Below are 72089 nucleotides of genomic sequence, written 5' to 3'. Positions count from 1 at the left end.
AAATTTAGTAGAGAGGAAACCTGAGAGGCGTTTGTTGCACTCTTTTATGACTCCTAAATATTAATTGAACAGCAAGCGGTGAAAAGCGTTTATAGCACTTTTTAATGACTCCTTAATAACCGTTGTGTACGTACTCACAATATTCACAGAATAAAATTAGTTTAACAATTGTCGTGGTACGCCAAAATAATTGCTTGTACAGTTTTTATTAATTTAATTTATTTGTGCACATTGAAAAAATATGTAATTATGCCATAATTCACATTCTGTGATCATGGAGGAAGTAGTAACAAGCATCTGTTTAATCTTTGATTGATATTCTTTCAATTAATCTCTCTAATCATTAATTGAGAGAATTTATTTAGAAATGTTATCGTTGATTATATGATATATGTCTTAAATTAATGTTTGCATTTATTAATAACACCTATATATAATTTACCTCTACTCCACCAAAGGTTTCTCGAAGCAAGATTCGAACTCATGATCCCGGATTGCCAGCCGCTTCTGTTTCCATCTGCTCTATTCTTGAATACATATTTTGATCATATGAGAGAAGTATATCAAGCTCATCTTGAGTAACTTCTCTTGCAGTCGAATAATCATTGCCTTATGATTATATAAACATGCCTATCACTTGTGCTATTTTTAGCAACAAAATTGTGGTTGGTCGAACGTAAACAATCATTTAAGAGTGCTCCAAGCAGTTTTTGAAGCTTTTAACCAAATGGCAATACAACTACATTCTTGTACAACTCTGGAAGCTATTATTCAACGTTTGATCAACTCAGGTGTTGTATAAGAGCTCCCAATGGTTTGTTTTGATGCGTTTATTCCACATCCTATATGGCTCCTGTCAAACAGTTTAACCAAACGTAAACAATCATTTAAGAGTGCTCCAAGCAGTTTTTGAAGCTTTTAACCAAATGGTAATATAACTACATTCTTGTACAACTCTGGAAGCTATTATTCAACGTTTGATCAACTCAGGTGTTTTATAAGAGCTCTCAATTGTTTGTTGGGTTGTCCACATGGGATCGGAATAGCAATTTGCTATCGAGGGTGAGACCAAGGTAGACTACTTCACTCGACTATTCAATGGGAGTGCTATCAAGATGGATCTTGACGTTAGCAGGCGGAACAAGCCAAGGTGAATTCGAGTGTGGAAACAGAATGGTTTGTGATTTAGCTGCATTGATTCAAACTTCCAGCTCTTGAAATAGTCGGACAGAACCGAGGACAGAACATCCAGGCCTGATTTTAGTTTACTCGCCAGAGCACGGATCACTCGACCCTTATAGATGATGGCGGTGTCATCTGCGAACATTGACAGGATACCACCCCCGGCAGACGTGAAAATGTTGAATAGGATAGGCCCAAGCAGGCTACCCTGAGGGACCCCTGCATCAACATTGAACGTATCAGAGGGGACATTGTTCAAGTAGACCTGGAATGATCTGCCAGACAAGTAGTTTTTGATGATCTTCACGAGGTAGATCGGAAAGTTGTATCGATGCAGCTTGTACACTGATGATGTTAGTAACCCGTGCGAGTTGTTGGATGGCAGAGTGGCCTTTCCTAAACCCGATTTGCTCTTTGAGAAAGATGCTGTTATCATTTGAAAACACCAGCAGACTGCTGAGTATCAACTTTTCGAATAGCTTCAAGATGGAGGACAAGAGGCTGATGGGGCGATAGTTTTTGGCACTGGTAGGATCTTTGCCAGGCTTGCGTATTGGAATCCCTTTGGCTAACTTCCAGCATGCAGGGTAGTAGCCAAGCTGGTTGAAGAAGTCAAAACTCAAGTTTTTCAACTCGAGGTTGACTACACAATTCATACCCACGGCCTTCATGTTTTAGTGCTTCTAATAGCTGCTATAACCTCATCAGCCGATATTCTACTATCATCATGCACTACTATGGGGGTGTCAGTGACTCTAGACATTGCCTCCAGTACAGCAGGCCCATGGGGGCTCACCATGGTTTAGCCAAGATTATGTGAAATCACAAAATGTTGGCCAACAGCATTGGCCTTTTCAACTGGGGTTATGAGTAGGGATGGGTCCGAGTTCTGGTCAACAGAGAAAAGCGGTGGGATCGGTCTCAACGAGCGAATCTTGTTGGCAAAATCGTTATTTCTGAGTTCTACCATCCTGGTGTGGATAATTTTGGTTAGCCTATTGACATTGGTCTTCAAGTGGGGCAGCCCAGAACGCTGGAACTGCCACCTACGAATGCTGTTACGGAGCCTGATAAGATCTTTGGTAGGACTGACAAGGTTCAGAGTATGCCTCACCTGTCTGGATGCTGGTACGTGTTGCTCCCTGGCGCGGGATATCGCCTCTTCGATGGTTTGCAGACATCGATCGACTTTTTCGAACAACTCCGGTAGGACGTCGTAGTCGATTGCTGTGTCCAGTTGACACGATGGTAATTTCGCCGGGAAACTTGAAACCTATTGGCCGAGGAACCTACTTCGGTCACCACCGGATAGTGGTCCGAGCTCAGTTCCTGATAGGCGATAGGTTGGGAGATGTTATCGCCAATGTTGCTGATGAAGATGTCGATGGTGGCATTAGCTTCGGATCGACTCAACCGGGTGGGAGTGTCCGGACACAGGATGTTGTAGTGGACTTGCTGCAGATCGTTTTACAAGATTGTGCAGTTCTGGTTTCGCCGACTATTGCCCCAGGCTTGATGCTCAGCGTTCAGGTCGCCAGCGATGATGAAATTTTGCGCTGCCGTGTTAGCTTGATGTTGGTTTGATTGGGGCGGTATACCAACAATCAATACTAAACTAACGATTTTAAATTGGCTCACTACTTGACTAGCCTATTGGTCCCAAGCAAATCGATTAACGTACCCTATTCTAGCACAAACGAAGTGACAGACGACTTTCTCCGAAGAAATTAATTAAAATAATGTGGTTCTCTGTAATAGAATTTTAGTCCACCTTCCGCCCCTAACCGCCAGGTTCGCTAGTAGTTTTGCTTTAAATTAATTCCAGTTGGTTTTGTGTGCAATGATCTGGCAACCCGCGTTCTCGCTCGCGTTGACGAGGTGCTTTTTTCTCACTCATCGAAGGAAATTTTGATTAGAGTGAGAAAGTAAGGAACAGTCAGCGCGGGAACCGTGTGCGTTACTATAGGTGCGGCAGAAGGAATGAAGACAACTCTTTCGTTCTCACGGTGTTCTTACGCATGATTCAACATTACGTCACACTAGATTATGCATAAGAACGTCGTGATAATGAAAGAGCTGACTTGTTTCCTTCTGCCTTACCAATCACATTGAGATTTTCTTTTTTTGATTCCGAGAAAAGTTGACCTGAGTAGCCACTTTGGGAAGCAATGTTTTGATTTCATTCATAATGTAGAGGGATGGCGGTTTCGCTGAAACAGTGAGCAAAAAATAGACGTTTGCTGGTATGGAAAAACGTGGCATACATAGTGGTCCCATTCTTTTTTTTTTTTTTTCCTTGATTTGTTTTCCGTCGATCTTGTTTTCCGTGCTGAGCACCAATGCTACCGACGCCAGGAAGGCAGCTCCCACACCTGGACCCTACCTATCGACCCATCAACTCATGAACCGGGGACCAACGGCTTTACTTCCCTTCCGAAGGAAGGCGTGATCAGAGATGTTATGCCTCAGAACATCCCGGCGGCGCCGACTGGGATTGAACCCAGGCCTGCTGGGGTGAGAGGTAATCACGCTTACCACTACACCACCGGCACCGCTATTGGTCCCATTCTACTAGCGGTTGAAGAATATTTCGCTGCTGTGACGATCCGACAGGGAACGTTGATTACATATTCCGGCCATACTTTTGGACATTGCTGTGCGGACCATTTATTGGTATGCTGCCCGGCATTCTTTGTTGCTGAGCAAACATGTTACTGTTATCCTTCCAGCGACCCCGGTGTATCCCGATTGCTCGGAATGATTAAGCCAATACTTTTCAGTATCTAACAAGTGGTGTATAAACCAATTTTGCAGTACATATAGAATTTCTGGAATGTTTGCGTTGTCCTATTTTTCCGTAAATTTTTCTTCTTTCGACAACATTTGTGGGCTTCGTGGTCCAGTGATTATCAGCGTCACCCATCAGGATGTCCATTCAAATCCCATTTTTTTTATTCCCGGTTATTTAAAAAAAAAATCTGCCTTAAACAAAAAAAAGGCGTTCAAAATTAACCCTTTAAAGATAATGATATAGTTTTGTCAGCAGAATTTCTTTACAATACGTCTACTTTGCGGGGCTGGTAGTGGGTATTTTATACAATAATACAGGTCGGACTCGATTATCCGCACACAAAGAATTATCGTTGATACAATTAAAAAAAAACATTGGTAGAATTAAAAGTTTGCGTTGGTTCTTTTTGGTAGAAAGTCTTTTGCATTCAAAATAAAAGTCAGCCAACTGTCAATTCAAAAGTTAGCCGCACCCTATTTTTAAAAGTAGAAACTTTCAAACCGAATTGTACTACTGTCAAAATAAAAACATGGCGGTTTTTAATTTGAAAGCAGATTGTTTCTAATCCACAACATACTTTTGGCAGGAAAGTGTGATATAGTTAAAAAGATATGGTCTATTTTGAATCTACATCAAAAATATTTGTAACATGAAAACGTTTACTTTTAGATGAAATACTTAAATCTTTTAAATAGAAAGGTTATGTATTCAAAATAAATGAAAAGTTTTCTCAAATATCACTTTTAAAATGAATGTTTACTATAGTTAAAATGATTTTTAAATCTTTCATTTTAAAAATGGGATATTATTGATATCACTATTCTTGTTTTCAAAATAAATGTTTATGGATCTTAAAAAGTTAAGCTGAGCCCAGGACGTGTGACTCTAAAAATATACAAGCCAAATATCCAGTCCAATCCTGAACAGTTCTTTTTTATCCTTACACGACCCTCACAAGCTTTTTTTTTGTGCATGATCGTTCTCATAGGGATAGAAAAGCAATGTTTGGATTTGGACTGGATGATTGATTTGTATAATCTTAGAGTTACACCCCTTGCCCTATTTGCTGTATCTAACATAGCTTTTTTGTGTATCAAAACACACGTATGCAAATCAGCATTGTTGATAATTAAAGAAATATCTTACAATAAGGGACCATTCTGTTGGTTTGCATGTGTTTAGAGACTCAAGAATTTGGCTAGTCATTGTTGATAAAGGCAAATAGGAAATAATGTGAGAATACCTGATTTATTAAACGGATAGCATGGAAAATACAATGCAGGTTTTGTACCTAGTTTGAAACAATGCCTTCATTTTGAATCAAGTTTGAATGATATATTAATGACTGTAATAATAAGCCTGAAAAATACGTTTCAATGCTGTGCTTGTTCGCAGCACCAACACCCATTTTGCAGGCTAAGTATGCAGGCTTTTTACAATGAACTCAAAATGGAAGCACGGCTTCAAAATGGGTACAAAGTCCTTAATGATAATTAATTGTCAAACATAGTTTATTTGAAGATATTCAAGATTTATTACATCTCAGACGTTCTGGGATAGAAGTTACTGGGAATGGTTCCTGGAGCTACAAAACTGATTAATGTTTCCATAGCCTCATGCGGCTCCGATCGGTGAAATGACTCAGGAGCTGCCACCGCCGTTTCAGTGACCGGTGTGGATACGTTTTGTTCAGCTGTAGAAGATAAAATAACAACATTCAAAATAATATACAAAGAGAAATAGAAATCTATCCAAATTTCTAGAAGAGTTGTTGCAAAGTTTAATATGTCTCGATCGATTTTTATTTTGGATTTTTGGCTTACCAAGGATATGCAAAACAAATATTCAAGCGTAACTATTCAAATCAACGTAACTGATTTTGTGAACAATCACTTCAATCGACGATTTGATTTAACTGCTAACTCACCCACGTAAACACCATCATCAGGTAGGGGAATCTCTCTCCTACTATCTGGTGTTGTTAGTTTCTGTGAGTGAGCTAGCAGTTACCACAAATCGTCGATTGAAGTGATTGTTTACGAAATCAGATACGTCTATTTGCATAGTTATTCTTGAATATCAATAGATATTGGATTTTTTTTCATCATGTTTTAACTTTATGTAGGTACACGTCATTGAGATCAACTCAAATTTGTGTTTTGTTCACTCAAATTCGCTCATATGTCGTTAACTCATAGACTGAGATAGTTTTCCGGTATTTTCCTCAAAAATCTGCTCGAATGTGAGAAAAATCGTTGAAAATTTTACAGTCTAGGTGTGCAAAAATAACTTGCTACTTACCTTTCGGTATGGGCTCGGACCCTACTTGAGTTTGTTGTTTGATAATAACAGGATCTGATGGTCGGAGTCCGGATGGCGTGTCATCTACTGTGAAGTAAAAAAAAATAATAAGAAAAAAATGAGGTTATGCATTTTTTGTCAATGGCTGCTTTGCCTTAAAGGTTATGTCAGTTATTCTTTTTATGTTCTAAGTTCAAAATTATTTATTAATATTACTCACCAGCTAATGTATCGAAGCTTGGATCATCCTCCTTAAGGGGTTCCTCTTCGTCCCCGAAATCTTCAGAGATATCGGAATCATCTAGAGATTTCAAAATTTCAACCTCTTCCTCCTCACCTACATCTTCTCCTTCTTCCGCTTCTTCTTCATACATCTCAACGTCCAGAAATTCTGACTGAGGTATCCACCCCTATTCTGTATTTCGTTTCGAACGAAATTCTCATACAAACAAATATTTTTTTGTATGAGAATTTCGTTCGAAACGAAATACAGAATAGGGGTGATCATGTTTATTTTCACTGCACTGAATGTATATTTACTTACTATGAATCACCAGACGAACAGCGGCAACATTTAAAACATCCGAAACGCGAAAACATCCGAAAAACGAAATCATCCGAAACGCGAAAACATCCAGTTTTAATATCGACGGGCACGAAATACAACCACTACACATGACACGCGACTTGTAAATGTGAGCCAACGCCGACCAAAACGACTCGCTTGTATTGTTACAGCACTGGGCACTGTGAGTTGTTTGTCCCTTTCATTCCTATGTTGTTCTTATGAGCCAGCTAATATGATGTCATACACTGCATATCAAATAAGAAGCAGAGGAACGAAAGAGACAACGAATTCCATACGGTCAAACCCGAAATATGTGATATTGAGGTTGTGTTGTACGATTTGACAGTTGTACAATTTTCACGTTAAAAGAAAACACTTTTAAATCGATAACAGAACCGATGAAAAAACACTGTTAAATCAAACAAATTACTTTCATACTAAAAATTTTCACTTTTATTTCAATAAAAACAAACCACTTCTTAAAACAAAAGTGTAAAATATTCAATAGAACAATTTTTATATTTTGTGTGCGGAGACTCGATTATCCGGAGACTCGATTATCCGGGGTTCGATGATCCGGAATTTTAGACTCGATTATCCGGTGTATTTTTTTTTGCGTTTTTTTTTTTTCTATAAGTTTGTATGCATCAGACATTTGAAATAATTTAGTATTATAATATACAATATGATTTTGTCTGTGATATGATTATTTTAACAATATTAGATGTAGCTAAGAGGAGGGGCAGTTTTGAATTTTTTTTTGTGATTCGATTATCCGGAGGATTTGATTATACGGAGTGAAAAAAAATCGATACTCCGGATAATCGAGTCCGACCTGTAGTGGCTGTAGAGTCTAAAATAACGAAAAAAGTGACCAAATAGTGAGATTAAAACAGACAAAAATTACCAATAGTGACATGTATTGATCGGAAAGAAATGAAAGATGTGGTTCCGATCTGTCGTTGAATGCGACCCACTTTGAGAAATATTATAAACTCACAAACCAGCGTTTTTCAATAGGTTAATTACTAACCACCATTTCCTCACTCAGTGCTCATTTTCCTTTCTCTATATTTGGGAAACCAACCATTTAAGTTGAATTTAGATTCCGAACGCGAATTGGTTATGAATGAATTTCGGGATGTGAAGATTGAACATAGTCATTAGCAGAGAGAAAAGCTCAAATTCTAGTACAAATTTGTCAATTTTAAGACAAGCAATTTTAAAGATCTCGAATATAGAAACTTTTGTAAATCTTCGAACATAGACAAATGTTCATATCTCTGGAACCTAGATAACTGTTCTAGATCCAATCAACCAATTCGACAGGGACATCCACTCCGATACGAACGTTAGCTGCACTACCCGCACCCGTACCGGAACATGTTTTGCCTCTCCGGAACCGGAAACGAAAACGCCGTACACAGCAGTAATTGGAAGCCGATCGATGTCGAAGTAATAGAAAAAAAAGATGAATAAGAATAGACTGAGCAGACGAGGCAGCAAGAGATAAAAACGTGACATTTAATCCTATGTCCCGATCGATTCGTATACAGAAGTTTCAATGCGCCGCCTGTTTGGAAAGGATTCCCCGCGACATGAGAGAGCGCCACTACGCGAAGCATGCCGGCCTTACCTATCGGGTTGATATCGATCCAGTGGTCGATCTGTATGACGAAACTACTGCCACGGCGATTGTAACCATGAAAGTGCACCGGCAAGTTACGATCTACTGCGACAAATGCAACGTGCCTAAGAAATCGTCTCTCGGATTAGTATTCCATCGGTTGGTTTGGCATGATAAAACACAACCAGTACTCGCACTGTCTGGTTCTGCAGAAGAAAATAAGAAGTGCGTCAAATCAAATTTCGAGCCGCTCCGTCTGTCACTTCGTTTGTGCATTCTAGTCAAAATTCTAGTACTACACAATGTTTGTTTTGATTTGCTATGAAATTTTGACACATAAAATGAGGGGTTATTGGATTTTCCTATTTTTCGAGGGGTGAATCGACTAGCTTGGGACCGAAGAGAGTACCAGCAACAATCAATACGAAACTAACGATTTTAAATTGGCTCACTACTTGACTAGCCTATTGGTCCCAAGCAAACGATTAACGTACCCCATTCTAGTCGAAATTCTAGTACTACACAATGTTTGTTTTGATTCGCTATGAAAGTTTGACAGATAAAATGAGGGGTTCTTGGTTATTCCTATGTTTCGAGGGGTGAATCGATTAGCTTGGGACCGAAGAGAGTACCAGAGCTGAGCCAAAAAGTTGAGCGCGTTATTTCGGGACCTTCTAGTCTTAGAGTTACCTCTATGGTACCAGAGCTGAGCCAAAAAGTTGAGCACGTTTCTTCGGGACCTTCTAGTCTTATAGTTACCTCTATGAGTATACCGCGATGATGGTAATTGGACCAAGCGATGTGCTCTGATGGCAGCTGATGTTCCTTCTCGCAGCGATGGCCACTCCCCCTCCCCCGGAGCTGGTGCGGTCAAGCCTTACGAGCCGAAAGTTGGGAAGGAAGACGTTTAGCTTGGGTTTCAAATGATTCTCGGTGATGACGGCTATGTCGATGTGCCGTTCGTTGAGAAAGTCAACAAACTCGATGTTTTTGCTCTTCAAGGAGCAAGCATTCCAATCTACGATCTTGATGGCTTCACGGTCCATACTTAGTGACAAGGGACAGGGCAGCATGTATCTGTTCAGATCGAGTCTTGCAGGTGCGCATGATGATCATGATCTCGGCCACGAGCGTCACAAGTTCCTCCGAGGTGAACGGAGAATCGTCGACAGGTTCACCTGAGACAGCAGCAGCGTATGATAAACCAGGGGCGGTGGATGAACCTGAAATTGGCTGGGCCGCAGCAGCAGCGAGACGATGCTGAACTGTCCGACTGTTGGGAACCATTTGGATACTCGCATGGTTGGCTTGTTGGTTGTTGAGCGGAAGCGGGGCTAGGTTCGGAACATGTCGACTTCCGTGAGTACAGAAGGCGAACGATGATTACGGGGGCGACCGACCTGGTTGCTGATTGTAGCCTTCCGACGGATATTAATGAACTCCACTCGCTTGGGACATCCGCGATTGGAGGCTTGGTGGTTTCCACCGCAGTTGACACACGTTGGCTCGATGTCATCGACTTGCTCACAGGACGCAGTTGAGGGAGTTCCAGCACACTTGCCGCAGTTTGTCTTCTTGTGGCAGTTTTTGGTGCCATGGCCATATGAGAGGCAGTTCATACACTGCGTTACATCACGATGTTGGGGTTTGTAATGCTCCCAACTGATGATAACCTGAAACCAAGGTTGCAAAGACTCATTTCAGCTAAAATAATGTTTTTCGGAATAATAAAACCAAAAGATGGTATGATGGCATGTTTTACTTGTAACTTACAAGAAGAGGTTACAAAGTATGCGTTGGAAACATAAAACCTGTAAATTTTGCTTTCTATGAGTCACAATCAGCGATTTGCTGATCGCTGAGTGAGTGAGTGAGTGAGTGAGTGAGTTTGTGAAAAATCGCTTACTGTGACTCTCATGAAGTGAAATAAACAGGTTTAATATGTCAAACACATTCTTTGCAACCTCTTCTTGTATCCTACCAATTCAAAATTTGATCATGGCATCTAATTATTTCATAATTTAGAAAAACATTGTTTTAGCTGAAATGAGTCTTTGCAACCTTGCCTGAAACAGGTCCCGGATTTTGGATCTCAGAACCGCAAGACTGGTGTATCCCTTTCGTGAAATGCACCAGGAATATCTAATCAAGGAAGCTGGTGTTGTGGTTGGGATGCCGGTTCATCGGGTACACTGCCTCAGGTTTGAGCCCAAGCCGCTCCAGCTCGGATTTCACCACAGTCGCCTCGAACGACGGTAATCCACGCAAAACCACCTTCAGTGGCTTGCTCGATGGCAGATCATGCGTGAAGAAGTCCACGTTGTTGTCCTTCAGGAAACATCCTATTTGTTTGAGTTTGAACTCCTCCAGGCTGGAGCACATGATTTTGGTACCGATGCTGCAAAGCTTGAAGCGAGGCAGCCGCTTGTGTTTTGCCAGTTCGGCACCCAGCTTGGCAACATCCTTCCCCGGCGTGAAAAGCGGGGGGGGGGGGGATCCGCTCTCTTCTTGCAATGGGAACGGCGTCACCATTGCCATTTTCTTTCGGGAGTACTGCATACTAGTTGGCTTGCAGTACCCGTTTTCCGGCGTCATCCTGCAACGCGCTGGGCTTGATTAGCACCTTCTTTGAAGGGCCCGCTGCTGACACGTTTACGCACCATTTGTTTCGTGTTTGCAAGTTCAAGTAAACTTGCCAGAACGCGAGAAGGTGGCGACACTTCCACGGTGCAACGCGACAGCACAAAACGAAACAAAATTGAATCGAGAACTCGAGCGAAAAAACGGACTGAACAGCTCAACAGTCGAGCAAAGAATCATGAGCGAAGGCGCGATAGCAGCGGTGTTTTATATAGCTTTACACAAGCAGAACGATACGCAACCAAGTGATTGAAGAATTAAAGTCGACAGTGAGCATTCATAAGGGCGAATACGCGATGATCGATTCTCTTCATCGATTTTCTCTTTGCATTGCTACAGCTAGGCGAAACAATTTTCTAGAATTTGTTCAATGCAGAGTAGTAACAGGTTGTATTGGCTATCAAAAGCAACAGTAAACGCACCGAGAAACGTTAAATCTAGCGAGTTATTAACAAAAGAGAAAATCGACGAAGAGAATCGATCATCGCGTATAGGCCCTTATGCATGCTCACTGTCGAAGTGACCGATTGACTCCCAGATGGCGAGTGGGTGAAAATCCTGGGTGGGGCCGTGATTGGGCTGCTACTGGTGAGAACCTAGTATTTACAATCAGAAACTGTTCCGTTGCGTTTTTCTTGGTTTTCTTACAATACATCTACCTTGCTTAGCATCTGTTCCTCCTGATGCTGCTGCTTTCGTGGATCCCAGCCGGTTTCGTATTTCCTTTTCTTCGGATGGATGTAGGGTTTCAATCCAGATCCAGAATGTGTTTCTTTCCCGGCATCTCCGGCTTGGTAAAACCGTGTCTTTACTGACTAGGCTATCTGAGACCCCACATGCCAGTATGACCCAGATATTTAATAAAGGAACGAAAAGAAGAACCCTGATAACAATATTTGAATGGTCATCGTACAGTAAATTTGAAAACTAGCCTAAATTTTCCAAAGAATTTTATTAAAAAGTATTCTCTTCGCAAAGAACTTTTCTCTCTCTATTTATGCATCTTAATAATTTAAACAATATACATTACCTTAATTTTTCGCTATATGTACACACTTATCTCTGTCTAATACTCTATTTTACCTCTGCTTTCATCTCCAAATTTATTTTTTGCTCCGTTTTCCTTCATTTTCAATCTACTTCTGTGTCTTAATCCTACAATGACGAAAGTGCGTAGCAGCTTCAAATCAAAGTTGCTACCGCTGCTGGTTCTGTTTGTTGTTGTTGTTTGTGTTTGTAAGTTTTGGATTCGTTCTAAACATCTAAAGAAACGTTATAAACTACACAGTTTTTGCTTATCTAGCTTTAATTCATTCTTAGCGACTTGACTACGACTACATACTCCATTTAGAATTATAATGATTATAATGATAATGAACCGAAAGGGGACGCAACTGAAAGTCGACTTTACCAATAGGCTACGCGCTAACGCACACTCACACTTAAAACAGACAGACAGACGCTCGCGCACACCTAAGATTTAAGTGCTTATGAGTAATGCTACGGAGAATCTTACACAAATAGGCATAGACGTTTTTTTTTTCATTAAGAAGGGGTAAACATTAACAGCTACTACCAGGGACGCGAGAAACTGAAAACTTTACGATTAAATATTTAAAATAAAACGAGAATACACCGACTCAAGTGTATTTTCTTTTGGTTCGGAATCATTATCCTAATTTACACTGCCTTTCTAGATCTACTAAAGTTGGGACTTTGTTAAAAGCCAATTTAATTACAAAGTGCCCTTCTATTCTTCATTAGCCCCCCAACAAAGAACGAAAAGAGAGCCTTTAATATGGGTAGGTAAAAAATAAACCAATCCGGACAACGGATAGCTCGTTATACAGTTACAACTTACAAGAAGAATGAGAAGTAGCTAAGTTCAAACTTTTACAGTAAAATTACAAAACGCAGCCGACCTCACCGCCGCCGGTGGTCTGCCTCTATCAGTAGTGTGCCCTGGTCGATGACCGAGATCCATAACGGTGCGGGGTGGCGGGAGTCGATTGCTGACTGGATGAACCCGTCGTCGTATTGCTGGTGCTGCTGGTGGACGCTTGCGGTTGCTGCCGATCGGCCGAGTCCAGCCGCTTCAGATTGTCGATGATGTTTTTGGTCTGACGGACGTGCTGCAGACTGAGGGCGTCCGACTGGGGTTGTTTGAAAGGGGAATGTAGATTAAATTAGAATTTGGAAGGGCGATGTTGAGATCGAGCAGAACTTACGTTGGCGGTTAGATTGAGGAAGTTGTAGTACTTCTCCAACGAGGTGACCATCATGACAAAGTTGCCGTCCTTCATGTAGGACCGAACGGTGGTTTCGTTTTCCTCGCTGCCCATCACGATCCAGCCGATCAGTAGGCCCACGTAGCTCGCCATCAGGGTGTGCTCCATGTGGTGACCGGCCTTTTGGAGTACTGGAAGATTGGGGAAGAAGGAAGCATGATAATCACACATCGTTCTTTTGGCACGCTCTCATATAGACAAACAAGCGCGTTTACAATTATGAAAACAGTGTGATTGATAAAAGGGCGAGTTAACGTCTAATCGTGTTGGTGTCTTCGGTAGGTACAATTATTACACCAAGCCGATTTGATGAAAACGACACGACAAGATTCACATTGAGAACCCCCCTGGAACATTAAAATTGTACTTACATTTGGTAACAGTCTCTTCGATATCTTCGTTCTTCTTCGACTTGGCATCCAGGATGGCATCGGTGTTCTTCTCGGCGTACCTGATGGCAAACAAAACAAAAAATCAACATTCGTACCACATTTCCGCTCTTCCAACATACCTCGCCAGTTCGTCCTGCCGGTAGAAGTACTCCACCAGTGCCTGGACGGCCCTCTCCTGCTGTGCCGCCGTTGCCTTCGCCCCTCGGGTACGACTCCCTTCCGCCGCCGGCGTCGTCGTTGTCGCCGTCGCCGTCGAGCTTCCGAAATCATCTGGCGCCCGTGTCGTCATCAACAGGCTCCGATTGGCCTGAGTATACATGGTCAGATTGATCAGGAACAGCAGCACCAGGATGTTCATTTCGAAGATAAACTTCTGCGGCACGTACTCGCCGACCCGCAGCAGCAGATGCAGCGTGGTGGCAATCACGTGCGGTTGGGCTCCAATTACGGTGGCACCGTAAGCTGTTTCGCGGGAAGGCAGGTTATAGATCTATCAAGATATTGAATCCGAAAAAGTAACTTACCAGTATCGTTGAACGGATGAGTCAGGGTGATGAAGATCTTGAGCAACGGGGGAATGACTTCCCTCAGTACAACGCCTCGGTCCTCCTTGGGCGTCCGCTCGTTGGTCGGGTAGAGCACAACCTCGCAAACGATCAGCTTGAACAGTTTGGCCAACGTTGTGATCAAGCTACCGTTGTTGTAGTTGAGAATGTAACTTTGGTTCTGTTCGTTCAAAATGGTCACATTCTCCAGCACCCGCAGACAGCGTTCGATCTTCTGCAACTTCGACAGTAGATCGTCAGTCCATTCGACGACGTAGTCGGAGATCTCCCGGCAGCAGTGGGAAACGGTTTTGATGAGGTGCTCCAGTCCACCGAGATTCCTCAATTCGTCCTTGAACCAATCCCCGGCACGTTTTGAGGTTAGCGAAAGCAGCGATTCCATTGCAAGCGATCCCATCGTTATATTGTCCAGGTCCATGTGTTTCGCCTTGCCTGCGTTTTTGATTTCCTCGCAGAGTTCCCTCACTTTTTGCTGGTTCTTTTCCAGTTGACCCTTGCTGAGACCTCCATCGGACCCGGACCGGTGGTCCGTATCCAACAGGTTCAGCATCAGCTCCAGCGAGTCCCGATCGAGATCCATATTGAGGGTGTCCTGCGACAGGACGAACATGATCGTAGCCGTGCAGAGACCCAAGCTTTGATCCGTATGGGCATCGCGGAGAGCCTTGAAAAATCGCGTCACGACACCATGGGCACGAACATGCATTCGGAAGGCAGGGGTCATGCACTTGGTTGCCAGAGTCATTGCCGATAGGCACCGCGTCGCGCTTGGGTTGTCCGGTTGAAGGGCCGACAGGATGTACTCCACATCGTCGTCCATCTCCTGGAATTCGCCAATCTCCTGTATTTGGTGGGCTTTCTTGACGTTCCGGACCACGGTGTAGTAAGGCTTGGCGTCCCGATCACACTTGAGCTTGGTATCGAACTCAAACTCGTCATCGAATTCACTGCCAGTACCGCCGGAACTTCGCATCCTGGTCACCCTGGACAGGCCGGAAGGTTCTCCCTCAAAGGAAGCCGTTTGCTGCTCGGTGTCCGCTTCTGCCATCGCACCCTTGTCCTTCCCTTCGTCATCGTCGTCGTCCCATTTGTGTTTGTAGACGTGCCGCTTCTTGTCGGCTGCTTCGGCACTTCCCGTCAGAGGTCGACTCTTGAAAATGCTACCCTTCTTCTTGGAGATCACCAGTTTGACCGGTTGCTGCTGGTCCGGGGTGCTGGACAGTTGCTGACTGCTGCTGCCGCTGTTGATCGAACCAATTGGAATGGTTATGGGAGGAACCGTAAGGGTACTGGCCGGCGTCGCCGACGGTATCGCATTGTTTCCGGGGGTCTCCGCCAGAGGTCGGGTTTCCTGCTGCTGTTGTTGTTTGGCCAGTTCTTCACTGCGGAAGTAGGACTTTTTGAACTTGTTCTTGATTTTGTACTCTGTGGGTTCTGGCTGGTTCTCGTCCTGAACGGGGACTAATACCGGGACCGGTTCCGACCGGTTGGAGCTGGTCGTGAGATCTAGTCCTGTGGTTATCGTCGATGAGCGCGGGGATTTTATCGATGCCATGGCGGATTCACTTTCCGACGTTAGCGTAAAAGGCGGTGGTTCCGAATCGCTGACGTCCAGTAGCGGTCGCTTGGGACTGGTCAGCAGATCCTGCTGGTAGTCCGGAGGGATAACATTCTTTTTCCGTCTGCTGTACTGCCGGGTGACGGCTTTCTGAGCTGGAGCGGGAGGTGGCGAAAGTTCTCTTTCCGGTTCAGGTGAAGGTTCCACTTCTTTCACCTGCTCCACTTCCGGTACAACGACATTGTTGTTGTTGTTTCGATTTCGCGTCGCCCGGCCAAACTTTTTGACAGCTGGCTCCGGAGAAGTTATTGCCGCCGGAATCGGCACCGGTTCCGGCTTGGAAATAATTTCCACCTGGGCAGTGTTCTTCATTCTGCTACTTCGCGTAGTTCTCGTCGATCGGGTTCCCTTCAAACTGAGCTTCAGCACCTCAACCCTCTCCTCTTTCGGTGCCTCCTTCTTCTCTTCCACTACCTTCGCCTGCTCTTTCGCTTCCTCTTCCTTATTATCCTGGGTATTTTCGCTTTCGAAGTTGATCTCCGAAGGCGGCGCTGCCGCTGTTGAACTGTTCTGCGACAGTTCCAAGTCACTTCCGCAATCGCTCGATCCCCGACTGTGAATAATGCGGCAGTCCTCGGCTGCCGTTAGCCCGGCATGCTTTGGAGTATTATTCGAGGACGCACTACCCAAAATTGAACTCTGCGAGTCGAAGTCGTCGCCACCGGAAGGAGACGCTAGGGTCCTGTACAACTCGTAGGCATCCGTCCCCGGCAGTGGGAACTGTGGCCGTATCGCCGGGATCACAATCGGATCCACCACCCGCAGATCTTCGGCTACCCCACCCAGCAATTCCTCGTCTTTACGTTCGTCTTCCTCCCCTTCTACTTCCCCTTCTTCGCCACGTTTCGCCCTCTTGCTACTCCTTCCCTTTTCCCTAGCGATTGCCCGCTTCTTGAAGTGCCTCAATTCCTTCTTGCTTTCTTTTTTGTGCTTACCACTTCCGTTGCTGATGAGGCTCTTACTGAGGGTGATTTTGATTTTCAAGTCTTCCTTTTTGGGTTCCTCTTCCGGCGGAGTTGGACCCAGAATAACAGGAGGAACAACCGGTGGTGTCGCTGTCGTGGGAGCGACTGCAGGCGGCTCCGCTATTGGCGCCGGGAAAACCGGCGGTGATGGTTCAGCGGGTTCTTGGGAAGCCGGAGGTGTCGGCTGTTGGGATAGCGCTGGTGTTACCGGAGGTTGCACCACCGATCCGTGAGGGGGCGAGTGGACATCTTCACTGTCGGTGCTGATGAGACGGGAGGTGCCCTGCAAGGAGATGGGGGAAAATGGGACATTTGTATATTGTGGCTTGCGAATCTTCGATGGAATTACTATTAGTAGGTCAATTTATAGTTTCTTGAAAAGCATATTCATGATATTTCAAAATTAAGTACACAGGCCTTCAAAAGCAAGTTTATAGGTCTTCAAACTTAAATGGCATAGCTTAACCATTTCTTGATAAATTTCAAAAATTGAGGTATCTCTAGAATTCCTAGGTTCTGTAGATTGATTGTAAAAAGATTGAAAATAGAGTCATCTACTTTTTTTAAAAGCGAAAAGAGTTGTTACACGTTTTTTTGAAAGGTCTTTATAGGGTTTTGCAAGTGGTGCAAGATCTGTAATTTAGATTAATGGGCACAAATGTTCACAATTAGCCAGAATACAGGTGCTCGAAAAATACGGAACATCCGTAAAACTGGTAAATCCATGATCCTGATCCTAGAGCTCCGCGTTTTTTTTTAACATTAGGAACTGTGATGATAGAAATAATTTGGGATTGTCACATAAACATGGACCTGGATGTCCATGGGACCGTCCTCCGGAAGATCCGGAACATCCGTAAAAGTGGTCAATCCATGAAACTGATCTTAAAGCTTCGCAATTTTTGAAAAACAGTAAGAACTGAGATGATAGAAAGAATTAGGGGTCGGTACATAATAATGGACCATGATGGCCATGAGACCGTCCTCCGGAAGATCCGGAACATCCGTGAAAGTGAGAAATTCACGAAACTGAGCTCCGTGGTTTTCTTGAAAACGTTAGGAACTCAGAGTTGGTTGGAAATGTTAACATGAAGCTTTAGTGTGATGATTTATTAGCTAGAGAATGATCTTTAGAAGAGGGTAGGTGGATAGTTCCATTAGAGTACGGCAGTATGAAAATTGAATAGAAGTTGAAAATGAGCGAAGGGCCATTAATGCGACAGTTTTTCAAGATAGACGCACATTTTTGCCTAACCCGTACGATGTACGCGGGGACTTGAAGTATGCTCTCGCAACGTGGGGCTTTAGGTAGTGATGAAAACGTCGCTAGGACTATTCCACAGCCGCAGTCAGTTTATGAGCAACAAGAGGGACGCACATTTTTGCCTGTGGACTTGGAGACATACTTCAAGTCCCCGCGTACATCGTACGGGTTAGGCAAAAATGTGCGTCTATCTTGAAAAACTGTCGCATTAATGGCCCTTCGCTCATTTTCAACTTCTATTCAATTTTCATACTGCCGTACTCTAACGGAACTATCCACCTACCCTCTTCTAAAGATCATTTTCTAGCTAATAAATCATCACACTAAAGCTTCATGTTAGCATTTCCAACCAACTCTGAAAATCGTTAACTTCGCGTATGAAGTAACATAAAAACACTTTGAACGTTAGGAACTGTAATATTAGAATGAATTTGGAATCGTGACATAAACATGGACCCAGATGACCATCAGACCGTCCTCCGGAAGATCTAAAAATCCCTAAAAGTGGCCAATGTATGGAACTGATCCTAGTGCTCCACGGTTTTTTCGAAAACACTCGGAACTGTAATTTATAAATTAATTTGCGATCGTTACATAAACATGTACTTAGAAGGCCATGGGACAGTCCTCCGCAAGATCTAGAACATCTTTAAAAATGGTTAATCCTCGAAAATGATCCTAGAGTTCTACGTTTTTTTTCGAAAGCATATAAGAATAAATTTGGGATCGTTACATAAACATGAACCTAGATAGCCATGGGACCGTCGTCCGGAAGATCAACAACATCCGTAAAATGGTCACTACATAAAATTGAGAGGTGGAAGCAGTACTATGTTGAGCACCTCAACGGTTATGCAGCAGAAAACGAAGATGGCACGGCAACAGACCTTGGAGCACGCGCAGAAGACGACAGGCAAGTTCTATGCCACCGCCTGTGACAATGTGCAAGAGAGTTCGTAGGACCAGGTTGGATTCATGGTTTCATACTCGCGAATCAGCAGGTTCTGCAGAAATGCCGCAAATACAACTTGCCCACACATCTTTTGTTCATCGATTTCAAATCCGCATACGCCACAATCGATCGAGATCAGCTATGGCAGATTACGAATTTCCGGATAAACTGACGCGATTGGTCAAGGCGCATTAGAAGGTTTGATCAGGAGAGCTGGGATAGACACGAGTGGCACGATCTTCAGGAAGTCCATTCAGCTTCTTGGCTTCGCCGATGACATCAACATCATGGTACGGAACTTTGAGACGATGGCGTACATTAGACTGAAGGGTGAAGCTAGGCGGATTGGACTTGCCATCAACGCGTCGAAGACGAAATACATGAGAGGAAGAGGTTCTAGGGAAGACAATGTTAGCCTCTCACCCCGAGTTCAGATTGACGGCAACGAAATCGAGGTGGTCGACGAGTTCGTGTATTTGGGCTCACTGGTGACCGCCGAAAATGATACCAGCAGAGAAATTCAAAGACGCATTATGGCAGGGAATCGTGCCTATTTTGGACTCCGGAGGACGCTCCGGTCGAATAAAATTTGCCGCCGGTGGTCCTTTACGGCCACGAGACCTGAACTATGCTCGAGGAGGACAAACGCACCGTTGGTATTTTCGAACAAATGGTGTTGCGTACCATCGTGGAGGAGGCGAATGAACCACGGATTGCATCAACCCTGGGAGAACCAACCATCGTCCACACTGAAAAAATTGGACAACTACGGTGGGCTGGGCACGTCGTAAGAATGCCGCACAACGAGTCAGTGAAAATTGTTATCGAAAGCGACCCGACAGGAACAAGAAGAAGAGGAACGCAGCGGGCAGGTGGATCGACCAAGTAGAAGACGACCTGCGGACCCTTCGCAGACTACGAGGCTGGCGAAGTGTGGCCATGGATCGAGTAGAGTGGAGACAAATTCTTCGGACAGCAGTGAACAACAAGGCCTTAGCCTGATTGGTAATGTAAGTAAGATATTCTTTCATGATACCAGGTGACTCAGAAAATATACCAAAGACCTTCAGGTGATCAGAGATCTCCATAAATAATCAACAATCCAAATCACATCCATAAGACATTTTCTCATCCAAGCGACTCAGAAACTATTTCATAACCCTTCCGGTAATCAGAGATGTCCAGTAAAGTACTAGGATCTTTTTTTCAAGTCTTCAGATTGTTCAGGTACTATTCTGAAGATACCAAACTGTCAAATATTGTCTTTCAGATATTCACGCTTACTTACTTACACCTTGCACCTGCATCACAATGTTACGCCAATTCACTCGGTCCGTGGTTGCTTGTTTCCAATTTCTTGACCGTCCCACACTTCCAAGATCCTGCTCCACTTGGTCTAACCACCTTGCTCGCTCATATTGTACCGGCCGGATTCGAGACAAACACCATTTTTGCGGAATTGTTGTCCAGCATTCTTAAAACGTGTCCCGCCCATCGTACCCGTCCAGCTTTCGCAACTTTCTGGATACAGGGTTCGCCATAGAGTTGTGCCAGCTCGTGGTTCATCCTTCACTTCCATACACCGTTCGCACATACCCCGCCAAAGATGGTCCTAAGCACTCGTCGTTCGAAAACACCCAGTGCTTGCAGGTCCTCCTCGAGCATCGACCACGTCTCGTGCCCGTAGAGAACAGCCGGTCTTATCAGCGTCTTGTACATGGTACATTTAGTACGGAGGTGAAGTTTACCCGACCTCAGGGTCTTGTGGAGTCCATAGTAAGCACGACTTCCTGATCCGAGATACACAAATTCATCCACCACCTCGAACTCATCTCCGTCGATTGTCACGCTTCTGCCTATCCCGCTCGGTTCCTCCAGCTAACAGATACTTTGTCTTCGACGTATTCACCTTTAATTCAACCTTCTCTGCTTCACGTTTCAGTCTAGTGTACTGCTCCGCCACGGCCTGAAACGTTCTTCCGACAATGTCCACGTCGTCAGCGAAGCAGATGAACTGGCTGGACTTATTGAAGGTCGTGCCCCGCATGTTAAACACCTTCTACCGCAATGTTGAACAGGAGGCAGGAAAGACCATCGCTTTGTCGAAGTCCTTTGCGAGTTTCAAACGAGGCCGATAACGCATCCGATATCTTCACGCAGCACTGTACACCATCCATCATAGCCCTGATCGTCTGGTCAGCTTCCCGGGAAAACTGTTCTCGTCCATAATCTTCCATAGCTCTTTACGGTCAATAGTATCATAGGCGGCCTTGAAATCGATGAAGTGGTGCTTGATATTCACGACACTTTTGGAGGATCTGCCGCAACGTAAAGATTTGGTCCATTGTCGATCGTCCGTCCACAAAACCGGCTTGATAACTTCCCACAAATCTGCTTGCTAGCGGCGATAAACGGCGAAAGATGATCTGGGAAAGCACTTTGTAGGCCGCGTTAAGAATAGTGATCGCTCGATAGCTCTCACATTCTAGTTTGTCGCGTTTTTATATTACTCCCTCTTTCCACTCCTCCGGTAGCTGTTCTGTATCCCAGATCCTGACTACAAGTCGGTGCAGACAAGTGGCCAACTTATCCGGGCCCATTTTGATAAGTTCCGCTCCGATAACATCTTTCCCAACTGCTTTGTTGTTATTAAGCTGTACCGACGAAGCCATTCCTCCATACCCCCTTCCTTATCCCGACACATTTCCGCTCTTGTAGAACTTGCGTGTTTCTTGAGAACGATACAGCTGCTCCATTTCTTCGCACTCCAGCTCTTCCAGGCGGCGCTTCTTATCCCGGAAAAGATGGGTTTGCTGTCTTTGCTTCTGTTTATATCGCACTACATTTTGACGGGTTCCTTGCTGCAGCATCGCCGCCCGCGCTGCGTTCTTCTCGTCCAAAACCGTCTGACACTCTTTGTCGAACCAATCGTTTCGTCGATTCCGCTCCACGAACCCAACGGCGTCTTCAGCAGCGCTGTTAATGGCTGCTTTCACGATGCTCCGGCAGTCCTCAAGAGGGGTTTCAGTGAGCTCTCCGTCATCCGGCAACGCTGCGTCGAGGCATTGCACGTACTCAGTTGCGACTTCGGGTAGCTTCAGTCTCTTCAGATTGTACCGTGGCGGGCGTCGGTACCGAACGTTGCTGGCAACGGAAAGTTTTTGGCGCACCTTAACCATTAGAAGGTCCTGAAGCCGATAATGTCCGAGAAGTGCCTTCCGTCGATCAAAACGTGGTCGATTTGCGATTCTGTCTGCTGCGGTGATCTCCAGGTGTACCGATATGGGAAGCTATGCTGGAAGTAGGTACTACGTATGGCTATGTTCTTAGCGGCGGCGAAATCGATGAGTCTAAGGCCGTTGGCGTTCGTTAGCTGGTGAGCGGTGAACTTTCCTATAACCGGTCTGGATTCCTCCTCCTGGCCGACCTGAGCGTCAAGATCTCCGATGACGATTTTGACGTCATGGCTTGGGCAGTTGTCGTATTCCCGTTCCAGCTGCGCGTAAAAAGCGTCTTTATCGTAAAATGAATAAACGCTCGAAGACTAGACTCTCCGGAGGGAGGAGTCCCTCCCTTCCCTGACAGCATACGACCAAGGTCCCACCGGGGTTGGTTACCCAATATTCCCTATGGTTACTCGTACCCCATCCGGCACCGCGGGGAGGTAGGGATAGGAGTTACTGGACAAGAGGCTAAGGACCGCTAGTGGGGTCTATTTTATACCTGCAGATACGCGAAGTATCGATGGTACGTCCAGCCGTTTACCAGATATTCACGCTGGAAACCAGATGACTCAAAGTTTTTCCAAAGATCTTCAGATGATCAGAGATCTCCAAAAACTTCACTAGATATTTTTCAATACTTCTGGTTGATCAACTATTCTTAATGGGCTTCAACTGTCCAATAATTCAAATAACGTCTCTCAGATATTCTCTTATGATACCAGGTGCTCAGAAATGATTCCAAAGACCATCAGGTGATCAGATATCTCCAAAAACTTCATTTGATCAAGGATGATCAAGTATTATTCTAAAAATCTCCAACTGTTCAACAGTCCTGTCGATCTTGGCACTTGCATCCAACGAAGACGGTTCCGTATTGGAATGTACCATCCAAAACTCCAGCTTTACTATATGGAAGTTCAAGTGCTTTACCGACTATCACACGCGAAGAAACTGTTCGAGTTCATGATCAGTGATGCAAAATATCATGACACTCACTCGACACTCGTCAACGCATCAACCGACTATCACTGACAGAACGTTTTGACACGCTCACAGGCAAAACGTAACACTCGCTGATGATGAGCTAAAGCACAACGAAAACAGTGAAGACTTCGGCAGTACGATGATGAGAAAAAGCGAAACGACAGAAGAAAATGAAAACGATGCCTACGCATTCCAAGTTCGTCACAGGCACGCGCGACTGTGTGAGATACAAACAAAGCTGGCAAAATTAAACGGAAGCTGTTGGGCTCACCCACAAACACACTCACATAAGCAAGCCGGAACTGATCAGATCGGTGATGGATCACCACCGAAGACGACATTCACCATTTGCTTTTTACTTCTTTCGTCAATTTGATGGATGGTCATGGAGAGTGCTTCGACAAGCACATTGATAGGAATGTACCAAGCGTTACTACCATCAGCTGTTTGACGATCGTGATTGTAATAGGTCGTCACTCTGTTCATGATTACAACCGGTGACATTCCGCAATCGTTGAATGGAAGATCTCGCTGATCGACCGTATAGAGAACTGAATTTGTTGCCAATTTGTGGATGATCCAAATCCAAATCCAACATTCTTCGCCAAACCGAAAGCGTCCACATCAAGAGTATTCAATGTCCGATAGACACAGCATTTTCCCACAGACTTGGCTGCACCGAACCTTTCACGTCTTCTAAAACTGTGACTTCACCCTGGTCACCATTTAGAACGCTGAGATGTAGGTTGCTTTCACCTGCGAAGACATTAGAGATTCACGAGTTGCTAACCGCCTGCAAATCTCGGCCATTGTCTCATACTCGGTGCTTCCATCCCATGTACTCCAGAGCGTAGATTGTCCACTCTGACAGTATAAAGCGTTGGCTAGAGAATTATGATGAGAATGCCAAATGAGTTTTGAGGACAGTTTATAGAGGAAATCTAGGGATAATTCCAAAGGAACTCTGCCATAACATCTCTGATCACGCCATCCTTCGAAAGGGAAGTAAAGCCGTTGGTCGATATGTAGGGTCCAGGTGTGGGAGCTGCCTCCCTGGCGTCGGTAGCATTGGTGCTCAGCACGGAAAACAAGATCGACGGAAAACAAACCAAAGGAAAAAAAAACTAGATTTCGTGGTATAACTTGACTTCTTTGAGGAACACTAGAAGCAACAATCAATTCGAAACTAACGATTTTAAATTGGCTCACTACTTGACTAGCCTATTGGTCCCAAGCACATCGATTAACGTACCCCATTCTAGTCCAAATTCTGGTACTACACAATGTTTGTTTTGATTCGCTATGAAAGTTTGACAGATAAAATGAGGGGTTCGTGGATTTTCCTATGTTTCGAGGGGTGCATCGATTAGCTTGGGACCGAAGAGAGTACCAGAGCTGAGCCAAAAAGTTGAGCACGTTTCTTCGGGACCTTCTGGTCTTAGAGTTACCTCTATGCTAGAAGGGCGTCCGCAGCAGGCGAGTTGTCTCCGTGGAGGTTCTCAAATTCGGGGCACACGCAGATAACGTGTCCAACGGTCACCGGAATGCTGCAAATCATGCAGCTCTTACGAAACAATCCTCGGCCGAAGTTGCAGTACAATCGGCTATGTCCAGTCCTGAACCTCGATACGGCTCTTTGATCCGACAGATTCCAGAGGTAGGTGCATGCTTCCGTGCTCCCTATGATCTTGAAAGGTCCTCTGGTGATGAGACATTGGTCGCTCCACACTTTTCGAACGGTTGATTTAACCCATCGCCTGATGTCTTGCAGCGCAACTTGATCTGTGAACATGGGGCCGGATGGTCCAGATCAAGTCACGTTGCCTGGTATTCCACAGTGTCCCGGAACCCTAGTGAAGACGGTGCTACTCGGGGCATACTTCACGGTAGCCTGAATCCACGGGTGAATTGGAGCTGCGGAGCGAAGCTCTTGAATGGCATTGTGGCCGATACCAACGCCCGAACTGGACCGGGAACCATCCGTGTACCAGTATGTGTGTGTGTTCTGCATAGTCGGATCCGAGAAATTGCACGGAGTTGTCTCCTGGCTTGAAACGGTGGTTGACTCGGCTATCAACTTTAAGGTCGGAAGAGAGCCAACTCTTCTCTCCGTACCAGTGGACCCTAACCAACGTACGCAGGATTCCATTCCCCTCATCGAGGAGAATGATCCTCGCATTACCTGCTGTCTTGACGGTGAAGGATGCGGCTTTAATGACGGTGGAAATCATAAGGCGGAATCGGAAAGGGAGAATTCCTGCTTCCACGCAGGCTGAGTCAGCTGAGGTGGAAGGTAGGAGGCCTGAAATGCTACGGATACAGTTATTGTCCGAGGCAACGCATGTTAGTTCGATCCCATATAGCAGCCGGCTATCGATAATCGCCTGCGCGACACGGAACGAACAGCCCGATTGTAGGATCGGTGGGGTCTCGAAATGATTTTGATCAGATTGATCCGGCTTTTGCAGTCCTTCTTAAACTGGTGGAAGTGCGGCTCAAATGATAGTGAGCACTCCCAGGACCCGAACGGAGTTCTTGACGGGATTTTGATAGCTGTTCCGCTGATTCTGTGCTGCGACGGACAGACATGGAATCTCACGCTCTTCTCAGCAGATAGCTGGAATCCTGCAGCTTCCTGCCATTTTGAAACGGCTGATACCGCGACTTGCGCTAACTTCTTCGTCCGCACTGTAGTATGTGTATGTTCTTGGGCAGCTGGGTTAAAAATTCCATTCATGGCTACCAGGAAGAGCGTGACAGTGATCACTGATCCCCTGGGGGACCTCTGTTTCTTCCCGAAAGCAGCTGGATTTTTCGTTTCCGATTGCAACACGTGAGAAAATTCCGAACAGCCGGAGTCCAGGTCCTATTGAAGGCCTTGGATATGTCCAGCGAGACAATATCAGCGTGGTGCCCCTGGTCGTATGCGTCCTTCAGCACGACGCGAAGTAGGTTGATGTACCGAAACTCTGCCGGAAAGCATGCTGCCGATGGTCGAGCAGGCTGTTGGTCTCCAGGAAGGATCTCAGTCTCCGGTTCACCATCCACTTATACAGGATGTTAGGGCGATGGGCCTGAATTTCGACACGTCCTTGGTGGTATCGCTGGCCTTTGGAATCGGGGTGACAAGGCTTTCCCTCCACGCTGCTGGGTAGGAGTCGGTGGTCCATCGCTGGTTCAAGATGTCCAACATACTCGATAGGTAGGTGAGTTAGCAGTGGGTATCCGGGCTCATTGGGTCCCGCCTATTGAGGATGCAATCCCTACACCTAGTGTCCCTATTCTCATAACCTTTAGTATTAGGACTTGTCCGTTTTTCTATTACCATGAGTGTAGTGTTCTTCTTTTCACTATGTAAACAAAACAACGAACTGGATAAAACGTGTTTTTCTAATCACAAGTTTGTTCGCCTTATTTAAGTGCTTAATCCGAATTCCCCCTTTAGTTTGTGGGCCCGGTCGTGTTCCGAAAGTTTTACGAGAGTCGCGAAGTGTTGTGATGGAGGAGGACCTACGCGGGGAGCGCTACCACCTGGCGCTGTTTGACGGATCAAACTACAATGCATGGAAGTTCCGTGTGCAAGTGTTCTTGGAGGAGCACGAATTGCTGGAATGCATCGAGACGGAGGTTGACAACGTGCAGGCATTCAAGGTGGAGGCAACCAATTTCGCGGAAGTTAGGCAGCAGAAGGCGAGCAAACGGGAAAAGCGTGTGAAGCAAGACCGGAGATGCAAATCTCCCGGATCCACGACTCCCAAGTTGGAGAACGTGCAAGGAAAACAATCCCCCAAGGAAATTTGGAACACCTTGATCGCCGTTTTCGAGTAGAAGTTTATTGCCAGCAGTATGTACGGGAAACGGCAATTACTGAACCTGCGATAAGTTTTACGAGTGTTCACTGCGGGATCATTTCCTGCGATTCGATCGTCTCATGCCCGAGTACCGAGCAACAGGAGCGGACATGGACGAATGTGACATCATTTGTCATCTGTTTGTGACGCTTGATCAGGCGTATTCGGCAGTTGTCACAGCCATCGAGACGATGCCGGAGGAAAACCTGAACATGGAGTTCGTAAAATGCCGCTTACTGGACGAAGAGACGAAGCAGAAAGGGCTAGCCGTCGAATCCGTTCCCGCGAGTAAGGACACCGCTGCGTTCTCGGGATCGAAACAACCGAAGAAGAAAATGTTTAAGTGCTTCGGAAGACCATAAGCTGGCCGAGTGCCCATGTAAGAAGAAGAAGGACAGTGAAAAAGTTAACATTGAGAAGAAAGGCAAAGCGCATGTAGCGGAGCAAAATGGCGTTTGCTTCGACGGTGTGCGTGGCGAAAAGGAACGGGCTATGAAGAGAGTGGATTGGTTCATCGATTCCGGATGTTCCGATCACTTAGTGAATGATGAATCCCTGTTCGATAGCTTGAAGCCACTTCAGAATCCAGTCGAGATAGCCGTAGCGAAAGATGGGTAATCAATTACGGTCGAATATTCGGGAACAGTGAAGCTAGTGTCGAGGCTAGTGTCCAACGTTAACGGCAAACTAACTGACTGTTCGGTAGATAACGTATTGTTTGTTCCGGAGCTCCGCTGCAACCTTTTTTCGGTGTTGAGGGTTGATGAAAGTGTCGTACGAAAACGGAAAAGTAATCATTCAACGCGGTTCTGTATCGGTTGGACTTGTTCTCAAGCAAGCACGGCGCGAGTGAGGCTTTGCTGACATGTGGACGCATTCCAAAGGGTTTGGAGTTATGGCACTGCCGTTTCGGACATTTGAATGTCAAAAGTCTGGCGAAGATGATTCGAAGCGAAATGGTGGTTGGACTGAATGTGAAAAACTCTGAATCCGACAAGAGTGTCGTGATCTGCGAACCGTGCGTCGTCGGAAAGCAGAGTCGGAAGCCGTTCGTTCGAGTTGGAGCCATTTCGCTGTGGTGTATCTGATGCAAAGCAGGGAAGATGTGTTTGACTGTTTCGAACAATATGAAGCGTTGGTGTCGGCCAAGTTTGGCCAGAAGATAAGCCGCCTTCGTTGCGACAATGGTGGCGAGCAGCGTTGCCAGTATTCCAGATTTATCTGGACTTTCCAGATTTTCTGTCATCTGGCCAGATACACAGACGGATCACGTATATTTCCAGATTTTTAAAATATGATCCAGATTTTCCCAAATTTTTGAAAAATGTTGCTTTAAAAATATCATTGCAATTGATTGTCACTCTAATCAAAAAATAAAAAGCCAAGCTACTTTAATTATTAAACGCCATCAACGTTGGAAATTATTGCAACATCGTACATGGAATTGTTACAACTTGTTTGCATGTTAATGGGTTGCAGAATCATAATAATGGAGACATTTTCTAAAGAATATTTGCTGAAGTAAACAATCAAACTTTTAAAAATATTGGGCCTGAATGTTTGTGTAATAAGAGTTTTTATATAGATATTTTCTGCATATAAAAAAAAAATCAAAATTTCAATATAGAAGAATATGCATATGTTTTTAATTTAGAGAAATCGAAAACTTATCAGGATCGAAAACAATAAATTGGGTCTTGGAAAATTCGCATGGCTTTTGAATCTAGACAACCACCAACTTTGAAGTATGTTTGTAAGATTTTTGAGCAAAATTTTAAAGGCATCTGATAATTTTTAGCATTTTTTAAGTACCTGTAAATATTGAGTTACAGCAGTCTGATTTCCTTTAGAATTCTAAATTGCTCTAGAATTTCAGAATTTTAAGATAATTCTGGAAATAGTTTACAGTGAAGTGTGAGGCGAATTCTCTGCGAAACCAAAGGAGAATTTCAAGTTAATTCTGAGTAGAGTTCCATCCGTCTTTGTAAGCTTCGTGGTCTTGCGGTGTGACCTGTCGTTCAGGCGTATTGTGAGTGCCACGAAGTTAGGGTTCGATTCCCGCTCCAGCCAGCTCCAGCCACAACCTAAAAATTTCCCTACTGGTCTACTGGGTGTGGTGTGTTGTCAGTTTTCTAGTGTTAAGTTTTTAAGTATGTGCAACCTCTGGTTGAAAACAGTGTCAGCAGTTGTCTTTTAAAAACTCTGATGACATTTGCATGGAGATTTTGTGAAGAATTTATATATAATTCGGAAGAGAAATCAAAGAAATTTCTTCAGATGAAACTTGAGGAGTATGCTGATACGAATTAGGAGAATAATTTCAATGGAATTCTGTCCAATATTTCTATGGAGATTCATTTGTATAATATTTAAGAACTTTAATCAGAATTATGCCAAAAGAACATTTGGCAAGTTCTAGGAGACTTTCAATGCCATTTTGGCAAAGTATTTGAGTGCTTAGGAAATACTGAAGAGGATTTCAAAACAATTCAGACCTTACCTACAAAGCAGCTCAAAGCGAATTATCGGATAAGTCTGAGAATAGTGTGACGGTCATTCAAAAGAGTGTAACAAGTAAATTATTAAGAATATTCTAAGGGAATTTTATAGAGAAATATGAAAATAAAAGTATGCCAATTCTTGGAAATTATTACCAGTTTGAGGGAATTGTGAAATCGGAGAGTGATTTATAAGCGATCCCAAGAGATAATGCTAAGAACTCTAAGAATGTTACTGAAAAAGTTTCATATTATCAAGATTATTTTAGGGGAATCCAGAAAAGAAGTATGATGGAATTCTAGGATGATTCAAATGGAATTCTGAAAAAAAGAAAGTAAATTCAGACTAACAAAAAAAATCATGATCTGGGACCCAGGACCTATATAAATTCCGGTTTCAGACGTTCATTTTAGTTGAATAATGAAATTATGCAAATAGTTGAGTTACCTGTAGTTTAGGTAAACTGTGTGCGAGTACCGCTAACATCGTGGTACTCACACACAGTTAACCTAAACTATTTTGATTCCCACTTCAGCCTGGGGAATTTTACTTTAAAATAAAATTGCCGACTGCCTACTATTATTTTTTTTTTTTTTTTATATTAATTTATTTGTACAGGCTCAATCGAATAAACTTTACAGAGCCGAGTTATCATTTGCATTATACATGATTCATGTCTTAAATTTAGAGTTAAAGGAATTGAACCGATTACTCGCGGTCGTCTCGAGGTTAGTGGAGATTTACAATTTTTTGGATGGGGAAAGGGAGAAGGAGGTTTGAAATATGATTTATTATACAAATATTTAATTAATCCTAAAACATGAACTTATTTCTATTCATCTTGAAGACAAACATTAAAAAAAAAACTACACGCACAATACACAAACTAAACACAAGGTTAATCAAACTTACAATCTAAGGTTAGTATTCTTAAAGTAAACATATATGAGTTTCATAAACTCCAGATCACGTCTAGCCAAAATATCCCGAACTGGAACATTAGGTTGTCTACCTCGAGCCCGAAGGGAATCGCATAGCTCAGATCTGACTCCACGATGCTCAGCACAAGACCAAAGGATGTGATCGGCGTCTTGGTAACCTTGTCCACATTCACAGAGATTGCTGTCTCCCAGCCCAACACGAAACAAGTGAGCGTTTAACGAATAGTGATTGGACATGAGGCGAGACATCAGACGAATGAAGTCTCGACCCACATCCAACCCCTTGAACCAAGGACTCTTCGACACCTTAGGGATGATCGAGAATAGCCATCGTCCCAAACTTCCTTCACTCCATTTATTTTGCCAGCTGGCGAGCGACTGTTGACGATAAATGAAGAAAAATTCATTGTAGGCGATTTGTCGATCGTAAATATCGCCTTGCATAGCGCCCACCTTAGCAAGTGAGTCCGCCTTCTCATTGCCCGGAATCGAGCAATGAGATGGGACCCATGCAAAGGTGATGACAAAAGATCTTAAAGATAAAGCACTCAGAAGCTCTCGTATTTTCATGAGAAAATACGAGGAGTGCTTTACCGGCCTCATGGATCGAATAGCCTCGACAGAACTGAGACTATCCGTAAAAATAAAATAATGATCTGGTGCAAGTGAGGCGATCGTTTCTAGCGTATAATGTATTGCCGCCAGCTCAGCAACATATACGGAACAAGGAGCTTGAAGCATTCGAGAGGCGCTATGAAATTCGTTATAAATACCAAAACCAGCGGACGCCTCTATTAATGATCCATCTGTGAAGAACGATCTTGCGGAATCAACTTGGCCAAACTTTGCAGCGTAAATTGACGGAACAATCATGGAACGATGATGTTCTGGGATCCCACGAATCTCCCGCGTCATGGATAAATCAAAACTAACTGAATTGCCGAAGTCGGAGAAGCATACACGATGGGGATTATGCTGTGAAGGGCTGACATCCTGAGTTATGTACACGTAGTACAATGACATAAAACGAGTTTGAGGGTTTAGCTCAAGAAGCTTCTCAAAGTTTTCGATTACCAGTGGGTTCATAACTTCACAACGGGTGAGGAGCCTGAGGGACAATTCCGAAAACCGATCCGATAGTGGCAACATGCCCGCCAACACTTCGAGACTCATCGTATGAGTCGAGTGCATGCATCCTAACGCGATACGAAGACAACGATACTGGATACGTTCCAGTTTGATGATGTGAGTTTTAGCCGCCGACTGGAAGCAAAAACTACCGTACTCTAAAACCGATAAAATCGTTGTCCGGTACAACGTTAGAAGATCTTGCGGATGAGCTCCCCACCACGTTCCGGTAATTGTTCGGAGAAAATTGATCCTTTGTTGGCATTTTCGTCTCAGATACTCAATGTGGGATCTCCAGGTGCATTTGGAATCGAACCAGACCCCAAGATATTTGAAAGACATGGAATGAGTGATCGGTTTACCCAAAAGTTGAAGCTTTGGTTTTGCTGGGCTATGCTTCCTAGAAAAAACGACCAACTCAGTTTTCTCCGTGGAGAATTCGATACCTAGCTGGATAGCCCAAGTAGACAAATTGTCTAAGGTATCCTGTAAGGGTCCTTGCAGGTTGACCCCTTTGGGCCCTGTCGTAGACACTACGCCATCATCTGCAAGTTGTCTCAACGTGCAGTTGTCACTTAGACAATTGTCAATTTCTCTGACATAGAAATTGTACAAAAGGGGGCTTAAACATGAGCCCTGGGGGAGACCCATGTAACTAAATCGAGAAGCTGTAGAGTTTCCATGAGAAAAGCTCATATGTTTCTCTGACAGCAAATTGTACAAAAAGTTATTAATTAATGGGGAAAGGCCACAAGCGTGGAGTTTGTCTGAAAGGACTTCAACCGATACTGAATCAAAAGCCCCCTTAATATCCAAGAACACAGAAGCCATTTGCTCTTTATTAGCAAAAGCCAACTGGATTTCTGTGGAAAGCAACGCGAGACAGTCGTTCGTTCCCTTACCCCTACGGAAACCAAATTGAGTATCTGAGAGTAGGTGGTTCGTCTCAACCCATTTGTCGAGGCGAAAAAGGATCATTTTCTCCAACAATTTTCGAATGCACGATAACATCGCGATGGGACGATACGAGTTATGATCTGACGCGGGTTTTCCAGGCTTTTTAATGGCTATAACTCTCACTCGCCTCCAATCATCTGGAACAATATTGAACTCCAGGAACTGACAAAACAAGTTCAACATGCGCCTCTTAGCGACGTCTGGGAGGTTCTTCAACAAGTCGAACTTGATCCTATCAGCCCCCGGAGCCGAATTGCGACACGAAAGGAGCGCGAGTGAGAGCTCTAGCATTGAAAAAGGCTGGCTGATCTCGTCTAACGAATTCGTCGTTTCGCGAGGAATCATCTGTGCCGGCACGGAATCAGGACATACTTTTCGCGCGAACTTGAGAATCCACCGATCCGAGTACTCCTCGCTCTCGTTGTTTGAAGACCGGTTACGCATCCTTCGCGCCGTGTTCCAAAGCGTATTCATCGACGTTTCGCGCGATAAACCGTCCACGAATTGCCGCCAGTATCCGCGTTTCTTGGCTTTGATGAGGCTCTTGAGTTCGTGTTCAAGAGTCGAGTACGCTTCGAAATACTCGGGTGTTCCGCGTTTCCGGAAAAGCTTAAACGCGTCGGACTTTTTACGATAAACCTCAGTGCATTGCTGGTCCCACCAAGGGGTAGGAGGTTTCCTACGAAAAGACGTTCCTGGAACCGGCCGAGTTTGAGCTCGAAGCGCGCTGTCCAAGATCAGATTGGAGAGGAAGTTATATTCCTCCAACGGTGGAAGCTCTTCTACCGACGACACGGCTTCATCTATCGCGGTCTTGAACGTTGTCCAATCGATATTACGGGTGAGGTCGTACGCGACGTTAACGGATTCCGACGAATTGAACCCACTGGCAATCGAAATGCCGATCGGCAAGTGATCACTACCGTGGGGATCCTGGATCACATTCCACGTGCAATCCAACGATAATGAATTAGAGCAAAGTGTGAGGTCTAATCTACTTCCATTTGAGGATGGACCAGCCAGACGTGTTACTTCTCCATTGTTAAGAATTGTCATATTGAAGTTATCACAGAGGTCATATATCAAAGTAGAACGGTTGTCATCATACAGTTCCCCCCAGCCTGTACCGTGGGAATTAAAATCTCCCATAATCAACCGTGGAGTAGGAAGAACTGAACAGATATCTGAAAGTTGTTTTTGACTAATCGAAACTCGGGGAGGAATATACACAGAAGCAATACAAAGACTCTTGCCTTTAACAAAAGCCTGACATGCGACAACTTCAATACCTGGAAATTGTGGAAGATTCACTCTATAGAAGGAATGGCACTTTTTGATCCCCAAAAGTACTCCTCCTCCACGCGAATCCTCACGATCCAGTCGAATAATGTTAAAATCATGAAAAGGAAGATCGATATCTGAAGAGAGCCAAGTTTCACATAGAGCAAATGCATCACAATCATTATTGTGAACCAAAAACTTAAACGATTCTATCTTAGGAATAAGACTTCGACAATTCCACTGTAGAACAGTGATCAAATCCCCGACCTCGTTTGGAAAATTATCCATCGAAGGAGATGATTGCTGCAAGGAGGGGCCACTTCAATGTCAACTGCTTCAAGAGGGTTTTCACAGTAGGAAGCATTGCCAGAACAATGCTTTTCAGAGGATCAGAAATATCGAGGTAATTGAGGATACTGTCCACAATGTTATCAAATGAGAACAACCCAGATGAAGAAGGGGCTTGTGTTCTGAATATTGGGGCATCGGGGGTTTTGGATGTCCCCGGGAGAGGTGGAAAATCCTGGGTATAATCAGTTCTGCGGAATCCAGGAGGAGTAGAAGTCTCCTTTTTTCCACCACTCCTTGATTTGGGCAAGCTGATTTGGGGTTCTTGATCTGCAACTTTCCGCGAACGGATGCGTTTTCGTTTCCGGGCAGAACCTTCCGGAAAACTGAAAGAAACTCCCTCCTCAGCCAAGTCAGAGCCAGACTCGTCATCTGACAAAAGAGCGAAGGGATTTGTTTCATTGGTCGATGGCTTGGCTGTCTTAAGCATTTCTGCAAAAGACCGCCTGGAACGTTCTTTAAGAGAGCGCTCTAGTTTTTCCCCGCGTTGTTTGTACACCGGACACGACGAGAGACCATGAGGAGGAGATCCTTTGCAGTACACGCATTTTGGTGCCGTGACTGTGCAGGCGCCATCCTCGTGCTTCTCCCCGCATTTGGAACAGCGTGCCTTGCTGCCACAGTGAGAGGCCGTATGTCCCAACTGTTTGCAGTTTTGGCAGATCATGACCCGAGGAACAAACAAGCGCACAGGTAGCCGAAGTTTTCCCAACTCGATGTACTGAGGAAGGGCTGAACCAGAAAAGGTCACGCGAAACGAGTCTGTGGGGGTAAAACTCTTTTTACCCTCGCTGACAGATACTGAGCCCAGTTTTTGGACATCCAGTATCTTCACCGGGGGGAGCAAGGGGTTCTTGAAACGGCCAACCGCCTGCTTCTCCAAGATCTCGGGGGTCAGACTCGCTTCGGTGACCACACCTTCGATCTCCACATCACGAGCTGGTATGTAAACCCTGTACTCAATCGTAAAGAGCTGGGAGGCAGCAATCTCGTTAGCCTGCTTCAGGTTAGAAACGACAACACGAAGTTTATTATGCCTAACCTTCGTGATTTCGGTCACGGCCGAGTATCGCTTCGTCAGATCAGTGGAAATTTGCATCAAGTTCAAAGGTTTGTTTTTGGGCTGAAAGTAGACAACCCATGGCCCAGTCGAGTCATCTGGATAGGCTCGCGATCGGGGGCTTTTCTGAGACGAACCATGAATGACAGGACGTTTTCGTCTTGTCTTGCCATCGAGTGGCAAACTGGTGTCATCTTCCGACAAAATGTCCATATCGTCTTCTGACGAGACGTCCATTTTGCCGTACTAGTGGGAGCGGTAAACGCTCTACCACTGAAACGATGCTTAAAACCACACAGACACAATAAACAGAAAAAAAACTACAAACACAGAAACACAAAATTAAATTTAACTGATGGGCGAGAGAAAGAAACAGGAAAAAAAACTTATCTGCTATACTACTACCACCGAGTGATTACACAGCAGCAGCGGAGCGACGCGCAGCGTGGGTGACCTTCGATGCGCGTGTGCGGGCGATCTTTGTAGTGGTGTGCTTGTATGAGGTTCGGCACTCAGCTGGACACACGATGATGGATGACCGGTATAAATGCGGAGGCAGATGCTGACACTCGATGACGATGATATCTGCCTACTATTATGTCAAGAATGACTTTGAATCAATTCCAGATGATCATATTGACCGATTTTTACGGGAGATTGGCACATCACTTTGATTTCAATAACATGATTTTTTGGAGCCTGCAGATTTTTCAAGATTTTATATTTTAACTGGTCCAGATTTGTCTGAAAATGACCTGGCAACGCTGGTGGCGAGTATCGGAGTAAGCAGTTTGACAAGTTCTGCAAGAAGCGTGGTATCCAGGTCGAGTGGACCGTACCACACACACCAGAGCAGAACGGAGTCAGCGAGCGGCTGAACCGAACGCTCGTGGAGAAGGCCCGTTCGATGCTCACCGACTCCGAAGTGGACAGATATTTCTGGGGTCAGGCCATCCAAACTGCAGCGTTTCTCTCCAAACGCTCTCGTCACACCGTTCGAGCTCTGGGAAGGGAAGAAGCCGAACGTCTCCAAGCTGCGAGCGTTTGGTTGACCCGTCTACGTCCACGTCCCGAACGAATTGAGGAAGAAGTTGGACGCGAAGGCGTGGAAAGGTGTGTTCCTTGGGTACCCCTGCAATGGCTATCGTATATGGCATCCCGAGCAGAAGCGGGTTGTCCACGCCAGGGATGTGGACTTTGTGGAGACAGGCAGTAACTCGATTGGTATGGCATCAGCAAAAGGTGAGTCTTTTAAACCATTATCAGATATTATCAAGCTTCCCGTGAGGGACGGTGAATCGTCTGCGGCTGATGAAGAGGAAGAGGCGTTTTCCGATACACAGGGCACGGTGTCCGATGACGAGTATGGAAGTTTCTACGACGACGGCGAAGATCAAGAAGAGCAGACTGCAGACCAAGAGGAGGAGGCCGTTCCGGCGTGAAGTGTTCCAGCGTGACACAAGCATTACGTCATGAAGAACGCCGCTTATGCTTTGAATGCGACAAGCTACGTCGAGAATCTCCCCAACTCAATCTCCGAAGCTCGTAAACGAAGTGACTGGCCGAAATGGGAGGAGGCTATCAACGACGAGTTGAATTCGCTGCGAAAGAACCAAACGTGGACGTTGACGAAACTACCCGATAAGCGAACGCCGATAACCAACAAATGGGTGTTCAAAATTAAACGTGGAACTAACGGAAAGCCGGATCGCTACAAAGCGCGTCTGGTTGCGAGAGGTTTCAGCCAGAGTGAAACCTATTCCCCAGTGGCCAAGGTGGACACTCGACGAGCTGTTCTAGCGTTGCCAAATCAGCAAACCATGTTCGTCCATCAAATGGACGTTCGTACAGCTTTTCTGAACGGTGTGCTGACCGAACATGGTTTGCCGGCTAAACAAGTCAATATAGGCTTGAAACAATCATCGCACGCTTGGAACGATCAGTTCGATGAGTTTGTTCGACAGCGGCTGAATGTACGAAAAGTACAAACGATCAGTGCCTGTATTTCCGGCGGATTGGCGGAGAATTGGTGATCGTTGTGCTCTACGTTGATGATGTGTTAGTGATCAGTGTATCGATGCGCGCAGTTGAAGATGTTAAGAGATTCCTTGCAGTGGACGCAGGCGAAGTACAGTGGTTCCTAGGAATGAACATCGAACGTGACATGCAGGATATGTTACGACGATTTCGGATGGAAAACTGCAAGCCAGTTTCGACGCCGTTGGAGTGCAGATTGAAGCTGAAGCAAAGGGCGAAGAGGAGAAACGTATTTCGGATCCGTACAGGGAGCTAGTGGGTTGCTTAACTTACAGTTCCGTTACAACTCGACCTGATTTGGCAGCGGCAGTAAATTTCCTAAGCCAATTTCAGAGCTGCCCGGTCTTCTTCTTCTTCGCATTTCAAGCTTATTACATATCGCATATTAGCTCATTGCGTGCTCTCAACTTAGTGTTCTAGATGCACTTCCACAGTTATTAATTGAGAGCTTTCGATGCCTGTACCATTTTTGCATTGGTATAATTGTGTGGCAAGTCCAATCATACTTCTATGCCCAGGGAAGTCGAGACATTTTCCAACCCGAAAAATTCCTGGACCGGACCGGGAATTGAACCCAGCCACCTTCAGCATGGTCTTGCTTTGTAGCTGCGCCTTTGCCGACTGAGCTAAGGGAGGCCCCCGGAGTACTACGGTACGTCAGAGGTTCGCTTGATATGTGTCCGGTGTACAGGGTTAACAAGGAGGTCCGAATGCTTGAAGTTTTCACGGATGCGAACTGGGCCAATGACGTTACGGACAGGAGATCAATTAGTGGCGCAATGTACAAGGTGTTTGGATCTACGGTAGGATGGACTACCCGTTGTCGTCCACGGAAGCAGAACTGGCCGCTTTATGCAATGCTGCCTGCCTGCCACAAATTGAAGGATCTGGGATGCAAGATCGATCTACCAATCACGTTCCACGAAAACAATCAGCCTACAATACGGATTGCAGAGGAGTCGAAGGATTTCGGTCGTATCAAACATGTTGATGTCAAGCTACATTTCCTTCGAGATCTCGTGAAACAGAAGAAGATTCGTTTGCAGTATCTACGATCGGAAAACCAAGTTGCTGACATAATGACGAAAGGTTTACCAGCTGGAGTTTTCCGTCGACATCGCATCGGTTTTGGATTGGTAAATAGCTAAGTACTGCAAACTCAGCCGATTTTATTTTTCAAGTGAGCTAGAAAACATCTTGGAAATCTTCCGAAGTTTCAAAATGTTTTGCTGAAACAGTTCACGAAATTGTATATACATGCTGTCAAATGAACTCTTGGCTCCTCCTCCTCTGCTCCAGAAATAACGTATACATGGTGATGGAAGTGCACCTGCCCACAAAGCTCACAAGTTTGATTACATTCTTGTTTCAGCAACCCAGTTTTGGTATTATTAATATCAAATAAAAACACTTTTTCGAGCATCACGCTCGATGATTTACATTATCCGCCTACTAAGGTTGATGTTTCGACAGTTTCATAATTATAATTCTTAATTTGTTTTCAGTAGGTGGCAACACCTTTACTTGTGGTTCAAACAGTAACTACCTACGTAACTTCTGAGCTCTTTTGAATGTTTGGCTCCCGTTTGACAGTTTGGCTCGGCTTCCAGATGACAAGCATTTTGAGTTAGTTCGCAGTCATCAGGTAAATAGCAGCGATTGAAGGGGAGTATTGAGGGTGCAATCCCTGCACCTAGTGTCCCTATTCTTATAGCCTTTAGTACTAGGACTTGTCCGTTTTTCTATTACCATGAGTGTAGTGTTCTTTCTTTTCACTATGTAAACAAAACAACGAACTGGATAAAACGTGTTTTTCTAATCGCAAGTTTGTTCGGCTTATTTAAGAGCTTAATCCGAATTCCCACTTTACCGCCGATTGGCCCCTTCCATTCATCCTCAGGTTGCCGTTATCGGCCGGTACGGAGAAATTGCGTGGCGTTATTGCGCCGGCGAAAATTTTCTTCGAATCCGGAGATAGCAGAAAGTTCCGCGAAATACCTTCCTAGTTCGTCAGCAACGGCCACTGGCAGTCGAAGAATCTATTCACTGATCACCCAGTCTCCAAGATTCTCTTGAGTTGTAGCCAAGTACATACTAGACTACCTCAAAAAGTTGACTAAACTACCCTTTAGGTCGCTGGTTCTATAAATAAGCTCTATTTTCCCAAACAAAATCTTCTGAATTGGTCATGGACAAGGCTAAAAAAAAAAATCATTTTTTTCCTTCAGGTCTTTAGGATATACAAGCTGTTTAAGAATTGGCTACCGAAGTCCTGCAAGTACACCACAGCGTTTATTTTAATTTTCGACGAACGCAAAACGAGACAAAGCTTAAACTCAAGCATTTTACACCTACCGGGTAGCCTCAGGTCGATTGCAGTCCAACGTCAATCAATTGATTATCTCCAAATATCAGAGCTCAGTCATACATCCATGGTAAGTACATAATCATCACCGTACTAATGGAGACCAAACATCAACCAATACCAACACGGTGATAGCTAGTGCACGACCTCCATGAGTCCGTACATACGTATGATTCAGTGAAACATGAGCGATAGAGCATCGATAGTAGTGGTTGGTTAGTTGCCACTTAGCTTCTCGTTCGCTCGCATTTATTTTCGAGCAACATTTTCGCACGTCCATATCATTATTATGTCTAAATTGATAGCGGCAATTTTACGACTGACTAACCGGAGGAATTGATTCCTCTTTCATCGCTACAATCTCATTCTGGTGAACAGTCTACATCCAAGGTCATTCAGCAATTAACGAAAGGTACTTAGCCCTTTGAGGTTAGGATCGATTGGCAAGTTTTTCCCTTCATGGATCATAGAAAAAGAGTATGTCGCCGAACTCATTTTTTTTCCCGGTTGATGATAAGTTAGCCCCATTTCCAAGATAAAGAAAACAATGGACGTATGCATCGGTGCACATCGAACATTTTTAGCTGACATGCACATACTGTCCTCAATAGCGGGAGAAGACGGTGCACCTGTGTCACAGTGTTTTCACTGAGCAGATTGAGCACACTAGGAAGGCGAAGATTTCCCCAGCACTTGTCGACATCCAGGTTGCTGAGTTAATCAAAACAGTAAGGCTCAAAACCTACACGCATTACGGAGCCGATTTGGCACCGTCAGAACTCACCTTGCTGCGGTTGTCAAAACTAGTTCCAAGTCAAAAATCGCGCCACTGCATAAACGAGAGAAGGCAAACAAGCCACCGTCCAGCAGACAACAGAGTTTACACACTTCACCACTCACGTCACTGCTCTTTGCTTTGCTTTCCTTCACACTGTAACTTTCAATAATATTATTAGCCGCAATGGGCTCTACACTTCGCCTCCCCGCGCGCTGTAGTACGTACTTGTGTGTTGTGTATGTATTGGTGGTTAACTGTATTTACTCTATTTTTACACCAGTATGCCTCCACGGCCAACCAGATGCTTCAAAGCTTTCAATATTACACACGAAACCGACGGACGACGAACATAAGGCACGGACGTGATATGGGGTGGGAGGGCGGAAGGAGGGCTTAAGCGAGAAAAAAACGCGGATAGATCGAAGCTCACTATTGGCGCTTCTCGTGTTGTATTCTCCGACTAGTGCCTACTCTGGCGCTTATCACTAATTATCACATCGATTGTAACACGTAACACTCTACGACTTGCTCAATGCGATGTCGCTTAACGTTTTTACACTTTCACTTTGCACTTTTCCACTAACAATGCCGAGCGTATCTATGGCAATTTGGAGGCGACTCCGTCCAACCTCAGGTCCAATAAATCCCAAAATCACGAAAGGATGGAACGAAACAATTTCGATTACACAGCGCAAACGAAGAGAAAAGTGCATTACACTATCGGTTGAGAGTGAAGAAGCCCAATACACCGACCAACCGACCGAAAGGCTAACAACTAGACTGACTGACTGTGGCGAGACTGTCCGTTGGTGGTTGGTCGCTGGTGACGTACGGCCTCGTTACCTTATTGCTGATGTTATATTATATTTGGGTAGGCAGTTGATACCAATACTTGCGCGTGTGTGTGTGTGTGCGTACGAAATTGGAAACTACTGTCGGATTTCACCAATACAACGAGCAACAACGGGAAGGAAAATACGGGTTTGTCGGAGTTTGCGTATGGATAGCACATACAACTTCCCTACCTCTAAATGTCATGTTTTGTTCGCAGTCTACGGTGGCGCCATCACGGTGATAATGTATAAACTGATAAGTGAGCAGTCTTTAATGATTGGTTTATGAAATGAAAGTGTTGATTGCTAAAAACCTGACGACAGCAGTGCGATCCTAAACGATTACATTTCATTGCGTCATGGAAGCCAAATGCATTAGACGATCAACATGTCGGAGTCGGAGACAGATTGGCATGTTACGCAACATGTTTTCAGAAGGTGGAACGTGGTATTGGTGTAAACAAGCGTTCAATACAAGGGAACGATTTAAAGCGCGCGATGTTTGCATTTTGACGGGTACCGTGGGATCCTACCGAGCTAACAGTGTGCGGCAAAATTAACGGGTCGGTTTTGCCTCTCTTCTAGGCTCGATGGAAAGCCAGGCAACTTAGATCACTTAAAAAAAAAGAAGAAACTGTGAAAATTGATGGACGTGGAAAAAAAAGCTGTTGGAAAACCAGATAAAATCCGGTGAAATAAAAGAATATTAGTGCCTAAATTTAATTACTATTACAATATACTAGGTTAAACGCTGAATATAGTATAGTTTTAAGTGTATTACTCGGTATTGATGGTAGAAAAGTGAAGAATCGAAGCAGAAAACATAACCTGAAATTAAAAAATACATTGAAAAGAGAAGAAAATTGCTAAAAACAAGTGATAGGATAAGAAACCACGGTGAAATTCTGAGCTACTAAATAAATCCGAAATTTTCCGGAAAAAATAGGATGAGCCAAGGATAAATTTAAGGAATAGAGAAGAGCGAAGTGAAAAATAGAAAATGAGCCAGAAAGGGGCCTTACCGAAGAATGCGGGCGGAAACATTGTAAGAATGACGACCAGGCAGCAGACAAGCAAGATCCCCAGGTCCCAGTGTTCTCAAGGAGGGATCCAAACCACCAGCCGGCTCAAACCTGGATCGAACATCGAAACGGAACAACGGAATAAACAAGCGACCCAGAAAACTGGACAAGCTCGGCAAGACGCTGAGCAAACGGCAAGCAACACACATGGGATTCAGTCAGCGACTAGCAACAGGAACAATGAAGAGACGGTGGTACTGGAATTAGTGGATTTGGAAGCCAAGGAGCCTTCACACCCGGTCCAAGTTGGAAGGATCCTTGACGAGGAGGGGTTCCAAGCATTCACTGACGTCAGGAAACTGGGTAAGTTTAGGTTCCGACTGGAAACGAACGACCCATGCGCGCTCAAAAAGCTGATACTTATACGCTTGCTGATACGAGTGTGGGAAGCCAAGCTGAAGGACCACGTCATTTGCTTCGTGAGGAGAGTGCCGGAAATGCTCGGTGACGAAGAATTGATCAAAGTCATGGAAGCGGACGCGGAAGTGATCAAGGTGGAGCGGATCAAAGCCTGGAACAGACATAAGGAGTTGATGGATACACCCAATCTCAAGGTCACATTCAAGGGTACAACAGTTCCGGATGCCGTTAAAATCTACGGTTGCTGCTTTCGGTGCGAGCTGTACGTTTTTCCTGTCAGACAGTGCGAAAAATGCTGGAGATTCGGCCATGGAACAAAATTTTGCACATACAGAAGAGTAAAATGCAAAAGCTGCGGAGGGGAGAACTGCAAGAACGGCTGCATCGGGATCACGAAGTGTGTAAATTGCCAGAGGGAACACCGGGCAAACTCCAAGGACTGCCCCGAGAGAAAAAGGAGACAACGCATCCTTCAAGTGATGAGGAAGAATAACAAGACATATACGGAGGCGGAACAACTCTACCCCAAACTGACCAACCGTTTCAACATACTGAATGAGGAAGAGTTTCCTGGTCTAGAGGATATTCCTACCCCATGCGGACCGCGAACCTTCTCATCTAGACTCAGGCGAAGCAGATCGTCCGGTTCGGTGCAAAGGACGGAAGCCCCACCCAGGAGTACCACTCATATCGAGACACAACCAAACACGCAGTGCAGATGCGTTGAGAATACACTGAAAGTCACTGACCTAGAGAGGTTCCTTCACAAACTCCGGCAAGACCTCATATCAGAGATTAGAGCCAGACACTGGTTGAAACCTCTGATGGAACTCCAGTCGAAAATCATCCAGAATGTTCAAGCAGCTAAATCAGACCTAGACAAGGATCGTATCATTATCGAAATAGGAAACGACATCAGGGATCTGATCGAAGCAAATAGCCACCAGCCTACATACGAAACCAGAATCACCACCGCTTGCAACAGTGGAGTGTAAGCAGATCAACATCCTGCAGCATAATGTGCAAAGCATAAGATCCATGGACACCCGGGAGGAATTAAGTCAGTTCCTACACGAAAAGGACATCCATATAGCACTGCTGCAGGAGATTTGGCTGAAAAAAGACGAAAACTTCACACTAAAGAAATACACCTTAGAGTCGAAAAGGAGAAACCAAGGGTATGGAGGAGTAGGAATTCTGGTCCATGAGGACCTTGAATACGAAGCCGTCGATATGGAGGGCTACCTTCCGGTGGAGGTAGTAGGAATCAAGATTTCTAGAGGATTCGACCCCATAACTCTGGTCTCAGTGTACGTGCCTCCAGATCGAAGAATGGAAAAAGAAGTAAAGGGAAAAATGAAGAAGCTCTTCGACACGTTAGACAACATGACAGGAGAGATTCTAATCGGAGGCGATTGGAATGCCCATCATAGGACCTGGGACCCACAATCTGCGGAATACGCCAAGGGCAAGTTCCTCAATAGCTGGATCGAGGGCTCACAATATATCCTTCTGAACGACGGAAGCCCAACGTGCCTAACCACACACTACAGAAGCAGCACTGCTGTGGACATTTCCTTGGCTACTCCGGGGCTAGCTAGCAGAGCCAGATGGTCGGTAGAAGATCACGAGTTTGGAAGTATACACCTTTCAATCGTAATAGAAGTAGGAGGCACCATCCCTGTCGTGAAGGGTAAAGCACAGACAAACAGACATAACACTCGCGAGTTGTTCATCGAAAAGGCATTTAACGGTCAATTTAAAAGTATCGTAGTTGGTAGTACCTCCACCTGTGGCGCGCATAGTCAGTTCCCTTGCCTTTTAAAAGTATCGTAGTTGGTAGTACCTCCACCTGTGGCGCGCATAGTCAGTTCCCTTGCCTTTGACGTTTACACACTACCGCCATCTGTTCAGTGTACTACCCAACACAGTGTACTCAACAGATGGCGGTAATGTTTTAGCGACGATGATGGTTTTGACAGGCGAGGAAATCCTGACTAACCTAGCAAAGAAGAAGAACCACTCTACCCCTGGGGAAGACGAGATGTCCTATGCCATTCTCAAAGCTCTAAAGCCTGTAATGCAGCTCAAAGTAGCGGAGATGATTAGCAAAGTATTCATCCTTGAGGAAATTCCCGAGAAATGGAGAATCACTCAAATTAAACCAATACGGAAGCAGAACGGAAATCCTGCAGAACCATCGGGTTGGAGGCCAATTGCCCTGATGAACGTCAACCTCAAGCTGCTAAACGCAGCAGTCAAGGATAGAATCGTTGAAATAATCGACCTAGAAGACCTGTTACCGCCCCTCTCGTTCGGTTTTAGGAAACACTGCTCAGCAACAACGTGCGTTAATTACGTGGTAAACCGGATGAAGGGAAGACGGCGAAAAAAAAGATTGGAATGGCCATCTTCCTCGACCTTTCCCAAGCATTCGACTCGGTTAACCTACAAACTCTACTGAAAACACTGGCCAGGCAAAACATCCCAGACAAAATAATTTCCTGGCTTCAAGAATACCTGCACCGAAGAATCCTGAAAGTCCAGACCAGCGAGGGGACAGTGGAAGTGGTGGTCAGCGAGGGACTCCCCCAAGGATGCCCACTTTCCCCAATACTCTTCAACCTGTACACCGCGGCGTTGCATAATATTCATGAGGAAGAAGGGGAGTTAGTCCAATTTGCGGACGATTTCGCTCTACTCATCACAGGATTCAGTCGAAGGAAAAGGCAGGAGGTTGATAGAGAAAGTAAACAACGGACTATAGAGTATCAACCTGAAATTAAACATCAGCAAGTGCGCGGCGATAGTCTTCTCGAGGAAAGACATATCGGGAGTCAGGCTGAGACTGGGTCAGGAAAAAATCGAAATAAACAACACACACAAATACTTAGGCTTTGTACTGGATAGGACATTATCATTCAGGCAGCACATCACGTACGTCAGGCAAAGAGGAGAGAAGAAACTGGGCATCATTAAAATGCTCGGAAGAAGAAAAAGCAACGCAGATCCCGAAACCTTAGTCAAGGTAGGAAACGCAGCCATAAGAAGCAGAATGGAGTATGGAGCGCAAATTTTTGGTGCGACAGCACCAACAACCATCCAGAAAATCCAGACACTGCAGAATGCCTACCTTAGGTCGGCGATGAGATACCTAAAGTCAACCCCGATTCACGTCATACATGCGGAAACAGGTCAACTGCCCACCAAGGATCGCATTGAGTGGCTCACGTTAAGGGAGGTAATACGGAGCAGCTTCCACAACAACCAACTCCATCGTTTTATTGAGGAAACCTACAATCTAGAACCAGAAAATGGTTCTTTTCTAACTAACGTTGCAGCAAAACACATAGACGTAGTGGCCCAAATTCACCCACGAGACAGTTCCATACTCAAAATCAACAAAAGAGAATATTTAGACCTGGACTTGAGAAGAAGAATACGCACTAAACTGGTAGAAGAACAAAAAGCAAAAAAAGAATACAGCCAAGCAGTCTGGATCAAGTACTTTGCCGAGGTCAAGGACCGATACAAGGAGTTCAACCAAATCTACACGGATGGGTCGAAAACAGCAGCTGGGACCGGAACGGCAGTATACGACAGTACAGATGGATCGATGCTCAAGGACAAAATAAATGGAAACTTCTCCATCACCAATGCGGAATTACTAGCGATCAGCAAAGCCATAGAGCTGATCATAGACAGAAACTACACCAAAGCTATCATCTTCACGGACTCAAAAGGAGCATGTCAAACACTGTTGAACAGAAGCGAAAGCAAGGAAAACTTCCTAGCCGGGAAAATCGTCGGAATGTTGAAAGCGCATAGTAACATAAATATCGTCATCCAATGGATCCCAAGTCACCAAGGTATACCTGGGAACGAAATAGCTGATCAGGAAGCGGTCGGTGTCACCCACGGCAGACAAACAGAGTTTATGGCTCTAGCTCTCGCGGACGCTACCTCTCTAGCTAAGAAGGAAATATGGAACGCCTGGAAGCAGACGTACCAAGGGATCTCGGAAGAAAAGGGAGTGTTCCACAGAACATTCATGACAACTCCAGGAAACAAGATATGGTGCCAGAAATTGGCATTATCAAACGAAGAGAAAACAGTACTCAATCGCATCAGGTCGGGTCACTCACTGACGAAGGATCGCCTACACCAGTGGGGACTGGAACTCGACGAGCTGTGTGATTACTGTGCGGAAAAGGAGGACATCACACACATTCTATATGTATGCCCAAAGTACAACAATGAACGAGTCGAATTCCCAGCACTGGAGTACTTCAAACCACTAACAACCATACTCGAAGAAAATGCGGAAACAGAACTTAAGCAAATAGTTCAATTCGTTAAGCAGATAAAAATCAGAATATAGAACAAGACCACTGGGAAAGAAAAAAACAACTACTAAACGAAACCAGAATCAGCGGCGGCGAGATGGGCCGACGTCGGCCTCAGCCTGTCATCAATGACAACGTCAAACAAAAAAAAAACTTAGATCACTTTTCCAAAATTGGTTTCTTGTTTTCGTTTTCAAGCACAGAAGGCGGTCGTAGGGCCAGGTCTCTAGTTGTTCCAAACTCGAAGTAGATACTGTAGGCCAAAACTAATAACCCCAAGACTACTTAGCATAGATCAACTATATTTTATCCACAACGAATTAATGTACATCCCTACCACTATCTACGAAATGTGTAAACTGTGTAGATTTCGAACGAACTGAAAAACTCTCCAAACTCAGACAATAAAACATTCCATACTTCCGCTTTGCAAAGTTCAGACGCGTTTTATTTCGTTTTTTTCGGTGGTGACGGCAAAAATTGAGAAACGTCTCAATTTTACGGGCTACAATACAATGAGTCACGGTTCTTTTAGCAGTTTGTGGTCTTTTATTTAACAATGCTTTAAAACTAGAAGAACAATTATCATTAGCTGAGAGTTAAGAATAATTTACTTACAATTCCGGTGACCTTTCTAATTACTGACTAAGATCGCACAGGGCCATAGAGTCATCCCGTACCGACTAGATTAACATGTCAGACGTCCGTCCAGACAGATGACGGAAAGAGATTAGTTGTCAAATTGAAATGAAAATCAAAAACAAAGCAGACGGTGAATGCTATACATGTGCGGTGTTAAACCAACCGATTTTCACTAATTAGAAGTATTACTGAGTAATAGGATAAATGTTGGATTCGGCAATACCTTAACCTATTATCGTCAGGGCGTAAACAAAGTCCTAGAGCACTAAAATTTGGCCAATAGATGCTCTCAAACACAATGTATCCACATACCAAAATTCAAGACCAACAATTGAAATGGCCTTAACTCCATTTTGTAAACAAACCTTGTAAGGCCATTTTCTCGCGAACCGAAGTCCGCAAAGGCAAACCAACGTAATGAACAGGTAGGGGCAATTCTCCTCTACCCGATTGTGGTTTAGGTTTGCGAATGAAGGTTTCGGTTACAAAATGGAGTTAAGGCCATTTCAATTGTTGGTCTTGAATTGAGCTCTCAAGGACGTTGTTTACCCCCTGACGTTAATAGGTTAAGGTATTGCCGAATCCAACATTTCCCCTATATAATTATAGCAAACAGTATAAAAAAAATAATAGTAGTGATGATGCAGTTGGAGTAAGTTGCCTTGATACTTAATCTATTATGAATTCCTAAGCTAAAATTTATGATGAAACTTATAGGTTATGATCTACTGCACATATTATATCTATTATATTTGCTAAATCATACTCGCTTAAACTAGCTAAAATAGTAAGTAAACCTATTCTAAATAAATTATAAACTATCGTAATCCTAATGCGATGTCACCCATCAAAGCTATAGCAGTTAAACCATAGAGGTAACTCTAAGACTAGAAGGTCCCGAAATAACGTGCTCAACTTTTTGGCTCAGCTCTGGTACTATCTTCGGTCCCAAGCTAATCGATTCACCCCTCGAAACAGAGGAAAAACCAATAACCCCTCATTTTATCTGTCAATCTTTCATAGCGAATCAAAACAAACATTGCGTAGTACTAGAATTTCGACTAGAATGGGGTACGTTAATCGTTTGCTTGGGACCAATAGGCTAGTCAAGTAGTGAGCCAATTTAAAATCGTTAGTTTCGTATTGATTGTTGGTTAAACCAAGTGAATCGAACGTATTGGACTAGAAGTAGAGTTGAGTTAGAAAGGTCACCGGAATTGTAAGGAAATTATTCTTAACTCTCTACAATATGTTTGCTAATTATTATTGTTTTTCTTGTTTTAAAGCATTGTTCAATAAAAGATCACGAACTGCTAAAAGAACCGTGACTCATTGTACCAACTGCGACGTTGGAACACAGACAAACAGACATAACACATTGAATATTTCTGATTGTAAAACATCGTCGATAAAACATTACCGCCATCTGTTGAGTACACTGTGATGGGTAGTACCCTGAACAGATGGCGGTAGTGTGTAAACGTCAAACGCAAGGGAATTGACTATGCGCACCACAGGTGGCAGTACTACCAACTGAGATACTTTTAAATTGACCGTTAAATGCTTGGTCGATGAACAACTTGTGAGTGTTATGTCTGTTTGTCTGTGGTTGGAACATTCTTTAAAAAATTCCGACAAGCCGTTGGAAGGTACTGCATAATGTTGGGTCGGACTACCAGAGGTTCAGTGTGACGATGACATCTAATCAGGATGGACTGTACAATTGCATAGCCTGCAACAAACCAGATCGATCGGAGAACATGGTAGCCTGTGATGCCTGTAAGGATCGGTACCATTTTTCTTGTGCGACGGTGGACGACAGCATCCGTGATAATAGTTGGTCGTGCAGCAAATGTGCCTCTGGCGTAAACGAAGTCGATGTCTTCAAGTCTGGCAGATCAAATAGGAGCTGTCGATCAATGCGGATCCAACTCCAGCTAATGTAGATTGAAGAAGACCGGAAAGCTTAGGAGAAAGCTTTGATGCAAAAGTACGCGATACTGATGGCGGAAGCTGATGACAACGAAAATAGTATCGGAAGCCATCGTGGTCGAGTAAGTAGCAAGAATAGAGTCAGCCAGTGGTTGTTGGAACATGCCAACCAGTTGTCAGATGACGGTAATGGATCCAATGCGGGTGAATCAAGTCAAGCATGGCAACCAGCGATTCTGACCGAAGTGATCACGGAAGAAGTGAGCCAAGAGACTCCTCTTACAGCTTTGGGAGGAAATACAGTGGACGGAGCCAAACAAAGAAAGTGCATACACATCAACACCCATTTAGCAACAGTTGCAGCAAATACCGAATCCTTTACGTGTACCGCTGTACCCACAAACGTTTCCTCAGCCGGTTCCGCAGCCGATTCCTCAGCCAGTGCCACAACCGGTGTGGCAAGCAGGCCCAAAGCCGTTGCCAAATCCAATCCCGACACCAATTCCTTAGCCAGTTACGCAGCCGGTGCCACAACCTGGCCTAAGACCGATAGCCAAACCTGCAACCAGGTCCTCGGCTGATTCCACAGCTTGTCCCACAGCCGATCCCACAACCAATACTACAGCCGATGCCGTGGCCACCGAATCCAGAACCAATGCCAGCACCCCCAAACCCACAGCCGAATCCAATACCATCATTCGTCTATCCGACACTGATGCCAGAGACGCAGCCTATCCAGTATCAAGCTGCTTGGGGACATTTTCAGCAGCAATTAGCAGCTATGCAGGTAGTGCCCAAGGATCTTCCGATTTTCACTGGAAACCCAGAGGAGTGGCCGCTATTTGTAAGTAGCTACCGGAACTCAACAACAATGTGTGGTTATTCGGATGCTGAAAACCTGATGAGGTTACAAAGATGCCTGAAGGGATGCGCACTGGAAGCTGTCAGAAGTAATCTTCTTCTTCCTAACTCAGTTCCTCAAGTAATGGCAACGCTGGAAACATTATTAAATAATGCTTGGTTCGCTGCTTCAGGTGTCCAACCAGATTCTGTACAATGATGCCGAAGTTGATCAGAGTTTCCAAACGTTCTGCTTTAGGTGTTGGTACAGAGCGTACCTTGTTCAGCATCGACTGCAGCAAACGGGCAGGACTACCACATTTTGGTATTAGCATCGGTGATTCTGCTAAAATCAATGACACGAATTGATAGAACATTTCTTTGTTGTTGAGGGAAAATAAGACCGTCGAGCAAGAGAGATCCTGGAGAGAACAACGACGGGAGGACGGTCGCTATGAAACGGGATTACAATGGCGCAGTGACAAGGTGCAGTTTCCTCCTAGCTACGCTATGGCGGAAAGGAGATTAGCTTGTGTTCATCGTCGTTTAAAACCTTTAAAACCGAACCCGGAGTTACAAGCGAATTTGAAGGGGCAAATCGAAGAAAGGCTACGCTCACAAGGCGTCACAGCAGGAGATCGAAGACGCCAACTCTAAGCGAATGTGGTTCCTGCCGTAATCAATCCTCGAAAACCCGGAAAAGTTCGATTGATTTGGGACGCAGCTGTCAAGGTAAACGGGGTATCCTTCAACGGCCAGAATCTGCTAACTCCACTTCCGAAAGTGCTGTCTCGATTTCGACAACGGCAAGTAGCGGCCGTTGGAGACGCGCGTGAGATGTATCATCAGTTCTTCATTCGGTTAGCGGACCGCTTGGCTCAGTGCTTTTTATGGAGTTCTGATCCATCAACAGTTCCGGAGATATTCGTTATTTTGGGTCGACATGATCACCTTGTCAGGCTCAATATATAAAGAACCTGAATGCAAAGAACTTCGAGCTTGAGTATCCGGAGGCAGCAGTGGCTATAGTAGAAAATCATTATATGGATGATTACTTGGATAGCCGGGACACCGAAGAAGAGATGGCGAAGCTAGCTGTAGATGTTCGTTTGGTACACGACAAGGCCGGATTTGAAATCAGGAACTGGGCGTCAAACTCAGCGAAGGTGCTGCAAGGTATCGGGGAGCAAAATAATGTTCATCGTAAGGAATTCAGCAACGACAAGGTGTAACGTGTGCTGGGAATGGCGTGGCTTCCTGATGAGGACGAATTTATCTTCAGCCTGTCTAGTGTCTAGTGTCGGGAGATTCAGTGCCAACGAAGAGGAAGATTTTGCGATTCATCATGAGCTTATACGATCCGCTCGGCCTAATATCTCACGTTCTCATCCATGGAAACAATAGTGATCCAGGATCTTTGAAGATGTGGAGTCGGATGGGACGACGTAATTCCGGAGAGCGTCGACGAAAGCTGGAGAAGTTTCAACGAACTGGATCTAGCACGAATTCCCCGTTGCTACTTCCCTGGCTATGATAAGCAGTGCTACCAAACATTGGAGCTCCATACATTTGTAGACGCGAGCCTGTCCGCTTTGGCTTGCGTAGCTTACTTTCGCATAAGCGATCACGGACAACTACGTTGCGCACTGGTAGCGTCGAAGACGAAGGTAGCACCTCTGAGACCATTATCGGTTCAACGCTTAAAGAATCGTGACTCATTGTACCTACTTCGACGTTGGAACACTAGTGAAAAATCACTGTTCAGAGATATAGATTTGACATCACAGAATAATAACCACAGGGGTCAAATGAATCCTGCTTTAAAATGACGATAGTAAGGAAAGTTGTTGAATATAGGGGATAGTCAAGGTAACAGTGATAGCAGTTAAAAGGTTGGAAAATACAGAGGTAGAGATGGATGATTCGCTATGCCAATCGAACCTGTTCCATGACCCACAGAATCTAGATTTAGACACTAATAGTGGTAAGCTCCGTCGAGCATAATACGCGATTTAATCCGGAGTTCGGGAGATCTGTATTAAATCCTTATCCTCGATTCGGTAAGCACCAAGAGATGATTAAACAAAGAAAGCACGCATCCATTATCTCTCGTATTGTAGAGAGTGTCTACGGGTAAGTGCATTCGCGAGAGAGCTGTCAATCTACTGTTATTTCTGGAGTGCATTTTGTGAATAGGGCGTATGTAATAAATGTAAACTGCTTACTCTTCCTAAAGGCAAAATTAAGGCCCGCTACCTCATTTCTATTTCATCAAAAAGTATTTGCCGTATGTGTCAACTGATCAAAACCGTTTGGGTTGAAGTGGTGGCTGTTAATTGTCCGCACTGGTGAAGCCAGCCGGTTTGGCTGTGGGTTTCTTGGACAAACCTGAAGAGTCCTGCCCGCTGAAAGGGCGATTGGATTCAGGAGCCGGATACGGACTTCGTTAGCGGATTGATTGTAGGTTGCCTCGGTGATCGATGCGTTTGGTTCAGATTAAAGAGCCTGAATTTATAAAAAGGCGACATCTTATCCATTTGACAGGTCTTCTGCTCGTTTGGAATGACTTTTCCTATGACTTTGACAGACAATCGATTGTTCCCATTTTGACATGTCGTCCCTTTATAAATTCAGGCTCTTTAGTTCAGATGTACATGTTGATGTCTTTCAGCAATTGAATTACGCTCTTCAGCTCGTCTATCTTTGGGTCCATCAATATTTGAGAAAGCGGTTTCATGCTATCTAGCACTTGCGCCTTGAGGTATGCTAGGCGTTGAACTACTTTTCCAACCAATCCAAAATATGATATGTGCTTCTAAATGCTTACCTTCGATATCCGCAGCACAATTGGCGGATGCTCCGTCACCGACGGTGACGACAACGGCATCGGAACCGTCATTTTCACTTCCTTGTGCTCCCTCGTTCTAACACGATCTTCGGTGCCACTACCGCTGCCCGACTTGGTTGGGCTGGCCATTCCTGCTGCCATTGGCAATGGCACTGGCACCGGCACCGCTGCTGGAATTTTCACAACACTTTCACTAGGCACCGGCTCTTCCGGTGCTTTCTCCACTTGTTCTTCCTCATCTTCCTCTTCTTCTTCTTCGTCATCATCATGTCCTGCTTCTACTTGCTCTTCCGCCGGTTCCGGTTGAGCTTCCGGCACAGCAACCGGTTCCAAGGCCAACTTGGATACTGGCGGAGTTCGCGAAACTTCGTCACGGTACGGAACCATGTCGAAACTGTCATCGTCTTCGTTATAGTTAACCACTTTGTTCCTGATACGAGAGGAGTTCCGCTTGGGCAACTCCGGCGGCAGTTCCACTTCCTTCTTGGTTTTCTTCTGTTTCTTCTCCTTCTTTTCGGATTTCTCTTTTTTGTTGTCCTCCTCTGGAGCCTGCAGCTGCTGTTCGTCTACGGCACCAGGAATAGCAGCAACAACAGCAGTAGCAACTGCTGCTGCTGCTGCTGCTGCTGCTACTGCTACAGCAGCTTCGGTCTGCTTCTGTTTCTTCTTCTTGGATTTCTTTTTAGCCGGTGCTTTCGCTTCCGTCGCAGCCGCCCCGGCAAGGGATTGGTAGTACCCGACCTGAGTGTAGGTTGGACTTCCACCGGCATCCTGTGCGATCCGGGCCTGCAACTGTGACGCCTGAAAGTGCAGGATGGGTTTCTGCTGTGGGCTGCCATAGCAGGAGGCATCCGACTGCCGGTGCGGATCCGGGGTGGCACCAATCGACGACGGTGGAGCCGTATTGCGACTTTTGAAGAACTTCTTCGGCTTGACCGGATTGGAGACCTGCGTCGACAGGCTCGCCACATTCGAGGAGCAGTTGAGGTCGTCCGATTCCTTCGGGCTGGTGCTTTCGAATTCTGCGGGGTGGAAAGAAAAGGTTTAATGCATTGATTCAGGTTTGGTAGATTGGACTTACCATAGCTAGTATTGCGAATCGAGGTGAAGCTGGTGATGCCCCAGCGGCCGACCAGACCGGCAGATCGCAGCGGAGCCGGCCGGTTTGTGTTTTCCTTTTCCTTCATAAGGGAATCGATCGGAACGATCAATCCGTGACCTTTCCCCCACTTGGACATGGTGGATTGCGATGATGATTGTTTACGATTGAAGTGGTGAGTAATGAATAATATGCGTTTTTGCTTAAAATCTAGACTTGCTGCTTAGATGATACTCCTGAAATTGATAAGAAATAATCGAGATTAGACCGTTGTCAACTTACAGCTTGTACCCGTGAAATTCGAGTGAGGAAGGATCAATGAACGAACGAACTGTTTTACTGTGAGAAGTTATGGGATGAGTGAGGCTCGGACAAGAATCGGACCAATTACTGCCCCTCTACATTGTTTTTCCTTGACAGTTAACTGTGGAGGCAAGACTAACTCGTTCGACTAAGCCTCCGCAGTTGGGACACAGTTCACCGTATCAAGTAACGAATGACGGCTCGTCCGAGTACGTTGACTCTTTTTAGTTGAGCGCGACATAATCAGCTGAGCTGCCTGAGTTACCACAATGGCTAGAACAAACTCGTTTAAATCGTGTTCTCGAGCTCATCAGCTGAGAGTGAGAAGTGGAAATCCAGAACCTTCAACCCTACTATGGGAAATTGTTCAATGCGGTTATCAGATTAGTAAGTACAGGAATACAACGGATAACGCCGGTGGGTGGTGCCGAGAGAAAATATTCAGATAATCCCGAGCAACCTGATTCTCAATGGGACTAGTAAGACCCAAACTGAAATGGGGTCTTCCGATTCCGCGGCATTTTTTTTGCGACATAGGGGAAGCTTCCTCTGACTAACCCAGGACAATTTTTTCCAGCTTTTGCTGAAAGCTTCTTCCGATTTCCTTCATTAGATATTTCAGACTTCCTGCGAAAATTTCTCCGGTCAATTCCCAACAAAATTTTGCGTCGTAGTGGATGTTTTGTTTTAATATAAATTTTAGAGGGCGGATGTGGACTTTACTTGAAAGACATTTTGAAAATCACAATTTTCAGGTGAAAGTGCTAGGTATGCACTGAAGTAAGGACTGAGAAAACCTTCCGCGAAGTTCTGAGATCTTCACGGAAGAACCTCATGGAAATATTTCTGGAAATTTGTTGGGACAAGTTTTGGAAGCTTCTCTGTAACATCTATACAGCGCTGTTCCGTGTCTCGGAAGCTATTGCTTCGATACGCTTTGTTCATTTTATGCAGCACAGTCTCTTTTTTCGTTGACGTTGCGCAGTGGGGTAGATCGTATTGACCGACAAAACCTCTCAACTCCTAAAATTCAAGCCATAGAGGTTAGGTGATAGTTGGTCAGGTGAATACGATCTATCTTTTAACGTCATTTGTTTCGATCGAGATCACTAAAATTTGATCTAGATCAGCTGTATCTTTTGACGAAGCACGCTATAAGACTGTCCACGAGACAGTTGCGATCAGCTGACTTTTTTGTTTACCAAGAAATTTTGACAGATCACAGTAGAACTGACAGTTCACTCTCATATGAATTTCTGCTTTGTTTATGTTTAAATTCAGCACCATTAACACCAGATCACTCACACACTCTTGATTTCTAGCTGTCAGTTCCACTGAGAAACGTCTCTTGGATCCCCTTATTAAAACACAATCCCTAGCAATGTGTGCATATAGATAAGAGCTATATTCTGATCTTGTTTACAAAATGTTGATCTAGATCAGTTATATATTTTGGTAGAAGCATCTTATCGTACAAAACCACATAACTTCTAAACTTCATATTATAGAGGTTTGGCGTCTTCGGAAAAGTTGTGCAGGTGAATAAGATCTATCTTTTAACATTCTTCATATTGATCTAGATCGCTGTATTTTTAAATAGATCAGCTCTATCTCCGTAGCTTCAAGCCATCGAGGTTTGATGTCTACGGAAAAGCTGTTCAGATTAATAAGATCTATCTTTTGACATCATTTGTTTCGATCTAGATCACTATAATTTGATCTAGATCAGCTGTATCTTTTAAGGAAGTACGCTATTCAAACAACATCATAAACAAAAGTTTTCAGATAGATCAGAGCTATCTTTTGATACCATTATAACTGATCTTGATGACTAAATTTTTATCTAGATCAGTTCTATCTTGGGGTGGAAGCATCTCATCGGACAATACCTCATACCTACTAAACTTCAAACCATATTGGTTGGGTGTCTCGGAAAATTTGTACAAATGGATAAGATCTATTTGTTGACATAATTTTTTTCGATCTAGATCACTATAATTTGATCTAGATTAGCTGTATCTTTTAAGGAAGCACACTATTCAAACAACATCTTCGTTCAAAAGTTTTCAGATAGATAAGAGCTATCTTTTGATACCATTATAACTGATCTTGATGACTAAATTTTCATCTAGATCAGTTCTATCTTTTAATGGAAGCATCTTATCGGACAAAACCACATACCTACTGAATTTCAAACCATATTGGTTTGGTGTCTTGGGAAAAGTTGAACAAATGAATAAGATCTATATTTTGACATGATTTTTTTTTCAATCTAGCTCACTATAGTTTGATCTAGATTAGCTGTATCTTTTAAGGAAGCACACTATTCAAACAACATCTTCGACAAAAGTTTTCAGATAGACAAAAGCTATCTTTTGACATCATTATAACTGATCTTGATGACTAAATTTTCATCTAGATTAGTTCTATCTTTGGGTAGGAGCATCTTATGGGACAAAATCTCATACCTACTAAATTTCAAACCATATTAGTTGGGTGTCGTCGGAAAACTTGAACAAATGAATAAGATCTATCTTTTGACGATTTTTTTTCCGATCTAGATCACTATAATTCGATCTAGATCAGCTGTATATTTTAAGGAAGCTCGCTATTACAATAAAATCTTAAACAAAGATGCTCAGATAGATAAGAGCTATCGTTTGGTACCTATAGAACTGACCTAAATTACTAAACTTTCATCTAGATCAGTTCTATTTTTTGGTGGAAGCATCATATCGGGCAAAACCACATAACTACTACACTTTAAACCAGATTTTTGGTGTCTTCGGAAAAGTTGTTCAGATGAAGATCTAGATCAGCTGTATCTTTTAAGGAAGCAAGCTATTCAAACAACATCTTCAACAAATCAAGCAAGACGAAGAGAATCTGTCAATGTTACTTAGGACCTAATGCAATGTTCAGCTTGAAATGTTTTCAGATAGATCAGAGCTATAATTTGATACCATCTATAACTGATCTTGATTACAACATTTTCATCTAGATCAGTTATATCTTTTGGTATAAGCATCTTATCGGACAAAACCTCATAAATACTGAATTTCAAGCCATCGAGGATTGGCGTCTTTGGAAAAGTTGTGCAGGTGAATAAGATCTGTCTATTGACATCATTCTTTTCGATCTAGATCGCTACATTTTGATATAGATCAGCTCTATTTCCATAACTTCAAGCCATCGAGGTTTTATGTCTTCGGAAAAGTTGATCAGGTGAATAAGATCTATCTTTTAAAAATCATTCGTTTAGATCTAGATCACTGTAGTTTGTTCTAGATTAGCTGTATCTTCTAGTACGATATTAAAAAAAATCTTTAACAAAGTTTTCCAGACAGATAAGAGCTATCTCTTGATACCTTTAGAACTGATCTTAATTACTAAATTTTGATCTAGATCGATTCTATCTTTTGGTAGAAGCATCTTATCGGACAAAACCACATACCTACTAAATTTCAAACCATAGAGGTTTGGTGTCTTCGGAAAAGTTGTTCAGATGAAAAAGATCTATCTTTTGACATCATTCGTTTCGATCTAGATCACTTTAATTTGATCTAGATTAGATGTATCTTTTGACGAAGCACGTAATTAAAACAGAATCTAAAACATTTTTTTTCAGATAGATAAGAGCTATCGTTTGATACCTTTAGAACTGATCTTGTCTACTAAATTTTGATCTAGATCAGTTATATATGGTGGTAGAAGCATCTTATCGGACAAAAACATCATAGCTCCGAAACTTATAGGTTTGGTTTGGTATCTTCGGAAAATTTGTGTAGATGAATAAGATCTATCTGATTCGTTTTGATCTAGATCACGCATGATTAGTTTTGATCTAATCTATACTTTGATATAGATCAGCTTTATCTCCTTAACTTAAGGCCAGCGAGGTTTGGTGTCTTCGGAAAGGTTGTTCAGGTGAATAAGATCTATCTTTTGACGTCATTTATTTTGAACTAGATCACTATAATGTGATCTAGATCAGCTATATATTTTGAGGAAGCGAGCTATTGAAACAAAATCTCTAACAAGGTGTTCATATAGATAAGAGATATCTTTTGATACCTTTTAAACTGACTTTTATTCCTACATTTTGATCTAGATCAGCTATATATTTTGGTAGAAGCAACTTATCGGACAAAACATCATAACTCCTAAACAGATGTTTTGTGTCTTCGGAGAAAAGTTGATAAGATCTATCTTTTGACATGATTCGTTTTGATCTAGATCGCTTCAGTTTGATCTATATCAGTTGTATATTTTGAGGAAGCACGCTATTAAAACAATATCTTAAATAAAGTTGTTCAGATAGATATACTAGACCCTCTCTAGATAAGAGCTATAATTTGATACCTTTAGAACTAACCTTAATTGCTAAATTTTGACCTAGATCAGTTATATCTTTTGGTAGAAGCATCTAATCGGATAAACCCTCATAACTACTAAATTTCAAGCCATAAAGGCTTGGTCTCTTCGGCAAAGTTGTTCAGGTGAATGCGATCTATTTTTTGGCGTCATATGTTTTGATCTAGATCACTACAATTTGATCTTAATCAGCTATATTTTTTTTAGAAAACACGCTATTAAAACAAAATCTTCAGATATCTTTTGATACCTTCAGAACAGAACAGACCTCAATTACTAAATTTAGATCTAGATCAATTCTATCTTTTGGTAGACGCATCTTATCGGATGAAATTATCTTCTAACCTTATAGCCACAGTGGTGTCTTCGGAAAAGTTGTTTAGGCGAATAAGATCTATCTTTTGATCTAGATCGTTTTGATCTAGATCACTATATTTTTTATATAGATCAGCTCTTTCTCCTTAACATTAAGCAATAAAGGTTTGATGTCTTTGAAAAAGTTGTTCAGATGAAAAATATCTATCTTATGACATCATTTATTTCGATCTAGATCACTATAATTTGATGTAGATCAGCTATATGTTTTGAGGAAGCACGCTAATAAAATAATATCTTAAATAAAAATTTTCAGATAGATAAGAGTAGAGAGTGTCTAGCATAAGAGATTCAAAACAAACTGCCTTGGCAACCTATGCCTAGGTGGTTTCTAGCAACGCTGCCAATACAATCAAGATAGCCGCTGCTCGATTCGCTCTGGCTTTGACAGTTCGCTTGGCTCAAAACCAGCAAATCCAGTCGGCTCCTCTCTTATACTAGACCCTCTCTAGATAAGAGCTATCTTTTGATACCATCAGAACAGACCTTAATTACTAAATTTTGATCTAGATCAATTATATCTTTTGGTAGAAGCATCTTATCGGACAAAACCTTATATCTCCAAAACTTATAGCCACAGAGGTTTGGTGTCTTCGGAAAAGTTGTCCAGGTGAATAAGATCTCTCTTTTGACGTAATTTGTTTTGATCTAGATCACTATAATGTGATCTAAATCAGCTATATATTTTGAGGGAGCACGCAATTGAAACAAAATCTCTAACAAGGTGTTCAGGTAGATAAGGGATAGCTTTTGATATCTTTAGAACTGACTTTTATTCCTTAATTTTAATCTAGATCAGATATATGTTGGTAGAAGCAACTTATCGGAGAAAACATCATAACTCCTAAACAGACGATTGATGTCTTCGGAGAAAAGTTGTTTAGGTGAATAAGATCTATCTTTTGACATGGTTCGTTTTGATCTAGATCACTAAATTTTTATATAGATCAGCTCTATCTCCTTAACACTAAGCAATAAAGGTTTGATGTCTTTGAGAAAGTTATTCAGATGAATAAGATCCACTTTTTGACATGATTCGTTTTGATCTAGATCACTTCAATTTGATCTATATCAGCTGTATCTTTTGAGGAAGCACGTTATTAAAACAGATTTCTTACGCAAAGTTTTACGGATAGAAAAGAGCTATCGTTTGATACCTTTAGAACTGATCTTGATAAATAAATTTTGATCTAGATCAGTTATATATGTTGGTAGAAGTATCTTCTCGGACAAAAACATCAGAACTCCGAAACTTATAGTTAAAGAGGTTTAGTGTCTTCGGAAAAGTTGTTTAGGTGAATAAGATCTATCTGATTCGTTTTGATCTAGATCACACATGATAAGTTTGATCTAAATCACTATACTTGGATATAGATCAGCTCTACCTCCTTAACTTAAAGCCATAGAGGTTTGGTAACTAAGGAAAAGTTGTTCATGCGAATAAGATCTCTCTTTTGACGTAATTTGTTTTGATCTAGATCACTATAATGTGATCTAAATCAGCTATGTATTTTGAGGAAGCACGCTATTGAAACAAAATCTCTAACAAGGTGTTCAGATAGATAAGAGATGTCTTTTGATATCTATAGAACTGACTTTTATTCCTAAATTTTGATCTAGATCAGCTATATATGTTGGTAGAAGTAACTTATCGGAGAAAACATCATAACTCCTAAACAGATGTTTGGTGTGTTGGGAAAAGTTGTTTAGGTGAATAAGATCTATCTTTTGACATGATTCGTTTTGATCTAGATCACTAAATTTTTATATAGATCAGCTCTATCTCCTTAACATTAAGCAATAAAGGTTGGATGTCTTCGGTAAAGTTGTTCAGATGAATAAGGTATATTTTTGACATCATTAGTTTCGATCTAGATCACTTCAATTTGATCTATATCAGCTGTATATTTTGAGGAAGCACGCTATTAAAACTATATCTTAAATACAGTTTTTACTAGACCCTCTCTAGATAAGAGCTATAATTTGATACCTTTAGAACTTTTTTTTTTTTCCTTTATTATAGAGATTTTTAGCCATTGGCTAGTTCATCTCTTAACCTTTAGAGCTGACCTTAATTTCTGAAATAACCACTCAATTTCAAGCCATAGAGGTTTGGTCTCTTCGGCAAAGTTGTTCAGGTGAATGCGATCTATTTTTTGGCGTCATTTATTTTGATGTAGATCGCTATAATTTGATCTAAATCAGCTCTAATTTGCGTGTTTTCAACTATTTAAACAAAATCTTTAGATAGATAAGGGCTATCTTTTGATAACTTCAGACAGAACAGACCTCAATAAGTAAATTTTGATCTAGATCAATTCTATCTTTTGGTAGAAGCATCTTATCGGACAAAACCTCATATTTTCAAAGCTTATGGCCACAGAGGTTTGGTGACTTCGGAAAAGTTGTTTAGGTGAATAAGATCTATCTTTTGACATGATTCGTTTTGATCTAGATCACTATATTTTGATATAGATCAGCTCTATCTCCTTAACACTAAGCAATAAAGGTTTGATGTCTTTGAAAAAGTTGTTCATATGAATAAGATCTATCTTTGGATGTCATTTGTTTTGATCTAGATCACTATAGTTTAATCTAGATAAGCTCTTTATTTTTTGGGGATGCACGCTTTTAAAACAAAATCTGCAACAAAGATTTCAGATAAATAAGAGCTCTTTTGATACATTTATGAACTGATCTTAATAACTAAATTTTAATCTAGATCAGTTATATTTCTTGGTAGAAGCATGTTATCGAACATAATCTCATAACTCCTAAAATTCAAGTCACAAAAGTTTGGTCTCTTCGGCAAAGTTGCTCAGGTAAATAAGATCCATATTTCAGAGCTGGTTATAGTGACTAAAATCACTGAAATAGTGACCAAATAGTGACTTTTAAATCATAAATAAGTAACCAATAGTGACATTTATCTGGTAACTCAGATATTCAAATACGGTTGGATATTGAAATAAATTGCATTTTTTTGTCATGGACCATAAAATTCCATTCCATAAAGTGACAGTCAGCAATCGAGCGGATTCTTAGGAAGATTTTGAGGTCATCTGCATATGATAATCGAAGAGCTTCAATGACCAGATGCACGTCTTTGAAGTACAGTAGAAAAATCAACGGTCCCAGGTGACTTTCCTGCGGTTTGCCTGATGCGGCGAAGAAGCTAGCTGATCTGCAATCTCCTATAGCAACCATTAATTGGCGACCAGTAAGGTACGATCGAAACCTACTCAGAAGATTACCGCATACACTGAGCTTGCCGAGTTTAGCAATCGCAATAGCATGGTTCAATTTGTCGAATGCTGCGGATAGGTCTGAATATAAGGTCCGTTTGAATTCGATCCGACATGCTATCGGCAGCCTCACGGATGTGCTCCCATACCATGCTAGACAATACATCTATGATACTACGGTGGTCAGTTTTACGGAAGTCATAAGAAACCGTAGCGTGATAATCGTCGAAATCACGCACGAGTTTGTCCTCAACAGTGACGATTAGAGGAGGGTGACGCAAAATTAGCTTAGTTAGTGCACAAGGAGCCGAGGAAATTGATGGAGCTCTGTCCTGAGGGCCCACGAAGCAGAGGTCCAAACTACGACTGTTTTCGTTAACTACATGGTTAATTTGAGAAAGCGTTGCTGCACTGTAGTTGTTAAAAAAAATATGTTCAATCACCAGCTTTCACTCTATCAGGCACCTAAGTTGTATAAACTCAAATGATCCAGAATCTTTTAACAATATGCTTTCGAATTTCGTCATCAGCTGATGAGCATCTATATGACTAATTTTAAGAATAGGATGAATTGTAAATGCTTTAAATTAGACTGTTTACATTTCCACATTTAAAAGCCATAAACAGCCATTCCATCATGGATACAAAAATCGTTTATTGGTAGAGGGAACTTCCTCCCCACAAAATATAGAATCTTCGGTTTACACCTCATTTCTCAACTCAGATCAACAAATGACGTTCGATAGAATTATTTACATCAGGTTTAGGAAGATTTGCGCCATCAGGCTAAGCATTTAAATTCGGGACGACAATCATCCTACAGAGAGCATTCCGTATTTCAACTGAGGTCCGTTCGCTTCTCGTTCATCCTGTATTCGAGAGGAGCATCATCTGACTACAAAAAAAACATCATACGGTTGCAGCTATCATTCGACAATGCGATTTCGATTTGAATGGTCTGAGGTTTCCTTCGAACAGAGGATGGTTGGTTACCATGGGTGTTCCCAGCAAAATCCTGACTCATCGCATTGGATAGTACTGAAGCTTCGATACCTGAGAGACACGAAGCAGTTATCCTTGGAATTCAATCCAGACGACGAAGCAAGTCCTTTGCTTGGATATACTGACTTGGCCATTGGCAAAGAAGATAGTAAATCGGTGAGTGGATATTTATTCCAGGTTTTTGGCAACACGATTTCCTCGGCCATATCTTCGATTGAAGCCGAATTTGTGGCAACGGGACGTGTTTTCTTGCGGACGTAGAGCCAGTAACCATCATGAAAGATAACCGTTGACAAGCATCAATTATAATATTCCGGAACCTTTCCGCAAGTATTACAACCAATCAATTTCCGATGAGTGAAACTGATTTTAAGATGTAGCTTCCACGAAGTTGTTAAAAGCAGCTACAAGTGGGCGTCTTCCGGGACGCTTATTTATGCGGAACATGTAGGCTGATTTCCCACGGATTGCTTTACCGCTCAGTAATGTTTTCATAAGACTGCATTGGGTAGGTTTTTTCGTCGCCATTGTGGTAGGTATTCCTAAAATCATCGAAATCTTATCATTTTTATCTGACCCAATAAGTTGTGTTTGCTATATTACCCAACGCAGAGATTAGGAAACTCGTAGATAATATTATTCTTATTCTTGCCAGAAGCCACAAAGATTTAAACCTATGATTACATACATGATATAGATAAACTTACAGTGCGATGGCCCAATTTTGATCTGAATCCAGTTAGATTACATCGGAAAAATGAGTAATCATTCCAAACAACCGAGGTAACTTTCATCTCCACCTTACCTGCGTATACAAAACAAAGAATCTCCATTTCATCTTCATCATCATCCATTAAGGCAAAACTCGCCCATCATCCCGCAGATTTAAAGCTCCATTTCGCCCATTATTAAATGGCACACACATGACGAAAAAACGACGACGACGATGGTCTGCTGTTGATGTCCGGAGGCACAGAGACGAACCAGGGACCGAAGGGAGGAAGGGTTTATCTCATTCTAATCCAAAACTGGTTTACAGCGAAAAAATGGTGCTGCTGCAGCGGTATCACATTTATGTTTACAACAACAAATCCCCACCAACACACGCGCACACATGACGGACGGACGCCTGTCTGTGCTGCTGCTGCTGATGGCGAACGAAAATACCATCTTTTTGTCAAAGACCATTCCCCCCCTTGTGGGTTTCTTCCTTTTCATGGCTGCTTTCTTGCTCGTGCACTCTGACCATCAGACAAGCTCCCGTGAAATCCGAGACTCGAATCAGAAGTAGTCCTCTGCCACTACAAATTGTTTGTAAACATTGTTCACAATAATTTCAAAACAGAGCCCTGACACCAGCGTCTTGAAAAGAAAAAAAAAAAAACAAAACCAGATAGGAAGCTTTCATTGATCAGTAGGGCGCGATTCATAATTGGAAAAAGTTGCCGTTTTCATGGCGGCTGCTGCACGGTCACCCCATCCCCCAGATTGGTAATAATACCGTGGATCGCGGGAGAAATTAATTCCGCGGGGACTCCGCGCCCGGGTTCAAAACGCCCAGCTTCTTTCTCCTCGCCCACCACAGCCCAGTCGTTCGATCTCTTTCCCTCCGTCATTCAAACCGTTGTAGATCCAATGAGTAGATTTTGTGCATTTTGTTACCCGATAAAAACAGAGAAATGCTGCACTTTCGTACGCACTTTTCTTCCGTCCCAGGTTGGTGCTTTCTCGCTCAGGCTTCCTCCGTAAAAAAATAGTAATGTTGGGTTGATGACTACTAGCCTGCTGCGTCTCGCGCGCACTGTCGATGAACGGTAGACTCGAAGGGGGGCGCGGCAACGGTGGCGACGGCTGCAGCGGTAATCTTTCTTCACCCCCTCTTCCCTTTCACTTCAACCTCGTTGCTTCTTCTGCTGTTCCTTGTGGAAGGAAAAAATCTCCGAAAAGCACTTTTTCGCACGGTTCCCGCACTGGAATCGACTTCCGCAAGCGTATTCCATAGCGCCCGACCGTCCGGCGATCGGGGGGTTCACTTTTCCGCCGGAAAAACACGCAAATTTTACTCCGAAAACCGCAGTTATTTATTTACGCGAAAGTTTTCCTTTTTCTCACCACACGACGACGACGATGAGAAACCGCGACGGACGACCGAATGAAATATGAATGTCCACCAACCAAATATACCAAACACACATCGCACCGAATGACAGAAGAGCACACACCCTCTGGTGGCTTCTCTGTTTCGCAGCCGTCGAAGGTCCCAGCAACACACGCACACATGTATGCGAGCGATCACCCGCACGCAGGCCGTCGTGACGGGCAGCTCGAATCGCTACACCTGAAAGCTGAGAGGCGCGGATGCTGCTGTCTCCGCCAGACAGCGTTTGAGTAGTTTTTCGAGCAGATTTTTGATGGATCGATCCGTGCGGAACAGCGTCGCTTCACGGCAGTTCGAAGGGGATGCGTTCAAAACATGATGGGGCTTGAAATGAACGTTGCTTGGTGGTTTGCTCATGTATTACGTACTTCATTTTGCTTGAATTAAACGAAGCTAAAATTGTATGTTGGGTAGTCTACAACATTTTATCCAGAGGATTGTTGAATGTATCCGTATGCGGTACGGTCAACAATCAATACGAAACTAACGATTTGAAATTGGCTCACTACTTGACTAGCCTATTGGTCCCAAGCAAATCGACTAACGTATCCCATACTAGTATAAATAATGTTTGTTTTGATTCGCTATGAAAGTTTGACAGATAAAATGAGGGGTTCGTGGATTTCCCTATGTTTCGATGGGTGCATCGATTAGCTTGGGACCGAAGATAGTACCAGAGATGAGCCAAAAAGTTGAGCACGTTTCTTCGGGACCTACTAGTCTTAGAGTTACCTCTATGCTAGCACCATCTATCATCCACATTCCCAAGCATTGTTTTGCAACCGGAGCATCCCTCGTTCATGCAATTTTTTCACTAGTTGCTTTTCACTCGTTCTGTCAACTGTGCTCCGTCAGCTGTGTAGAATAAAAACAAAACAGATGGAAGTCAGTGATGTCGGTTCTACGAAATTTTCCGAAGATCTATAGAATTAATTGAATTCTGCAGAAATACGGATCCGTAGGAAAAATTCACAAAAGCTAAGACTTTTTTTTTGGATTTGTTTTGTTTGCTTAGTGTGCTTTTTCTTTTGCTGGAAACAAGTTTTAAAACGAGGTAATGCATCACTTAATAGTGCCCTTTCTACAACCGCTCATCACTTTTATGTGTACACAGAAGAAAAAAATAACATGTATCAATCAATGATATTCATGGTGAAGTATTGAACATTCATAACTGGTAAAAAATGATAGAATATTACAGTCATCAACATGATTTGTTCTCGAATTCTGTGTACATCGTACAACGTAATATTAGGAAGGGAATGACTAATGTGCAGCAGTTTTGATGTAATATTCAACAACTTTTTTCTGTATTCGTCAGATGTGGTATGTGTGTCCTGTGGGATGCCTTGACCACTTATTATTTTTAAGAGCTGACATCTACTAACTAGACGTGAAAATAAACTGGCATCACTGATAAGTTCAAAATGTGGTGGCTTGCTCAATGGTTCAGTGGCGCCACCATGACAAATGCTAACACATTCCCAACTGAAACATTATTTGTTATGGTTCTCGATGCTCGATGACCCTGGAGGGATCGTTTTTGCTTACTGAGCAGAAAATCATGGGTTTAATCCCAAGCTCTCCGTCATGACTCTTAAAATTCATTATCACTAAACAAAATTAATATGTTCTTTCGATAGCCGGCTATCGAGAGATTAAATAAACAACAAATAAACAATACATACTTTTGGTTGCATCGCCAACTTGAGGTGAATCCTAACCGAATACCCTACCCAACCCTCCAACTCCGTAGCACTTATGAGGGTGTCGCTAAGTCGGTGGCCTCTCGTTAAGTAAGTACTACATCAACATCTCGTTCCCTATGCATAGTTATGGTAAAGATGGGCGTGGCCGGGAATAGCGACAGTCATGCTTCTGTTACTCTTGTTTAGATTGGAACCAATGTTTACTCCTCAGCATTATTCCTGAAAGTAGTCTAACTGAGAATTTCAGAAGAGACGTGAGTGTCGCTAGTATCCAATCTACGAAGTATATCATAACAACGCTAACGCTAACGCTAACGCTAACGCTAACGCTAACGCTAACGCTAACGCTAACGCTAACGCTAACGCTAACGCTAACGCTAACGCTAACGCTAACGCTAACGCTAACGCTAACGCGCCTTGCGAAGTTTTCATACAAATTACGTGGACCAATCCAGCGATTGTCAAGCCGCCGGAAGTGCGTGAAATTTGTACGGTCGAGTCTATCGGAGGTACGGGAAGGAAATCGGACTGGACTTTAATGAATTGACTACGTTTACAAGAATAACGTCTTTTTAGTCGGTAGTTGAATATAAACTGAAAAACTGAAATATTTCTTCTCTTCGCATGGTTGCTTTGATCGATAGTAGAAGTATTGCTAGAAACGGATTTGCTCTACACTCCTCCTCAACACTGCTACTGTAGACCACACTTCTTCCGAAGAACCTCCAATCGTACGCGTGATAGAGGCTTTGTCAGGAGATCCGCGGTCATCGATTCCGTAGGACAGTACACGTACTTGATGACACCTTTCGTCTTCAAATCCTTGGCGTAATGGAATTTTATCGAAATATGCTTGGTACGATTACAAAACTTCTCGGAATAGAGCATCTTAAGGCAGCTTTGGTTGTCCTCGAATAATGTAATTGTTTCTGCTTTCTCACATAGGTCCTCCAGCAATCGTTCCAACCATACTGCTTCCTGGGATGCTTCCGAAAGGGCTACAAATTCTGCCTCCGCTGTGGATAGTGATACACAAGATTGTTTTCGACACGCCCACGAAATTGTGCCTCCACAATACTGGAATACGTAACCGCTATTAGACTTGCGATCGGTGCGACATTCAGCCCAATCAGCATCAGCGTAACCAGTTAGTCCAGATCGATCATTGTTACTGCTCAGCCTTAGCTCCAGGCCAATTGTCCCCTTTAGGTAGCGAACCATTCGCTTCAGCTCGTTCCAGTCTCGTCGGGTCGGACAACTCACCTTGCGACTCAAGATCGAGATTGCCGCCGCAATGTCTGGCCTACTATTGACGGCAATGTACAACAGCTGCCCTACTACCTTTTGGTACTGTTGGTTGTTACGTAGTAGGTCGTCGCCGTCGTCTGTCTTATCATATCCAACTTCCAAGGGAATGGCTGATACTTTAGCATCTTGAAGGCCGACGGAATCAACTACTTCCTCGATGTACTTTCGCTGACTGATGTGAAAATCTCCGCCTTGGTCCCGTTCCACTTCGATACCCACGTAAAACCTGACGTCACCGAGGCTGCTGACTTCGAAATTGCTTTTGAGAGTTCGCTCAAATTCGATAACCATCCGCTCGTCCTCGCTCGCTACAATAAGGTCGTCCACGTAAACAAGAACGTAACACCACTTTCCGTCAATCCGCTTTCGATAAAGACAGGGATCTTCCTCACACCGTTGCAATCCATTTTCAACTAACACTTCGTTGAGCCGCTGGTTCCACGAACGGGCAGCTTGCTTAAGACCGTACAAGCTTTTCTTTAAACGGCACACCTTGCATTCCATACCACTGACGGCGAACCCGGGAGACTGCCTCATAAAGATCTCCTCCTCAAGGTTGCCGTAGAGAAACGCCGTTTTTACGTCAAATTGTTTGACAACCATTCTCCTCTTTGCAGCGACAGACATTAGGGTACGAAAAGTGGTCTGACGAACTACGGGCGCAAAGACTTGATCGTAGTCCGTCCCAAAACGCTGGCTGAATCCCTGGCCTTGTAGCGTACGACACTGCCTTCTTCGTTACGTTTATACTTTTATACCAATTTGCAACCGATGGCACGGCCTCCCGCCGGCAAGTTGACCAAGTTCCACGTGTCATTTGCTTTAATGGACTCGAGCTCTTCCACCATAGCTTTATGCCACTGCACGCGGTGTGAGCTGGAAAATGCTTACTTCAACGTTTTCGGCTCCTCCTGAATCGAAATTTCCGCCGTGCATGCATACCTTTTCGGAATCGTGTCAATATTCGTTCTTGTCGATCGTCGTGGCGTGCTCTCCTCGTCACAAGGTTCATCAGACGAATGTTCGATTTTTTCTTCATCAGAGCCCTCTGGCAAGCGCTCGTCATCCGGGTCTTCGCGATTATCGTCGTAGTCCTGGTCATCACCATCGTCCGAATTACCATTGTCTGCGTCGCTCTCGACTTCCTCATCAGGCACCTCAGGCTCCACCAATTTGCAGCCGATCGATGTACAAACGAAATCTTCCACTGCTGACCCTGACTCGGGCCTGTAAGTAGCTAGAAATTTTACATCACGGCTTATAGTTACCTTTCCCTTTGCTATGTCCATCAACCGGTATGCTTTACACACTTCGCTGTATCCGACAAACTTGAGCTTAATTGCCTTCCGGTCCAACTTACCACGCTTCTCACATGGTACATGACAGTAGGCGTCCACACCGAACCGCTGAATGTGTCCGAGATTTGGCTTCTTCCCGAACCACCGTTCATATGGTGTACCACTGATGGACCTCGACGGCAGTCTGTTTTGCATATAGTTCGCCGTCACTATTGCTTCTCCCCAGAAGCGATTGTCCAGATTTGTGTCGATCAGCATGCACCTGGCCATTTCAACCAGGTACCGATTTTTCCGTTCGGCTATCCCATTTTGCTGTGGGGTGTACGGTGCCGTGAACTGGCCAGTAATCCCGTTTCGCTTCAGGAACACTTGCACTTTCTTGCCGATGTACTCACCTCCCTCGATCAGACCGCAGAATTTTAGGCTTCTTTCCGAATCGATTCTCTACCAGCGCGACATACTCCTCCAGTTTCTGCATTGCTTCGGACTTCGCACGCAGCAAATAGACGACAGTGTACTTGCTGCAGTCATCAATAAACGTGATGAAATACCGCCTTCCAGCAAAGGTCTTCGTACGCATTGGTCCGCAAATGTCAGTATGAACAAGAACCATAACACCGGATGATTCGCTTTCTGACACTTTTGGGAACGGTTTCCTGTGCATTTTTCCTTGGATGCACACTTCGCATTCTTCAGTGCAATAACAGCTTTTCACCTTCACTCCTTGAGCCAAATTTGGCAATTTCGCGATAGCAGCACAGTCTCTGTGGCCCAATTGTCTATGCCACACATGCACGCACTCGTTGCTCGTTGCAGCGCACACTTTTTCGCCTTTCGAAATCTTGGCACCACTTAAGTGGACCCTACACGATTACTTTTATTGACAATAATCGTATTGTCAATACATTCTATATTGACGTCAATATATCGAGATTGACAATATTTCTGAATTCACATCATCAATATTATTGTCAATAATTCCCCTTCGCGTCAATATATTGATGCGTGTGGGGTTTGCTTTACATCGAATGTAACGACAAACCACTTTTGCACCAGCCGCTTCACCGACAGCAAATTGGACTTCATCTCTGGAACGTATAAAGCACACTCTATCGGCACTTCACGCCGTCTTCCAGCTCCATCGAGAACGCCGATTCGACCAGTTCCACGACCCTTCGAACGCGTTTGCGACCCAAACGTCCTCCGTAATCCCCTCTTCCGGTAATTGGCAATGTGGCAAGTCGCTTCGGAATCCAAAATCCACTGTTTTTCCGCTTCACTGTTACAACCCGTGAGGAACACATAGTTGTCATCATCTGCGTCACTCTGTTTTACGTGGTTTGCTTTGTGTTGCTTGGCTACCGCTTTGTTTCCTTTCTCCGCTTTCCATGCTTTGAATTTTTCGCAGCTCGCTTTCTGGTGACCCAATTTCTTGCAGAAAAAACACTTGCCTGGTCCGGCATTGGAATCCACGTAGTGAGCACCTTCGAAATCACCATCGCTTTCGTTCCGCTGCTTTTTCTTCTGCCACTCGTCGATGAGCTTCCCTTTCACCATATTCAGCGTCAAATCCTCCTCTGGTCTAGCTTCGAGAGCAGTTACCAGCGTCTCATACTCTTCGGGTAGGCTACTGAACAAAATGGTTGTCAAGAGCCTTCCACGCAGCAGATGCCGATTCGGCCTTCCTTATGTGGATTAACTGATTATCATCCACGGCCAATCCGATCG

At 43.7% G+C, this 72089-nt stretch overlaps 1 protein-coding gene across 1 annotated transcript; it reads right to left on the bottom strand.

Annotated features, from left to right (window-relative positions):
• Window positions 1-12046: 12046 nt before the first annotated feature.
• On the bottom strand, window positions 12047-66039 carry wapl (wings apart-like). Its single transcript, XM_065233745.1, has 8 exons — window positions 65551-66039; window positions 54572-54825; window positions 53470-54512; window positions 14314-17221; window positions 13909-14251; window positions 13769-13848; window positions 13338-13528; window positions 12047-13262 (listed from the first exon to the last, which is right to left on the bottom strand). The coding sequence occupies exons 2-8, from the start codon at window positions 54726-54728 to the stop codon at window positions 13059-13061; spliced, it is 4926 nt and encodes a 1641-aa protein (XP_065089817.1). The 5' UTR covers window positions 54729-54825; window positions 65551-66039; the 3' UTR covers window positions 12047-13058.
• Between the last annotated feature and the right edge of the window lie 6050 nt (window positions 66040-72089).

This window comes from Ochlerotatus camptorhynchus, unplaced genomic scaffold, assembly GCF_037179485.1.
Source record: "Ochlerotatus camptorhynchus isolate MF236.1 unplaced genomic scaffold, CSIRO-AGI_Acam_v1.1 ptg000414l, whole genome shotgun sequence".
In the NCBI taxonomy this organism is placed as follows: Eukaryota; Metazoa; Arthropoda; class Insecta; order Diptera; family Culicidae; genus Ochlerotatus; species Ochlerotatus camptorhynchus.
This window is presented reverse-complemented; position numbering and strand designations above follow the sequence as displayed.

Bases quoted from the DNA above. Each gene is read 5' to 3' on its own strand.
- wapl (XM_065233745.1), bottom strand. From the start codon at position 54,728: ATGTCCAAGTGGGGGAAAGGTCACGGATTGATCGTTCCGATCGATTCC. The intron at 54,513-54,571 runs GTAAGTCCAATC...TCCACCCCGCAG, and splicing joins GATTCGCAATACTAGCTATG to AATTCGAAAGCACCAGCCCG. The intron at 17,222-53,469 runs GTAAGCATTTAG...ATCTCCTTGCAG, and splicing joins TTGTGCTGCGGATATCGAAG to GGCACCTCCCGTCTCATCAG.